Source organism: Sprattus sprattus, assembly GCF_963457725.1.
Source record: "Sprattus sprattus genome assembly, chromosome: 8".
Classification (NCBI taxonomy): domain Eukaryota; kingdom Metazoa; phylum Chordata; class Actinopteri; order Clupeiformes; family Clupeidae; genus Sprattus; species Sprattus sprattus.
In genome coordinates, this window is record NC_137927.1 from 9,791,450 (window position 1) to 9,852,397 (window position 60,948).

At 45.5% G+C, this 60,948-nt stretch overlaps 3 protein-coding genes across 5 annotated transcripts; 1 reads left to right on the top strand and 2 right to left on the bottom strand.

The window, feature by feature from the left end:
• Window positions 1-3,764: 3,764 nt before the first annotated feature.
• Window positions 3,765-47,643, top strand: garre1 (granule associated Rac and RHOG effector 1). The gene is made up of 14 exons (XM_080843763.1): window positions 3,765-3,793; window positions 15,639-17,179; window positions 27,407-27,628; window positions 34,245-34,385; window positions 34,888-34,983; window positions 35,308-35,469; window positions 37,328-37,486; window positions 40,247-40,344; window positions 40,701-40,826; window positions 41,224-42,323; window positions 43,864-44,029; window positions 44,387-44,524; window positions 45,250-45,328; window positions 45,549-47,643. Exons 2-14 carry the CDS (start codon window positions 16,694-16,696, stop codon window positions 45,894-45,896), a joined length of 3,321 nt encoding a protein of 1,106 aa, XP_080699889.1. The 5' UTR covers window positions 3,765-3,793; window positions 15,639-16,693; the 3' UTR covers window positions 45,897-47,643.
• Window positions 47,644-48,090: 447 nt separating this feature from the next.
• On the bottom strand, window positions 48,091-50,602 carry ss18l2 (ss18, like 2). Its single transcript, XM_080843216.1, has 4 exons — window positions 50,191-50,602; window positions 49,805-49,881; window positions 48,311-48,392; window positions 48,091-48,218 (listed from the first exon to the last, which is right to left on the bottom strand). The coding sequence occupies exons 1-4, from the start codon at window positions 50,257-50,259 to the stop codon at window positions 48,195-48,197; spliced, it is 252 nt and encodes an 83-aa protein (XP_080699342.1). The 5' UTR covers window positions 50,260-50,602; the 3' UTR covers window positions 48,091-48,194.
• A 752-nt stretch (window positions 50,603-51,354) lies between these two features.
• On the bottom strand, window positions 51,355-60,730 carry lsm14ab (LSM14A mRNA processing body assembly factor b). 3 transcript variants are annotated; one of them, XM_080843476.1, is made up of 11 exons: window positions 60,427-60,730; window positions 59,149-59,312; window positions 58,801-58,936; window positions 58,120-58,239; window positions 57,197-57,376; window positions 56,861-56,950; window positions 56,200-56,385; window positions 55,631-55,808; window positions 55,436-55,462; window positions 54,807-55,056; window positions 51,355-54,330 (listed from the first exon to the last, which is right to left on the bottom strand). In XM_080843476.1, the coding sequence occupies exons 1-11, from the start codon at window positions 60,545-60,547 to the stop codon at window positions 54,310-54,312; spliced, it is 1,473 nt and encodes a 490-aa protein (XP_080699602.1). In that variant the 5' UTR covers window positions 60,548-60,730; the 3' UTR covers window positions 51,355-54,309. The 3 variants fall into 3 exon arrangements, with proteins under 3 accessions (XP_080699602.1, XP_080699601.1, XP_080699603.1); XM_080843475.1 differs by having other exon boundaries at window positions 51,355-54,333; XM_080843477.1 differs by lacking the exon at window positions 58,120-58,239 and having other exon boundaries at window positions 51,355-54,333.
• Window positions 60,731-60,948: the final 218 nt, after the last annotated feature.

A 60,948-nucleotide genomic window follows, 5' to 3' on the forward strand; every position in this document is an offset into this window, starting at 1 on the left:
AACATCTGTAAGGTTCCCTTTTTTAACAGCTTGTTCCAGCTTTTTGAACACTTAACAAATGGCATTCGAATCAGTATTACCCTACAGCAAGATATTATTGAAAACTACATGGTGACATCATTGCATTGATTATACAGGGCTATGTAGACCTAATGTCCGTATCTGACTATATGACTACATAGGCCTAGTTATTTTCATAAGTACAAATTACATAATTTGACAGATGTAAAATTCATTCACATTCATGTTTTGTCTTAATTCATGGAATAATTATTTTTCCTTCAAGAATTAGAGAATTAGCTCAAGATCCACCCTCAGGCTCCAACAGCATGTAGCCTATTGATAGTTTTCAGCTGACGTCAGAATGACCAGCTGGCGGGCAAAAAAGACGTTCTACAGCTGTTTAACACGGGAGTAGGAACCACCCACCTTTCAAGCTCTTGTAATATAAGTTAGTAAAACGCCAGACAGTTGTTACTCGGTTGGCTGTTTAAATTGGCGAGGAGACAAGCCCGGATTTTGTTTTTATCGCATTTAAAACCCTCCCACGTTGCTGCCTGCTGATAAAAAATATATATATTTCGCCGTTGCTTCCAGCTGATTGTACGTAGACGTCTTCAGGGTCAACGTTTCTCGGACACACAGTAAAGTAACCTTGAGCTGGAAATAAAAGCAGTCACCCTGTTCTGGTCGCCTAATTTATCAGAATAACTACCTAAAATGGGAATAGATCAAGTAATAAAGACAAGAAACAAAGCATCCACACGATTCAAATTGGATTACCCAGCTGCTGCTCTCCCTAAGTTCCTAAGCAAGCAAGTAGGCTAGGCTAGTGTATTTTGTTATTCAACTTGTAATACTACAATGTCAGTAGAAAATGTATGGGAAGATCATTTAAGTTGTCATTCGCCAGACCAGGTTTTCGTACTGTTTTATACTAGGGAATTGTGTCAAATAATAAAGAACATCGTTGGGTAGACTAACAGCTGCTAGCTTACAGCAGGTACCTCGCTAGCTGGTACCTAGCTATTAAATGGCATTTATCTTTGCTCTTGGTTTTAAGCTTTCACCTTCCAGACGACATCGTTGTGAACCCAACCACTTATGAAAATGAAATAACTATCTGTGCTTCTGTAGGCTTTCTGTTTTTGAGATGTGTATGGGGACGGATTTTCTATCAGATAGATGTAAAGATCTCCACACTGGAGCTCAGACAGGGACTGTGGGGAGGTTAACGAAATAAAAATGTCAGGACACCTGCAATAAATGTATCACAAGTTCCTAATTTGTTTTCCCTTCTGAATATTTCTGTCTGACTATAGTGGTATGGTCTGTGGTTGATGGCAGTCGTATTTGAGTAGGCACTGCTCGAAGTTTTCACTGTGTCTCGCTGTTTCGCCGTCCTTTTTGCCCGTCAGCTAATGATTGTAGTGACGTCACTGAAAACTATCAATTGCATCAGGTGTGTATTATTTGGTACACTTTTGTGTGCATTCTGACCTCATGATCATAAAGGCCCACATAAGTGAAATTGTAGGTTATTTAGCATGTATAGCGATTTTAATGTTGACAATGAACTTGGTGATGTTTGACTGAGTTAGGGAAGTTGTTTGCAACCTAGCCAACATGGCTATCACAATAACATGGATGTCTTGCTAGCGGCTACTTGCTAGCAGCTGTTTATGACAAACTAGCAAGTTAACAACATTCCTAATACAGTCAAACATCAAGCAACTGAAAACACAAGACAAGGCACTAAGGCAGACGTCCTCTTTTACACGGGCATTTCCTCTTTTCGAGACCTAAATGCGTCCGGGTAAAAGAGGAGAAAACAAATACATTCCCGTCTCCGTCAATCAACCGTAGCAAATGGCATTACGTTTTAGGCGCAACCGTCGCTAATAACAGTAGGCTAGCCCCTACACTTTGCCTATGTAACAACAGTTCTAAGTTAACTGCAAAACACAAAATAGCAGAAGATAGCACTTACCTTTACAGGAGGTCGTACGTGTTAAGTTGAGGTTGAACTTGCAGTAGAAATCGAAACCTTGCACGCTCTGGATTTTTAGCGTCTGGATTTTTAGGTGTCATTCTAGATAGTGACCTGTCATTCAATCAACATATAAAATCCATCTCTAAATCAGCCTTTTACCATTTAAAAAACATTTCAAAACTAAGAGGTTTCATGTCACAGGCTGATCTTGAAAAACTTGTCCATGCATTAATTTCCAGCAGAATTGACTATTGTAATAGTCTTTTCACTGGACTCCCCAAAAAGCATATTAAAAAGCTCCAGCTAATACAAAATGCGGCTGCTAGAGTTCTTACCAAAACCAGGAGAACAGAACATATAACTCCAATACTGAAATCTCTTCACTGGCTTCCAGTTAGCCACAGAATTGATTTTACAGTGATGCTACTTGTTTTTAAGTCCATGCATGGGTTTGGACCTTTATATTTTAAGGACATGCTCCAGCCGTATGTACCTCCCAGACCCCTCCGATCCCAGGATAGAATCTTGTTGGTGGCCCCTACTGTTAAAACTAAACAAGGTCAAGCAGCCTTCAGTTATTATGCAGTAAAACTTTGGAATCTACTACCAGACCACATCAAAACTGCCCCCACCATAGACAGTTTCAAGACAAGACTAAAAACAAACCTATTCTCTTTAGCCTATATGTGAAATTCTCTATTTATTACGGTATGCTGCTTCTTAGTGCTGCTAATCATAATGTCTCTTACCTGCAATTTATTGATTTTAATGTTTTATTTATTTATTTATTTTCATAATTATTTTTATTTTATTTTTTATTTTTATTTAAGTTTCTTTTACTGTGTTTCAATTTAAATGTTATTACTGTTTGTTTATGTAAAGCACATTGAATTGCATAATGTACGAAATGTGCTCTATAAATAAATTTGCCTTGCCTTGCCTTGCCTAAGAAAAAGTTTAGTTTGACACCCAGTGTTTAGGAATGAGGCCTGCGTCAATCCACATTTCTGGAATCGATAAGCCTTGACTTGATGTGCAGGGTAACCAATCATGACATAACCATGACATAATTAATTAAATAGTGAAATAATGAAATACGTTTTTTTAACATAAAATGAATTGTATTAAATAAATTAATGACACATTTAATACAACATTAATGTATTTAATTCCAATTTAAATTAATTAATGACACATTTAAATAATTATTGATGATGTATTTATTTATTGAATTTTGGCACTTTCGGTCCTCCATATACCGGCACCAGTAGAATTGTAACACTCCCACTTCCCATTCACAATGTAACCTCTGATGGTGTTAAACTAACCCCTTTTGATAAGTTGATCGACTCTAGGTGAAACACACATGCTAATTTGTCTAAGAAAGTTATTCAAATAAATAGAATATTATAAAGTACTGTATGGAATGACAGATGTCTGTCTAGTACCTTAAAGGTAACATTGATTTAAAATTAAAAGGAGATTTGTTGATTTGAGAATTTTTAACTCAAACTTCCTCAACTGAAGAATGTAGGCTACTGTGTAAAGTCTCAAGCCCCTAATGGCTGTATGAGTGATTCTATTGAATATCTTGTTAATAAAGGGAACTGTTAATATTTTGAGGCGATAATGTTAGTTGATGCACACGTGCAGAGCTCCTTATTGTCAGTGGTCTAATGTGGAAGTGTTGTACACCAAGTTTACACGATCGAGACTTTTATTTTGACGTCCTTTAAGAATATTATGACCCGGAGAAACTTTGTTATTGTTGCTTGTGCCAGAGGGGTGGATACATAGCTGGTAAGATATGCGATTATCAACTGTATTTAAAGGTGCCTTATGCATGCATATATCGTTTAACATGCTCATATCTTACAGTTTAAATAAATCGATGTATTTCAGAATGATATTATGATTGCTTAACCCTACAAGTAAACGGTGCATGATTTAAAACCGTGTCGCAAGAAAAGTAGCTATATGCTAGCAAGCTAGTATTGGTTATTTAAGCTAGCTAGCTAGCTTTGCACCTATCGAAGATTAGCTAGTTTTCCAACTGGTGCAGTTCATTCCATTGCAACCGCTTGCTTGCTAACGTTGGTGGACTACGCTCTGAACACATAGCTCGACAGCGTCCGCACACCCATCAGATTTAGTCTTTCTGGCCGTGATGAGACACATCATTGACACTGGTAATGTAGCTATTTTCCCCAAAGTGGTTTGTTTGATATATGCTCTGTTGCGCTTTTATAATGTCACACTTTTACGTGTAGTAGATAGCGAGTTATAGGACGAGCAAGCTAACCGACCAACCTAGCTATCTATAGCTAGGTTGTGATCAAATTGTCTGATTCTGACCTGAAATTCGACGCCGTAAGTACATTTTCTAGGAATTTGTGATATTAGCTAGCTGACTGGCTAACCTCCCCAGAGGTTACATATAGTAGCTCTCTAGCTAGCTGTGACAGCAAGCTTACTGCAACACAGTATGGTTAATAGCTGACAATTTTTGTTTCTCATAAGATAACGTTATGTGGGTGTCATTACGTGAGGGCTCTGTAAACCTGTTGTGTAATTTATTTTAAATTAATGTTACCGGAGTAGAATGATTCGTCTCAAGGGACATATCAAAACAGTTGCGACGCTCGAGTTGAGCGTTAGCTTGAAGCAGATTTGTATTTAGGGCGTTAAAAGGCCGTATTAATAGCTTGCAACAAAGTGTCCCCTAGTGTTGTCTGCGTGAGTTTCGATGAAACTGGCTGACTGCGCTTGCGAGGATTCCAATGCACCTTCTAGCGCAAAAGTGCATATATTTTCAAATTCCTGGGTTAACTATGGATATTTAACGTTATTTTTGCACAAACCGTGGGTTGTTGTATTTTTTCAACTGCACAACCAGCAAGCCTGTTGGAATGGATAAGATAGAAAAAAGCGGTACGTGGCTTATGTTGCGTCGTATCCAGAAGGGTAACAGTAGAACACTTTCGTATGGCTTGCTACAATTGTCAGAGACGTCTGGCTAGTTTTGTGATTTGTCTACACGAATTTGCATGAATACATGTATAAGGAAAGGATGTAGGATTATTCTTTCTAAGAACGATTCCAGTTGATTTTAAGAGTGTTAGCTACCTAGCTAGCTGTCAAAGCCATACTATAATTCCTGCCTAGCCAGTCTCTTTATTTTTCACATGTGGGTACGTATTCGATGCAGTTGTTTAGGTTTTACAAGCAAGACATGTAATATCTTACCAGCAGACATCGTTTTAACATAATCTTTAATGTTTATTTGGATTGCAGCGTTATACCTTCCGGGCATTCTCTCGACAGGCTAGCCGATTTTCATGTTGAACACCTAAGCGTTTGTATAGTCTTTGTTCAGCACTGCATGATGCTGTGTCTCTCATCAGTTATTTCCTTTATTGGTCCGAGTTTATAAACAAAAATGCGTGCCACTCCTCTGGGTTAGTGTGAGGCTGTGTGAGGTGGCTCTGCTCTTCTATTCAGATGAGTGGTAAAGCGTCCCGCTCCCACAGGGACATCAATATGAAATGTGATTCTTCAAATGGTCTCATTCATTAGCTGCAGCCTAACTGTCAGTCTAGTTTGTTGCTTTTAGTTGGCAGTACATGGGCTGTTGCCATAGAGTGGCCTTGTGACTACATCACAAAATCAGATATTTATAGATAGCTATCACACTGTCAAACAAAAGTTACTGGACCACCGGAACAGTCAGTATTGTGGTTTGTGTATTTGTGCGTGTGAAGGCTTTTCTGCAGCTAGGACTGGCCTTAGAGGTCATGCGGAATGTATTTCCTGTTTGGATCTCATCACGTTTGGGGACGAAAGGAAAATTGGACTGGGTTTCATGGAAGCCTCTCACGCACTCATTTGTCTGTGGGAAGTTGGGAAGTTTTGTTTTTCTACTGAAGATGCTGGAGGGTTTTGGTCCTGGGGCAGTGAGGTGGACCCTGTCTTTGTGGGTATGTAGTGTATTATTTTAAATGCTAGGCAGAAACGAAAGGGGAAGGCTATTGCTTCATAGGTGTGGCGCCCAACTTGTTTGCATGAGCTGTGGCAGTCTGAAGTGCATAGTGCAGAGATGCATGTTAATGCATCATCAGGCTTTATTTGATAATCCACTTGCTTATTTTTGTTTCTCATTAGTTGAAAGACAACTTGTGACTAGGTATATGCATCCTATGCATTGAAGTTCTGTATGACCGTTCATATTTTGCCATGGTTTTGCACTAGTGAAGGTAATCAAAGTGTTGCATAGCTGTGAGGTAGTATCTTATTATCCTTTATGGCTGACAGTTGTAATATCTGAATTGCCAGCGCAGCACATCAAATATATATTTTTGCAGCACAAATCAGTGAATTGAGCACAATTGAATGGCGATGGTATTGTTTAAATATGGGTTGGCTGCTTATCTAATGTCTGGTAAGGCCAGAGGGTGCTTTATGGGAGCTGCAGCAGTGCTTAGGACTCAGTCTGCTGATAGTAATAACAGCAGCTCCGCTGCCAGCCCCTCCTGAAGGGTCCTTTCACTCACTGATGAGTCGCTGATTTTGCTGCTCAGCACTGTTGCTATGGAAATAAATGCGTTGCTCTGCAAAAATCTGCAGCGCTGTGCCGTGTGTTCTCCCTCGCCGTGCCTCAGTGAAGGCATGCGAGTCCGCTGGTTGCGCTGCCACAGCAACCGGGTGGGTGTCACTGAGACAACGTGCTAAAATAGGCTACTAGAATACACTGTTGGCCAAATTGAATAGAAATGTGTTTTGCGGAATAGCTAAATAAAAAATTAAATCAATAACACAAAATATACTTTGTTTTCTAATCCACAAACATCTTGTCTCAGCAAAATCTCAATTTGAACATGCTTTTCTGGCGTTAAGTCACACAATTAATCCATTATTACAACAATTATCCTTGTGTGTGCTCGCATCAGCAAAATAACGCCATGTCCCAGAATAGGGTCATGTCCCAGTATTCTTCCTTAAGAACAACATATGTTATAGCCTATTATAGCAGCATTAAAAAAAGAGGTTTCCTTTTTACATTTTTTTGGAATCAATATCAGCTTAAAAAAAATTATTAATAGTCAACTAGAATGAATCAGAAAGCAACCAAGAAAACAAAACAAAAACTTGCTGAATTGTGGACCTCAGTAAATTTGGTTAACACCAAATCCCGAATACCCTATACAGTGTCAATAGCTGTAGTATGTAGTTTCATTACATGTGCTGGGTTTGCAGTTATATATCCATTCACTGATAAACCGGCAAAAGTGAAAGTTTTTTCAACTCTCTCTGTGTGGCATCTCTGAAGCTCAGCTGGTCTCCAATATCTCTCTGCCCTTCCTATTTCCTGTCCCTTTGTCACAAGTCATGTGAGTGATTATTTGTGCCAGTTGTGTTGGTAAGCCCTGCGCTGCTGGATCATATATATGTGTGTGTGTGTCTCTGTGTGTGTGTTGGCTGTGCACTCTAACAAAGCCCTCCAGTGTTGCTGGTGGTGTGTTGTTGTGAATATGCTGCGCTCTCTGCCTCCCAGCGCAGTTTAGAATGTCACAATGGAATCTTTCATGATGTGGACGGTGGGGGCTGGGGGGGTTAGGGTGCTGCAACAAAGGCCAGATTAGAAGCTCTGACTAGTGTTTCACGGGTGTGTGTTCTCCTTCTGCACGCTGTCTGAAGTGGGTTTGGCTCGACCGGGAGGGGTTCTCTCTATCCTGCTTTTGGTCAGTGGGCTACCCGATTGCTGGGTAGATGGTGGACTTGACAGTTATCGTGCTCTTACGTTCCTCGGCACTTGTCACTCACCATGGAATGATGTCATAGGAAAAACAGGTGTGACTAGTGGGCGGAGTCCCCCATGTGCAGAGAGTGCAGGGTATGCTTGTTGTTCTGCAAGCATTTAAGGAAAAACGCTGCACGGACTCAACGGTGAGCGGACTCCACATTCCATTTACGAGGTGTCTTTCTCTGGCACCTGTTGCCTAATTTGGGCTCAGTGCGTTCAGTCTCACCTGGTTCTCACCTGGCTCAGGTAACCCCTTAGGAAATAGCTGACCTTGCACGCCTCTCGAGAGCATTGGAAGGCATGCCCCTTAGATGCTATCACATGCTTGGCTTTGATTTGTTCCTGCTTGGCTGAAAGTGTGTGTGTGTGTGTGTGTGTGTGTGTGTGTGTGTGTGTGTGTTTGTGTGTGTGTGGGGGGGGGGTCATGTGGAATCTGTAATGCTTGAGTGGTAGTCATGTTGTGGTGAAGTGTGATTCATTTTGGGAGACTGTGAGCCACTCACTGCTTAAGGTTTTGCCTATTCTTATTTCTGCAGATGAGACCTGGGTTTTGACATAGGCTACGGCACACTACAGGAAAGAAGGGTTTGCAAGGGGGTTGTTAGATATGGATAACGATCACACATCACAAGTTTAGTAATTTAGCTGTGGAAGTTGGAGGTGAGACCTTGACACAACAGCATGCCATAAGAGGTGCTCCTTTAGCACTCAGAGAAGATCTTTTCACTTACCAGAAGACGGGAGTGTTCCTGAGCCTGTGCTCTCAGGGAAGATGGATGAAGATGCATGAAGGCAACATGAGGATGATTCTGCAAAGGGGATTGTTTTACTTTTTGAGACTATTTGTAGACCATGATGAGTGGAGACTTAAACATTCCACCCACACCGCCACGTCTAAATGATATCCATCCTCAAGCTTTTTAAATAAAGACACAGGCTAGTTAAATGACATATTTATATACAGTGTCATGTTGACCTATTTAGTGCATTAGCCCACCTTGCTCATGATGCTGACATGTTTAGTTTGGTTGACAGAGCATTAATCATGTAGATCATCCGATTAAGCAGAGAGGGCTTAATGGAATGGAAGTGCCTGTTAATAATGGCATCAAATAATGACCAGTGTCTAAGAAGCTGTACATGCTCCATGATCAGCTATTTACTACTGGGGACCAGGTAGAAGGGGATTCTGCTTTGTCATTTGACCAAAATGTCAGGGACAAGATTGGGGAGAAACACTGTGTTCTGCCATGTAGCTGTTTTGTCTTGTTACAAGTGTTTGGACCAGACAGCGGGCATGTCGGCGTTGGTGGTTTGGCCATGTGTGTTGCTGACTGTAACAGGCTTTCATTTGGTCCCATATGTAAAGCTCCTAAATCTGTAGGTTCACATCAGGCCAAACCTCCCAAACTTGCTGACCTTCTCTGTGGCAGGGGGTAGAAGCAGGATCAGGGCTTCTGTTTTTTGTTGTTGTTGTGGTTGATGAAACCGGAGTCCTCAAAGTGAAACAGTGTAGCTTTGTCTGCAGAAAAAAAGGAGCATTAAGGGAAGCCTTGATTCAGCAGTGGGAAGATGCAGGGAGAGCCCTGAGAGCAGAGCATGCTGGGAAGGCGGCGTGCTTCTCAGTTTCCTTGGAAACCTGCCTCGACTTCCAGTTTTGTGCTTGCTGCAGTGTCGTTGTCACTCATTACTTACGGCTGAAATGTTGAGTTCCATGTCACCCAGACCTTCAGCTCTCAGCTCTGACTCATTAAGTTATACCACTGACATTGGACAGAGGGTGGGTCCCAGCCAAAACCTGAAAATCATCACTCAACTTATTAGCCACTGGAGTGCTTAAGCAGCTCAGTCACAGCATGCTTCCATCGTCAGGTCTTCAGCGAAGGGAGTTTTGTAATGAGTGAGTCTGTGACAACCCAAAATGACAGTTGTCATTTTACTTTTATGCTTTGGCCTTCTAAGGACTCCCATTGCAGTTCCATATCCTGTGCAGGCAAAGAGTTGGGGAGGGGGGGAACTTGTACGGGGTGGACATTCTTACTTTTGTCCACACTAAAAATAAGTCGATGGCTGGCCGGGTAGGAAACCTCTGACCCAAGCACATAGAGGGGGAATATTTCCGTCTTCAAAGCTTTTCTTCCAATATGGAGAGGACTTCCAAAGCCCCTCATATTTTCCCTGTGACATCAGCGCACTTTAATGGCCTAAAGAACCATTATGGCTCAGGGATTTTGTCTTTGCCCTCAGGTTAAGGCATGGAGTGTAGTTTTCCCTCTTTTTTTTCTTTATTTCTAGTCGATTATTATTATTTTCTTTGTCTCTTTCGTTTGGCCTTCTTGTCCTTTTCTTGTCTTTATTATTCCTCTTTTCTCTCCATGTTCCTTTCCTGCTCTTTGCTGCTGAAATCAGCAGTTGTTGGAACTTGCTCTCTCTCTCTCTCTTTCTCTCTCTCTCTCTCTCTCTCTCTCTCTCTCTCTCTCTCACGAGAAGCTCTGGTTTGCTCTCCTCACTTACCTAAACAATAAGACCATTCTGGTCCCAGCTGAAGAGATTAAGGGAATATGGAAGGCACAGGTCTTGTTCCATTATGTGGGGGGGAGGGGGCTGGTGAGTGTGTGTTTTTGGAAAGTATGATTCCAGGACAACACCCATCATTTTTGACAAGGTGTCTAAAAGGACAAGAAAGGCCCCCCACCCTCTACCTCCAGTCGCCTCCATCCAGTGCACAATACTCCACGTGAGAATGAAACGTGATCTAGGCTGGCTTTGGGCCGTGCTCTGGAATGGAGCTTGAGCACTGTCTGTGTGTGTGTGTGTGTGTGTGTGTGTGTGTGTGTGTGTGTGACAGAGAGAGATGGGGGGGGGGGGGGGGGGGGAAGTGTGTGGGAGAGACAGAGTGTAGTTGTGAGTGTGAGAGACAGAGAGAGTGAGGCGATCACAGTCAGTCAGGAGGTCAGCCACTGTCCCCAGGGCTGCTCTGTTGAGGACTGTGGGAGCTCAGTCTCTCTCTCTCTCTCTCTCCCCTTTCTGTGCCTCTCTCTGTCTCCCTCCCCCGTTCTCTCTGTCTCTCTCTCTCTTCTCACTACTTCCTCCCTCCCCGAGCGCTCATCCTCTGCAATTCTGTTTTTCTTTTTTCGGCTCCCCCCTGTCTCACAGTATCGTCCCTCCTAAATCCAGGACCCCTGACGCAGAGCAGGAAGGGAAGCTAGCATGAGATGCCCCCCCCCCCCCCCCCCCCCCCACACACTCACAAACACACCCTGTTAACTGAGGCATGGAATAGTTGAGGCCACATTTTCAGTAGCAAACTTGCTTGGTTGTCTTGTTTAGCGCCAGAGGAACATGAGGGCTGAGCGGGGTGTTATTTGATTCGGGGAGTGAAGGCTGTTTTTGGGGAGGCAGCATCTGAGGGCTGTTTTTCACAGCGTTTGGAAAGGCAGCATATTTGCCACGAGAGTCATGGCCATGGGCTCAGAGCTGGCGCCGTGGGGGGGGGGAGACAAAGACCCTCTCACACCAGTTTGGTTACGGAGCCGTTCTGATGCGTCAGCAGCAGCTGCTTATTTTTATACGTTATAAGCTTGCCGAGCCTACGTAACGACTGTTATCACAGGTTAGCCTACACTTCAGTGCTGCCATCATTAAATAGTTCCGTTATCTCCTGGAGAGTGCACTTCGAGGTTCCGTTACCAGGGATTGTAAAATGGCGCATAGCAGTGAATCCTCCACTACCCTGTTTGTATTGGACAACTGGACACGGCTGTGCTTGCCCTCACTTAAGACCCACTGAGAGACTCTCAGTGGGATCAGGAGGGCAGGTTTGGGGCCTGCAGTGGAGGATTATGGGAAAGAGCTGCAGGATGTGGCCACAGTGCCCCTGTTGTTTCCTCAGGGTGGGGGAGAGAAGCAGACGGTGGCACTTGTGCTGCCACTTGGCTTGACCTGTAACCTGTCTGGCCTTGATGGGATTACCCAGAAATACTTACGGACTGACTACCAGTGGTCTGTAAATTTGCAGTGCGTGTAGATGGGCTTAAATGAAGCCGAAAAGTTTTAGACCAATCTTTTGCTTGTGGATTATGTGGTATTTGTTGCCTTAAAAATATTAATTGTTTGTCATTTTTTACTTTATCTTTCAAACTAAAACTCTTTATCCCCTGGGACAAATAATCAGCGAGATGAAACAAACAATGGAATTGAGTTACTTATAACGAATTTCTCCTTCAAAGCCCTTAACGCTGTGTGACCCAGAAACCGGCTCTGGAGAAGGCCAGACTAGTTTTCAAACTTCTATCTTAAATTCGTTTTTGGCCTGCGAGGAGTCATCCCCACACAGCGGCTTTGTGAGGAGGTGCATTCCTCTGCTTCATGGGGAACAGATGTAGAGGCCATTTCTGCTCTGCTAAAAGTGGAACAGGGTGCGCGGGGGCAGCTGTCGGCTCTGGGGCTGAAACGGAGTCCAGCGGACGGGCGTTTCGGCGCCCCGAACCCTCTTGGTGGGGCGGCGTGTGAGTGGGTGTGGGGGGGGAGAAGCCCCCATAATAGGGGCAGGTGGACAATGAGGATAAGGAGCTGTCAGCATGGCGTGCAGCTGTCTTGTCCAGGATCTGTGTTTGGACCGGACTCTCCTTGTTCATTAATCTCTGTCAGATTTACTGGTCCAGTGATACTGATCGGAACTCTTGAGTCCTGGGTCAAATCTGCTAAAGCAAAGGTGCTGAGACCCACATACACTAGAAAACACTCGAGTGTGAGTGACGTGCTAGCGACAGCACTGCTAAGGTAAAACACATGAACCCTCATTGGGTAGAGAGGAGGAGGAGGAAGTGAGTGGGAAGAGTCGCCTATGGCGACAGAGTGCCCCACTCTGAGAAATCCAAACCGTTTTCCTGTTAGGCTTAGCAGCTGAGATGAGGTGCTTGCTAACATTAGCTTGGCCAGGCTAACATTAGCCCTGAATGCTTCGTCCTGACACTCTCTTTTTATCTCTCGCGCTTTCTTTACCACTCTCTCTGTTTCTCCCTCCTCCCTGTTTCTCGCTCTCTTTCTCTCGCTCTCTCTGCATCTGTCATTCTCTCACCCTGTCCTGTCCCAGTGCCATGATCGGCCCACCCCATGTGCTATCATATGTGTTTGTTTGGGTGGCGGTGCTAATAGGCCTTGCTGAGATGAGATGTTGGCACATTGGACTAGCGATGCGGGACGGAGCACATCAATATTGATTCTGTACAGGGTCATGTTTCAAAGTGGTGTTCCACCGGGCTCGGTGTGAGATCGTGTACGTGTGTCTGATTTGCTTTATGAGGTTGAGCCTGGGGTGCACATTGGATGAGGCCTCCGGGTAGGCTGAAAGATGACACAGGTTCTCGGCTTGACACTGAATGAGGCGCCCTCACTTTTTTAACAAGGTGAACTGTAACCACGGCCGCCGCTTCCTGCCATCACGCCTTTCTGCTTACCACTCTTTTTCCTTCTGTTTTGATGCGCCACACAAAGCGGCAGGTTGGAGTCACTTGAAAAAACCTGACCGCAAAACAGAACTGATCAGTTTTGCCAAACGTGGATGCAAGTAAGTGTTGGACACCGATGTTGAGTCATCAAGCGCGAATACTTCCTTGCCTCTGCCCTAGTTGCTTTTGACACACACAAAAAACAAAACAGAAAAAAACCTGAATTTCGCAACGCCTCCTACGTAAGGGCGTTTGAGGAATGGGCTCCTGGAAGAACTAGGGCAGTCTAGATGAGTGTCGGCCAGGTCCAGCCTTCCTGTTTACCCCTCCAATCTCTTTAGAGCCCTGTTTAGCAGGTTAAGCAGCAGCCATTGTGCAGCTATTGGCAGCTATGCAGTCATTTTAATCCCAGGGATTTGAAGGCTGCAGCTCTGCTGGCCTCTTGTCTCTCTCACACACACAAACAGACACACACACACACACAACGGAGTGCAGAGCTGACTAGCAGACACCCTCTCCTCTCTACTAGACTCAAAAGACTGTGATAGCGAGGCAGTAGGCAGGCCTGCTCTATGGGAGAAGAAAAAGCTATTCATTGAGAAGTGTGAATTCACTGGTTTATGCATGGGCTGTGTGGATGAATTTTAGTTGAGGGCAATTAACCTACAAGAGGTGTGTGTGTGTGTCTGTGTGTGTCTGTGTGTGTCTGTGTGTGTGTGTGAGCCCCAAATCCCTGGCAGGGTGTGTGATTTTGCCCCTCAACTTTTTCTTGTTTGTTCAGGGAAGTGAGATGTGGTGGTCAGTGGAACACTAGCGATAAACAGCCCAGGGTTCTGGAATGTTTTGCTGCCTGATAAAAACAGAGGGGACTGCGCAGTGACACGGTTGCTTCCGGACTTATCAGGAGGAAAAAAGGCTCTTTCATGTTTTTTTCCATCTGGCAATGCTCATCCCTACCAAATAGACACACACACACACACACACACACACACACACACACACACACACACACACACACACACACAAAGCATTCCCTTGCCAGGTCGTCATGACATTGCGCCCCACCAACCCAGCGCTGTTCACACAATGAAAAACAAACTCCTCTCCATGCACCCAATGGGTGTGTCGCAGCTCCATCCCTGATAACACCCAGGCTGGGGGATTGTGGTGTGCAGACTGATGGACACTCTGGATAGGCCCATGAGTGAGAGCCACACAGATGCTCGCTCACTCGCTGTCTGGTGAAGTGTGTGTGTAATATCACGTCCAATGCTAACAGTAGCAAGGGCTGTTGGGAACTGAAACTGCCTCCATTGTCTGTAAAGTTCATGCCCCCAGATAAGGTTGTGTGTCTGTTCTCAGCTTTGTGTGCTGTTGTGCACTGCTATGCTTTTTCTGTTGTTGTGTTGTGTGTCGTCTGTGGTGGGGGACTTGCGGTATTCATCTCGGTTTTAACTGCATGCAGATAGAGATGTAGGGCTCCTGCCTTCCGAGGCAAGTGAGGAGCAGAGTGAAAACCAGAACTGGGCAGATGAGGGAAATTATGTTAACCTGTGTTGACACAAACACAAACACAAACACACACACACACACACACACACACACACACACACACACACTCACACTCACTCACTTACGGACATGGGTTGACACTCGCAGTCATGCAAATAGGAGCAGACCCATTTGTGTAAGACAACAAGCAAAACAACAGAGACCGCTGGTTTCCTGTGGGCCCTTCACTGTCTGTGTGTCAATGCTCATATTGTCACCCCTGAATTTGGTGTCCACTGCAAACAGATAGGCACTGTTCAGGAACAATGCAACGTTGTCACCACACTCTCCCTAGCTTCATGGCTTATGAGTCATGGGTCTTATAAGTGTCACTGGCCGTGTCTTGCCCCATTACATGGAAAAGAAATCACTTGTAGTTAAAATCATCTTGAGGAGAATTTACTTTTTAATTTTCAATAGGTTCCTTGACATAATACAAAAGGACGTACATGGTCTGAACGTCACCACGGATTTTTTAGTTAAGGCACGATCCTTAACAGCTGAATTCAACAGGAAAGAAACTGTAGGGTCGTTCACATGTGTGTTTTTTTGTAACCCGCTCTGACGGAATCGCTTTCGCAAGAAGGTGTGACATCAAGCGGCTTACCGACCGGCGTAGTCGCCCTCTCTTGATCGGAGCAGACATACGCCTAAATAGAAGCGGCTTACATTTTTTCATTCGTTACATGAGGCAATTATAGGCGGCTTTCGAGCCATAAGCGGGTTAAACACCTCATGTGTGGCTTATATTGACACATGTAAACGCGGCTTGTGTTTAAAACAAAGCATATCCTTCCGTATGATGGTGTTCTGATTCTCTCTCTGTCTTTCTTTCTATTTTCAGGAAATGACCTAGAGGCCTTACAGAGACTTGGCGCTATCATCGGCTCCAGACTGTGTTAGTGGAGAGGCCTGGCCTGCACACGCATATAAACACACACACACACACACACTCACTCACTCAGTCACCCTCGCTTACGCTGAGGCACGATTCCGCAGTGAGTGATAACTACCTCATCTGGCTGTAGCCCACACATAGGAGGAGGCCACAAACTTCCCAGCAGCCTTCAGCTTCAGCCAACCAGCCCCGGTCTGACCGCCTGAATCTGTCAGCCCCCTTAGACCTCCCTGAGCCCCAACCCAACCCAACCCAACCACCCTCCATCCCAGTGCTTGATTCAAACAGCGGCAGGACCTGCCTGGCTCCCAGAATCCCAGCGTTCCGCGCCTGAGCTTTTTCGTCCGCTGCCTTAGAACAGTGATCCGGCTGCAGCTCTCCCTTCTGATGATCGCTCTGCTTACAGCTTTTTAGACTCTTTTGTATGATTTTTATTGGTAGAGGTTTATACATAGGGGTGTGATAGGAGAGGGGTTTCTCCACTTCCGATCTAAAGGCTAGATGACGCTCGCAGGAACTTTCCCTGAACTGAACCTCCGCTTGGAACGAGCGCAGTCCCTGCCACACCTCTGAGAGATCGGCTGCTGTTCTGCCTCTCCAAGTCGAGCCTAAATATTCAGAGGAGAACCGCCAGGTGCTGTGTTCCCCCCCTTCCCCTCGAAGGCGCAGCGTGAGTTGCAGCAGGACTGCACGCGTCACAGACTCCCTATACCTCCCCCCCCTTCTCTCTCCTATCTCTCTCTCTGCTTGCTCTCTTTAGCCATCCCACCCTGAGATGCACCTTCCCCAGATGGAGTTTCTAAACAGTCTGTCCACCTAACTCCAGGGGGTGGACACTGTGGAGCGCAGGGTAGTTGAGGTTGAGAGCGGGAGGCGTGTGTGTGTGGTTGCGTGCGTGTGTGGAGCGTAGCAGGAAGTAGGCGGGGGCTAGAGTGTGAACGCAAGTGTGTGTGAGCGAGAGAGAGAGAGAGAAGGCCTCCGCCAAGGTCCGCTCACCCCTTATGTATTGTTGCAGCGCGCAGGAGACTAAAATGGACTACAAACGGCGCTTTTTGCTGGGCGGGTCCAAGCAGAAAGTGCAGCAGCACCAGCAGTACCAGATGCCTGACCTGAGCCGGACCCTCAGCGCCCCACTGGGCTCCTCCTGCACGGCGGGCCCTCCCCCCCAGCTGGCACCGTGCCAGCCGCCACCGGTGCCCAGCACGGCGGTGGCCGACATCCAGCAGGGCATCTCCAAGTACCTGGACGCGCTGAACGTCTTCTGCCGCGCCAGCGCCTTCCTCACCGAGCTGTTCAGCAGCGTCTTCCGCAACTCGCACTACTCCAAGGCGGCCACTCAGCTGAAAGACGTGCAGGAGCACGTGATGGAGGCAGCCAGCCGGCTGACTGCGGCCATCAAGCCCGAGATCGCCAAGATGCTCATGGAGCTGAGCGCCGGCGCCGCCAACTTCAAAGACCAGAACGACTTCAGCCTGCAGGACGTGGAGGTGAGAATACGCTACTTCTACACAGCCATGCAGTCGTATGAAACACATTTCTGTTGTACACATAGCTGTCTACACTAAGTATGGGTTAGTATATCATAGAGGTACCGTAGGCTAAAATAGCATTGTCTGCAAAAACAGACATGCCTGTGCTGTGATTAATAACTCCCATATCGTTATTGTGTATTAAGTTGCCTGCATGTGGACTGGAGACAGGTCATTTTGGAAGCTTGTATTAATGCATTGTCCTTCCATGGAAATGAGTGTTAGACACACACACACACACACACACACACACACACACACACACACACAAAGGAAATGTAAGTACTGTGCACACTAAAACTGCACTGTGCCGAGAGAAAAACCATAGGTGAGTGCGTGCTGTGTTTCATTCTGTATGGGGCTCCCAGGGCAGACACCCTGACCTCACCTTTGCCCCCGATGGCAGTGTCTCCGGCTGACACAGTGGGGCAGTGTATCCGCTGTGGACTCGGGTGTCAGGGTGTCGGCGCTGACCCTGAAGTTGGACGCTGACTCTTTGGCGTCTGACTCCAGTAGCACATGGGGGGGGTGGGGTTCTACTAGCGTGTCCCTCCTGTGTAAACAGAGGTGGGCCGGCCATGGTTTCATTGCCTCTGTGGCTAGAAATAAATGTGTCAGGCACCACTGAATTAGATGTTCAAAGGAGAGCTCCTGACGTCAGTGACTGGTTTTAAAATAATTGTGGAAGTCTGTTTCAGACCTATAGGAAACGGTGTGGCCTTGTGAGTATTATGGTCTTTAGTGTTGTTGATGCTGTTGCTGATGTTGCGTTCGCGTGTGTGTGTGACTGCGCGTGTGTGTGTCTTTGCGTGTGTGTGTCTGCGCGAGTGTCTGCGCGTGTGTCTACGCGTGTGTCTACGCGACTACGCGTGTGTCTGCTTGTGTGTGTCTGCGTGCACCTGGTGAGTGTGTCTGGTTCTGAGTCATATACAGGGCTGCTGGCTCTCAGTAACTGGCTGGCACCTGTTTCTATGCCTGAGGCTGGTGGCTGCAGCAGCATCGATATGTTAAAAGGCCAGCAAGCAGGACTACTCCAGGAGATTTGGACACAAACACATACATATTCTTATTCACACACAAACACCCGCATGAGTTGCTCTTTATTTACGCAACGCAGATCACATACTTCAAAGCCTATCCAAAACATTTGGGCTGTCTTAACTAGGCAAATCCATCTTAAGGTATCAAAAAGCACGTCCAACTTAAGGAAAAAAAAAAAAAAAACTGCCTTTAGCGGCGAGTATGGCTTACTCAGAGCTTTGAACACAACTTGCCTCCCTCAAGCTACCTCAAGTCACGCACAGATCATAGTTCACAAACCTGTCACAAACCTGACCATGGATACTTTTCCTCTGGAGGCAAATGTAAACGAACACCTTGAGCACTGAATGTAAATGAACACCTTGACTTTTTGTTTGTTACTTGCCCTCATCAGTTAGTCAGTCATTAGCATGGGTGTACAGTCTTAGTGTCATGCTGTCACACTGGCCCCAAACCAATGGCTGCTTGACTTCTTTCTCTCCTTTCATCTATGAGCTAGTGGGAGGTGGATGGCACCAGACTGAAGGGATCACTGCGGGAGGCCCCTGTGCCGTCCTGTAATTTTGGCCCTGTGTTAAACCAAGAGTGTCACTCACTGGAATGCCGTCTCCAGCCTGTGATTGAAACCTGTTGAGGTGTCTCATCTGCCCTCTTGAGACGTTGAGAACCTCCCAGCCTTTCGGTCTTCTTTTGTGTCGATATGTGCGGTGGTGCCATTGGGACTTGCATGAGCCAGAACACAAGAAAACAAGACACAAGACGCAATGGCACAGTAAGTCGGCAGTTAAAATAAAACGCTTGTATGTCCACGTCATGTCACGGTCTGTCCTCGGAGCGCCACTGCATTGGTCTGTTGTCACCCTGAGATGAATCCACTGGGACGAGCCTGAAGACTGAGGGACTTAAACGACCCAGTATTTTATTTTATATTTTATTTTTTAATACAGTAGGTTATTTCATATACTAGAGTGAGACCCGTAGAGGTCTTTATCCAAAGGCTGTAGGGTTTTTCTCATGAGATGCGCAGAGAAAAGACTTTATATTAAGAATGACTGGTGTAGAGGGAAACCATAGAGCAGTGTCAGCATCACCGCTCCACGCCATTGTATGGGTCTAGTGCAGGGGTTTTCAAAGTGGGTGCCGTGACGCATGCTCAGGGGTGCCGCGGAATGGACCAAGGCTTGATCATTTAATGACAAAAAAAAAACACAATATAAATTTCTAAATGAACTGTATTGTTTTCATATCAATTAAAATTGTATTTGAAGCACAAACAACAATAGGCTACAGTTTACAGTTGATTCAGGGCGTCAACAGCTCTTTCGTTGACTTCTTTCGTTATTCCGTATTGACAGCAGGTGGAGGAGTGCAGGTAGGCGCAATGGATACGTTTTTAAAGATAGTGCATCCGACTCCACAGAAACAGACATCGGATTCGAATTCAGCAAAGAGAAACGATTGTAACGACTCGCACCTCCAGTATGGGTTCACTTGGTGTGGCGAGGTAACTTGCCCCACACCAGTATGCTTGCCTGGTCTGCAGGGAGATGTTGGCTAATGCAGCCATGGTGCCCAGGTTGCCAAGGCACCTGGAGACCAAGCACCTGGCACACCCTTACAGACATTGAATATTGCAAAAAACTTAAAACACAGAATACCACACAGAGCGAACGTATGCTTTCTACCGTGCGTGTGTCTGAGAAGGCACAAAAGGCTAGTTTTTTTAGTTGTCGAGTTGCTTGCTAAATCTAAAAATCCACACACTTAGCAGAATCGTTCATATTACCAGCCTGCAAAAAAATGGTCCAGGTAATGCTAGGGCCTGATAACACGATCAAACGTCGCATTGATTATATGTAGGAGGACAAATCTGTACTGAATGAACTACGGCTAAGGGGGGAATTTGCGCTTCAAAAAGACGAGTCCACTGATGGTGACGACCTCCGTGTTGCACTGTTCACAATCCCTCCTCGCATTAACAAACTCTGCAGTTAGAGACAGTCACATGTGTCCCATTAAGTTGATCTTGGAGACGAGTAGAACTATATTTTTGTGAACTTTATATTGAAGGTTTGTTCCTGATATGTTTTGTTACTGACAGCTAATGTCTCGATTATTACCAATACGTATTTTGGCTGTGATATAGTTGTGAGAGGGACAGACGTTATCTGTTCATATTCTGTTCACTATTTATTCAAAAGTTCTATTAAATTTGTTGAATTAAAGAGAGCGGTTCATTTGAATATAACAAACATTAAATAAACCTCACCTTCTCAATGTAATGCCTATAATAAAAGCAGTTATCGCCTATTCAACATATCACAAGGTTAAATCAAATGGCATAAAGTACAAATATGATACAAGGGAAGTTGAGAGAAAAAAGTTACAAAAAATAATAATAGGGGTGCCGTGGATGGAGAGAGATATGTTTAGGGGTGCCGTGAGCCAGAAAAGTTTGGAAACCACTGGTCTAGTGCCCGTGGTGCCCCACACCATTGTACGGGTCTAGTGCCCGTGGTGCCCCGCACCATTGTACGGGTCTAGTGCACGCGGTGCTCCACACCATTGTGCGGGTCTAGTGCCCGTGGTGCTCCGCACCATTGTACGGGTCTAGTGCCCGTGGTGCCCCGCACCATTGTACGGGTCTAGTGCCCGCGGTGCTCCACACCATTGTGCGGGTCTAGTGCCCGTGGTGCTCCGCACCATTGTACGGGTCTAGAAGAAAAGATTGACTGATGTAGATTATTCTTATGTCAGTTACCCTAACTTTTTGACATGGATGTTGTGTTCTGTAGTATTGAATACATACATCAGAGCAAAGTTTTGGGTATAAAAATAAAAATAAAAATGTCTTGACTTTTTTTTATAAGGTCCATTTCAGGGGAGCGTTAAATTAACACGACAGCGCATAGACAGAGGTTGACACATCATGAATTAATTTGCCCTAGGTTATACAGAAATAGGCTCTAGCATTGTCTGTAGGTCAATCTGGAAGACATCTCTTGTCTGATCAGAATGTACAGTACCTTGCGTAAGTATTCACCCCCTTGGATGTTTTACCCTTTTATGGCTTTTATAAATCAGTCATGGTCAATATAAGTTGGCTTTTTGGACAAAAAAATTCACAAAATAGCTCTCTTTAATGTCAAAGTGAAAATATATTTCTGCACAGTTATGTAAATTAAATACAAATATGTAATGAAAATAAGTGCTTGCATAAGTATTCACCCCCTTTATCACCCCCTTTGTATAGACTGACCTAATTCAACAGAGGTCCAGCCAATTGGTGCTAGAAGTCTCACAATTTGTGTAATGGGGGTCAGTGTGCAGTGAATGTGTCTCAAGTGATTGTAGTATAACGACACCTGTGTCTGGAAGGTCCATTCACTGGTCAGTATTCAGTAATCAGTATTACTGGCTATTGTTAAACCATTAAGACCCAAGATCACTCTAAGCAACTCAGAGAAAAGGTTGTTGAAAAGTATAAGTCAGGGGAAGGATACAAAAAAATGTCCAAGGCACTAAACATCCCCTGGAATTCTGTTAAATCCATCATCAAGAAATGGATGGATTGTGGCACATGTGTAAATCTGCCTAGATCAGGCCGTCCTCACAAACTGAGGGGCCGTTCAAGAAGGAGACTAGTAAGATAGGCCACCAATAGACCTATGACTACTCTGAAGAAGTTTCAAGCTTCAGCAGTTGAGATTGGAGAAACTCTGCATACCACCACTGTTGCCTTGGTTCTTCACCAATCTAAGCTTTATGGAAGAGAGCCACTGTTGAAAAAAAGGATCGACTACAGTTCGCCAAAAGGCATGTGGAAGTCTCCATGGTCAAGTGGAAGAAGGTTCTGTGGTTTGATGAGACCAAAGTGGAGCATTTTTTCAACAGTGGCTCTCTTCAATGAAGCTTTGATTGGTGAAGAACCAAGGCAACAGTGGTGGTATGCAGAGTCTCTCCCATACCAGCTGCTGAAGCTTGAAACTTCTTCAGAGTAGTCAGAGGTGTCTTGGTGGCCTCTCTTACTAGTTTCCTTCTTGCATGGTCACTCAGTTTGGAAGGACGGCCTGATCTAGGCAGATTTACACATGTGCCATATTCCTTCCATTTCTTGATGATGGATTTAACAGAATTCCAGGGGATGTTTAGTGCCTTGGACATTTTTTTGTATCCTTCCCCTGACCTGTACTTTTCAATAACCTTTTCTCTGAGTTTCTTAGGGTGATCTGTGGTCTTCATGTTGTAACAGTAGCCAGGAATACTGATTACTGACCAGTGAATAGACCTTCCAGACACAGGTGTACAATCACTTGAGACACATTTACTGCACACTGATCCCCATATCACTAATTGTGAGACTTCTAGCACCAATTGGCTGGACCTCTGTTGAATTAGGTCAGTCTATATAAAGGGGGTGATAAAGGGGGTGAATACTTATGCAATCACTTATTTTCATTACATATTTGTATTTAATTTACATGACTGTGTAGAAATATATTTTCACTTTGACATTAAAGAGAGCTATTTTGTGAATTTTTTTGTCCAAAAAGCCAACTTATATTGACCATGACTGATTTATAAAAGCCATAAAAGGGTAAAACATCCAAGGGGGTGAATACTTACGCAAGGTACTGTATGTATTATGAAGTTGTCTGCATGAAGTGCAGTCTGGTTATTTTTAGAAGCTTGCATTACTGTATTGTCCTTACTGTGTAAATGTAGTGTTAGACGGCGGCAAAGGCCCAGACATGTAGGAGTGGGAGCAGAAGTGGAAAAGGGCTCTGGATGTGGCCGCCTGTGTGTGGAACAGGAAAGACTCCTCCAACCACAATCCCTAATTCTGCCCCTCTCTGTGGCGCTGTGGTGAGGGGCAAACCCAGCCGTAGTAGTAAAGGGGTCCCAGCGAACTGCAGAGACAAACAGCCGGAGCGCTGGCCACACACCAGAGGCCGATTTAGAGCAGCCCGGAGCGTCACATTCATCTGCCAGGGTTTTCCTCCCTTCCTCCCCGGGCCTAATGATGCCAAGAAGCAGGACTGCTGGAAACCCAGTGCTGGGTACTGCGCTTGCGTGTTTACGGTTCTTCCAGGTGCTGTTGTGTCACATCAGCGTGCAGAGGCTTTGGCAGGCTAGAGATGTCGATGTTTAGGCCAGGATGGACAAGGAGGCCAATGTTGAATGCAAGCCTGTGGGTGGATTGCATTTCTAAAGACCTTTGATCGATTTCCTAACCATCAGCTTCTCCGGTGTTTTTTTGGGTGTCTTTTTTTTTGGGACACAATCGTTTCTTGACACACAAGTCTGTTACTCTGACTGTGAAAGTAGGTCCGTGTGGTCATGAAAACACTCCCAGAAGCCAACGAGAACACTACCGCGACGTCCCACCGTCGTTGTTGAGCAAGAGACCTGCTGGGATTTTTTGCTCAATTGACATTTATAAGCGCTGGATTCCCTGGACAGATTTCTTTTCGACACCCTTCTCTTTACTCTCTCCTCACTGGTATTTCCTCCTACTGATTAAGTACAGTGGGGGTCCTGGATTGGTGGGTGTGTGTGTAGGGGGGCAGTTGTGTTGTTCAGCCAGAGTGGTTATGTGACGCTCAGAGGGTGTGAGGCAGTGAGGGAGATCAGACCCCCCGCTTCATCAGATAAATTTAGCCGACGCGCCGTGTTGTGGGAACTGTGGTATGTGGAGAGAGAGATGTTGTGAAGAAATGGATGTTTTTTTTTCTGCTGCTGCTTCCTTTTTTATTTTTTTTTATTTTCCCCCATTTCTTTTCACCCCATTGCCAAGAAATCCAAAAGACCAGACAGAGAGGAAAACAAAAATGTGTGTTTTTTTTTTTTTTTTATCACAGTCCGCCTAGCTTGCTGCTCTGAGGGTACTGGCTGCCAAATATGCCTGAGAAGGTCAGGCTTTATTAGAGGGCTGTGTGTGAGCCTTTGGACTCATGGAGACACTGAGAGAGATGGTGAGAGCAAGTTGGAATGAGAGAGAGAGAGAGAGAGAGAGGGAGAGAGAGAGAGATGGTGAGAGCAAGTTGGAAGGAGGGAAGGAGACTGTAACCAAATGAGTGAGTGAGTAAGAGGGAGAGACAGGGAGATGAGTACGTGAGAGACAGAGAGAGAAAGATGGTGTTGAGTTAAAAGGACTGTGAGAGGTTAACTAAGTGATTGGATGAGTGAGAGTGTTACTTAGTGACTGAGTGAGAGGAGGAAAGATGGAGTGAGAGTGAGTGAGTGAGTGAGTGAGTGAGTGAGTGAGTGAGTGAGTGAGTGAGTGAGTGAGTGAGTGAGTGAGTGAGTGAGTGAGTGAGTGAGTGAGTGAGTGAGTGAGTGAGTGAGTGAGTGAGTGAGTGAGTGAGTGAGTGAGTGAGTGAGTGAGTGAGTGAGTGAGTGAGAAAGAGAGAGAGAAAGAGAGAGAGAGAGAGAGAGATAAAGAAAGAGTAATAAGGGAGTAGGAGAGAAACAGTGTGAGGCTGAGAAATGAACACATGAGTGTGAGGGTCAAAGTGAGATGGAGTTAGACGGGTTGAGTGTGAGCGGGACTGTGACAGAGAAACGATGAATCGTTAGTCACAGTGGGAGACCGCGTGAGCAAGGGGTTGAAAGGAAGCCAGCCAGCCAGCCAGCCAGCCAGTGGAGTAGAGTCCCATGTCTCATGTCTCCGGTCTCATGTCTCCCGTCTCATCTCCCAGAGGATTTCAACTTGAGGGCAGGTCTGTGTTTGGTGACCTCTGCCTTTGATGAGATGTGGAGGTTGATGGCCAGCTAACTGTCTCAATACATTTTCACAAACTACCTCTGATATGCCACAGCTTTGTGTGTGTGTGTGTGTGTGTGTGTGTGTGTGTGTGTGTGTGTGTGTGTGTGAGCCACTGAGGAATGAGGATGGCCTGGCCTCTGGTTTTTCCCGTCTGCCTTGAGAACAGGGCAGCATATTTCTGTCTCTCTGTTTAGCCCTAAGGTATTTCCAGCACATACCTGAAACTCAAGGCCCAACCCTGAATGCAGAGGGTGTGTGTGTGTGTGTGTGTGTGTGTGTGTGTGTGTGTGTGTGTGTGTGTGTGGTAATTTCACCTGTGAGTGTAGTGCTGTTTGTGTGTGTGCTCACAGTCACAGGCTACATTCTTGTTTCTGTGGCACCTCACAACAGCATATGACCATGGTTGTGTCACCTCCGTTTTTAAAATCTTAACCACACAACTGTGTGTGTGTGTGTGTGTGTGTCAGTCAGCATCTCTGTGTAAAGCTTCCGCACTCCCCACTGCAGAAAAGCAGGAATGATATTTGTTGCTGTTGGAGCTGACTGAGTGTGCTGGCCAGCAGTAGCAGCAGGTGAAGTGTGTGTTGGCTTTGTGTCCTGAGGTGATGGCATTCTGGCCTTGACTCTGTGGATCTGATGATTCATGGCCCAGTCTCTGCTTTCCTATTAAGGACAAAAGAGTGGAGTGCTGAACAGAGAGAGAGAGAGAGAGAGAGTGTGTGTGTGTGTGTGTGTGTGTGTGTGTGTGTGTGTGTGTGTGTGTGTGTGTGTGTGTGTGTGTGTGTGTGTGTGTGTGTGTGTGTGTGTGTGTGTGTGTGTGTGTGTGTGTTGTTGTTATCAGTATTATCACTAATGTTGCTGTTATCTGCTATTAATATTGTTGTATTGAGTGCTTTGGCAACAATGTATCGCGCATTCATGCCAATAAAGCCATTTGAAATTGAGAGAGAGAGAGAGAGCGTTGTGTTAGAGGGAGAAAGAAAGACAAAGGTAGAGTGTGTCTGTGTCTGTAAGGGAGAGAGAGAGTGCTTGTGTGTGTGTCTGCCTGGGAGAGAGAAGACGCCGTGACTTCTGACTTGTTCCTGTGCAGACAGTCCACTCAGCAGTGTTCTGGACTGGAGGCGACTGAGAGACCCAGCAGTTAACTACGGATGTGCCACTGATGGCCACCTTTTGAATGTGCACCGTCAGTCTTAAGAAAACATGATGAATAAGGTTTGCAAGGCAAACACATGCACCCAAGTGTATGCTTTACTGCATAGGTGTGCAGATTAAATGGAGTAGAAAGATGTTGAATTGATGTGCATAGTCATCTGATGGTCACTATCAGTACTCAATGACTTTTTTTTTAAATGGGGGAAATCTGTCTGTCCAACCATTTTGGCATTGACATTTATAGCCACTTCAACCGTTAATGGACAACTGAAGGTAATATATTCCGAACACACTAAGCATGTAGTCCCAATGTAGTGTGTCATCACACAAAATGTAACATTTAGCTGAATCAATCCCTCAACCATGCAAATCCCCTTTCCGTTTCTGGAGCTTCCTGCAGCTAAGTAATATCACCCGGCCGCTGCAGCACAGCGCTCTGACTAACCCTCAGCAGAGCCTGCTATTCACTTGGCATATTAGTCTACCTGGTCTCCATGTGTTCTGCCCAAGGCCTGAGGCCTGAGTCTGGGGTGGGTCTGGGGCAGGTCGGTGCAGGGGTGGGGTGTGGGGGGGGGGGTGTGTGGTGATTAAGCAGACAGATGCACTGGTGTCGCCCCTTTGTGATCCAGCCACACTGCACCGCAGCTGCCTCTGTCCCCACCTGGAACTGGTTCTGCCGCGTGTCTGACCCGGGCCCTGATCTACTCTGGGTTGGTGTCGGGGCTGGTGTGACTGTGACGGTTACTGTCCCTGGCCAGAAATAGCACAGGGGGAATGAAGCAGCGCATTGATGCTGCTGCAGTTTCATGTGACTCCACTCAGGAACTCTGATTTGCCCAAGATGATGTGCAACAGGCTTAGGGTCGGCACACAACTTGTTTATGGGTAAACAAACTCCGAGAAGAGTTGGGACACACACACACACACACACACACACACACACTTTAACAGAGGCAGGGATAAATGGAGGCAGAGCTTGTTGTCGCAGAGGCTTTGTATATGCAAACGAGCAGTAGAGTGGATCTTGTTCTACTTGTTATACTGATAAAGTGACTGATAATTAGGTGAGCTATGAACAGACACACGCACACGCACACGCACACGCACACGCACACGCACACGCACGCACACAGGGTTCTCGGTATTCTGAGTTCTCCAATATGCCTCTGCCTTGCTGTGTCAATATTTATTCAAATTGTGTTTTTCTGTTGTGTGTGCAGGTGCTGGGCAGATGTTTCCTGACGGTTATGCAGGTCCACTTCCAGTTCCTGTCGCAGGCGTTGCAGAAGGTGCAGCCGGCTGCGCAGTCGTGCCTGGCGGAGGCGCTGTCCCAGGCGCAGGAGCGCCACGCCAACAGCACCTGTCCCCAGAACTCCACCCCCGGACACACCCCCCTCAGCGAGCTGGACGAAGCCTGCCGCTCATGGAGAGCAGCCTGTGAGGTAAGGCTAGTGCCAGATGGCGTGTCAACGTTTTAAATGTTTCATAAAAAGGCCTAATTGTCGGGAGTTCCAGCGATGACACTTAAGCGAACGGTCGCATAAACAAAACCTCCCGGTCGGTCGGAGTTTATTCCCCAATTTAAATACTTTTGACTTTAAATTTGTGCTCAATAATGAATGAAGGGGAAAAAAACAAGAAGACCAAGGGCAAGCCGCAAGGGAAAGTCGACAAAAATGATAAAACAGCGACTGAAGGGGCCAGCATGGACGAACATCGAGAAGGCCCTGCCGGACGCAGCCAAAATACCGTTACGGTGGACATGGATGGCAACATCTCCGCTATACGGGAAGACATACGAAATATGGCCAGGGAGATGAAGTCCGAATTGGGCAACTTCCAAACCAGAATAAGAGAAGATTTGAAAAAGGAGCTAACAGTGGTACGAGAGGAACTTAAACAGAAGCTGGGCGAAGTGGTAACCGACCTCAAAGCTACAACTGACAGGGTGAGTGAAGCAGAGACGCGCATAGCCGACCTGGAAGAGTGGAATGCTGACTTCAAGGAGGCGTTGAGTAGCTCCCTACAAACTCAGGAACGTTTACAGATGAAGCTTACGGACATGGAAGCACGCTCGAGGCGGAACAATCTTCGCATTTATGGCATCCCAGAGGGGGCTGAGGGAAGCAATATTCAACAGTTTATTGATCATTTTATTAAAAAAGAGTTGGAGCCCCTCGCCGAAACTGAACTTGATATACAGCGATGCCATAGAGCGCTCGGCCCCCGGCCACCTAATGATGCGCAGCCCAGGTCAGTGATCGCATACTTCCAGGAGTTTAAAACTAAAGAACTGGTGCTACACTCTGCATGGAAGAAGAAGGAGGTCTACCTCAACGATAGGAGGATCTACTTCGACCACGACTATCCCGCTGAAACTTTGGCAAAGAGGAAGGAGTATGCTCAAATAAGGAGAATTCTCCGTGAAAAAGGAATACGATTCCAAACACCACCGCCAGCCAAGCTACGAGTTTTCTTCGACGGTGGGCCGATAACCTATGGGAGCGCAGCAGAAGCGGCACGGGATTTAAGGACCAGGGGAATCTCTGTGGAGTTTGAGAAGTCGGCTGGTGGGGTTGCGCTGCCTGAAAGGATGGGGAGGACATGGCAGCGAGCTGGAGCTGCACCCAGCCGACAGAGCCGTCAAGAGCGAATTAAGGAGAAGCTGCAAGGTTTTCGCCGGTCATGATAGAGAGTCAGGGGGTTCAGGAGGTAACTGACTGGCACACGAATACTTATATTAAACGGCAAGGATTCGGGTAAGCGAGATTACTGCCCAGTCAAGGACACTTATTAACGTAATGCTTTAAGGATTGAAACTGTATGTCCTTGTTATGTTAGCGTAAAAATCTGTTGCTTCGATTTCAAGTTCGTCCACCCTACTAAGAGGAATTATTATTATTATCATATATATATATATATATATTTTTTTTTTTCTCACATACTGAACGTAATATCATTTTATTTTTTTCCTTTGAATTACATTGACTTGCCCTTATAGCCTATTTAGTGAATATAGTAGACCGATTCTGGGTAAGGGTTCTGGTTCAAGACACAAAGTGCACAAAATACACCCATTAGTTAGGGGTACTATAGGCACTGTAGGGGGGCCCTGGGGACTAACTAGACTACTCCCCCCAAAAAAAGAAGTGGTTCTCTACTTCAAAGTGGAGGTCAACCTGAGTTTATGTTTGTTTGTTTTGTCTTGTATTCACTTGTTGAGTTCATGTTATGGCTCACGAAAAGTTCATGGTTGGTCACCAAAGGTTCATAACTACTTTCTTAACTGTGGGTTTAAATGCAATGTCAGGAATATAGGGTGATTACCCTAAATGTAAACGGTTTACACAATCCAATTAAGAGGGATAAGGTAATTGCAAAGATGAAAAAGGAAAGGCTGCATGTAATGTTTTGGCAGGAGACCCATCTTAACGACATGGAACATGAAAAGTTAAAAAAACTGGGTTTTAAAAATACTTTTCACTCGTCTTATAAGAAAGGGAAAAGGAGAGGAGTAGCGATACTAATTTCTAACAGAGTGAATTTCCAACTGGTCTCTAAATTCTGTGACAAGGAGGGTCGATATGTCTTTGTTAAAGGATATCTTGACCAGAAAGAGGTAACATTAGTCAATGTGTATAATCCACCAGGGCAGGACCATTCTTTTATCAGGGAAATTTTTGATTTGATAGCTTCTGAGGCCTCTGGTGTTTTAATATGCGGGGGAGATTGGAACATTCAGCTACAACCTAAACATGACTCCTCTAATACATTTAAGAGACTAACTCCTAGTGCCAGGATGACAAAAAAAATGCTGATTGAGCTAGGGCTGATCGATGTATGGAGGGATTTCCACCCAAAAGAAAAACAATTCACATTCTATTCAGCAAGTAAAGGTGTATACTCAAGAATTGACTACTTTTTTACTTACAACTCAGACAGACACAGACTTAAAGATTGTAGGATAGGAGTCAGAGACATATCTGACCACTCAGCTGTTTATTTAACTGTGCACCTGGACAATAAAAAGAAAAACATGCTTTGGCGACTTAATACAAGCATCTTGAATGACATGACTTGCAAGGAACAAATACAGAAGGAATTTAAAGATTATATGGACAATAACAATAATGGGGAAGTATCGCCAAGTGTTCTGTGGGACGCTGCAAAAGCAGTGATCAGAGGAAAATGTATAGCATTGACCTCACACAGGAAGAAGGAAAGATATAAAAAGCTGTCTGATTTAGAAGAGAATCTTAAAGTTTTAGAGAGGGAACACATCGAAAGTAATGAACCTTGTATTCTAAACCAAATAAGAAATGTCAGAAAAGAAATAAACGAACTATGTGAGGAAGAATTAGAGAAAAAAGCCAAATTTGCAAAGCAGAGATATTATGAAAATGGACCAAGGGCCCTGAAGCTTCTGGGATGGAGGTTAAGGAAACAACAAGCAGACAGCTCTATATATGAAATTAGGGACCCTGTATCAAAAAAATTATGCCATAAATTAGAGGATATTGAACATATTTTTGAAAATTACTATAGAGACTTATATAAGGAACCAAATACAACCAGCCCTCAGCAAATTCATTCATTTCTGGAGTCATTAGATCTACCCTCTATAGGTGAAGAACAGAATAAAGCCCTGATGGCAGAGATTACAATGGAAGAAATAGGGAAAGCAATTTCTAGATTAAAAGCTCAGAAAGTGCCGGGAACTGATGGGCTCCCCGCCTCGTGGTACAAGGCCTTCAAGAAGGAAATAGTGCCTTTGCTTTTTGATTGCTTCAACTATACACTTAAAAAATGTGATCCACCAAGTTCATGGAGAGAGGCAATCATTTCGGTTATTCCTAAAGAGGGGAAGGACAGAAAAGAATGTAGCGCATATAGGCCAATTTCTGTACTCAATATAGACTACAAATTGTATACGTCAATTTTAGTGAAAAGGTTAGAGCATATAATAGCAGAACTAGTGGACCCAGACCAAACTGGCTTTGTGCGTGAAAGACAGACACAAGATAACATTAGGCGGGTGCTACACGTTATCGATCATGTGAATAAGGGGAATATTGGAACCACAGTGATTAGTTTAGATGCGGAAAAGGCGTTCGATTCGGTTCGCTGGAAATATCTGTACTTGGCGTTGAGAAGATTTGGCTTCAAGGATGATTTTATTAACTGCATAAGAACTCTATACACCTCACCAAACGCCAGAATAAAGATTAATGGACACCTCTCTCAGGTTGTCAACTTGGAGAGAGGCTGTCGCCAAGGCTGCCCCCTAAGTCCCGCCCTCTTTGCTTTATTTATAGAGCCCCTGGCACAGTTAATTAGGGATGACGAAGTGATAAAAGGAGTCATGGTTAGAGGCGTAGAGCAGAAGATTTGTCTATATGCAGATGATGTTTTGCTCTTTATTACAACACCAGAGGTCAGCATTCCTAGACTCATGTCCCTGCTAAAAGATTTTGGAACTTACTCTGGATATAAATTAAACGTGCAAAAAACACAAACTCTAAGTTATAACTACTCCCCTCAAAAAGACATACTAAATAGATTTAATTTCAAATGGACCTCATCAGACATTAAGTATCTGGGAATTAAAATACCAAAAGACATTTCCAAAATATATGATAGCAATTATGGCCCCATAAGTAAAAACATCAAGGCAGATATGGACAGGTGGTCCCAACTGCCTTTAGATATGCATAATAGAATAGAAACAATAAAAATGAATGTACTCCCCCGACTTTTGTATTTTTTTCAATCCCTACCAGTTATAGTACCACTGCAACAATTTAATGAATGGGATAAGTGGATATCAAGATTCATATGGGGGGGTAGAAGACCAAGAATTCAATTTAAAACATTGCAACTTCCTAAAGAAAAAGGGGGTAGATCATTACCATGTTTGACAGACTACTACAAGGCGGCACAATTAAGACCACTAGCATGTTGCTGTAACCCAATGTATATAGCAAAATGGAAAGACTTGGAAACTTCACAGCTAGATATACCGCTGCAATCCATATTAGGAAGCAAAATTTTGTTTGGGCAGCATGTTAAAAGTTTAAATCAATGGACTACAGTTCCTCTTAGAATCTGGTTTAAGGAATGTAAATCACCACTACTTGAAAGACGGTCTAGACTGTTGAGATGGATCGCTTTTGACCCGGACTTTATGCCGGCGAGGATCGATGGGAGGTTTAAATATTGGCATAGGATTGGCATCACTTCTTACTGTTCAATCTTATCAAAGGGAGAACTGGAGAGTTTTCAGAAAATTTCAGAGAAGTATGGTTTAGAAAAACTCGATTTCTTTAGGTATTTACAAACCAGGACCTACTTTAATAAGGAGATTAAATCCAAGGAGACAGGTGATGCCAGTTTAGTTGACATATTTATTAACATGTATAAATTTACGGACAACAGGAAACTTGTTTCAAGATTATACTCAAGTATTCAATCCAGTAGAAAACACTCAACAGATAAGGTTAGATTAAAATGGGAGAAAGAATCTGGCCTTGTCATTTCAGAGGAGGACTGGTTAAATATGTGCTCTGTGCAGTCCACTTCCACCAGCTCAGGCCTCTGGAGGGAATTCTGTTGGCGGAATCTGCTTAGATACTTCATAACCCCCAAATTAAAATGTGCACAAACAGGGGAGGCAGGAATGGGTCTGTGTTGGAGGAAATGTGGAGAACAGCTGGCAGATCATTTTCATATATTTTGGAGCTGCCCAGCCATTCAGCCATACTGGCAGGGGGTAATACAAATAATACAGACTGTCTTTGGAGATGGGTTTGACTGTTCCTTTTCTACAATCTATTTGGGCAATATCGCAGTCGACCTAGTGGTGCAAGACAAATACTTGTTAAAGATATTACTAGCAGCCAGCAAGAAGGCTGTAACACGTAAATGGCTACAGGCCGAACCTCCAACAGAGACTGACTGGATTGATATTGTTAATGATGTTCAAAATATGGAGAGAATGACTTTTTCCCTGAATCTAAGGCTTGATAAATTTCTGCAATATTGGGTAAAATGGATTGTGTTTGTGACCTCACAGAATCACCACTGATCTGTTACTGTGTAAACTGACATTTATTTTCTTCATTATACCAGCAGTATACATGTATAGGTGACCAACCTTTTGTTTCCATGTTTGTATGTATATATGTATGTCTCATTGTATCTTTGTTTCTTTAAAAATAAAGTATAAAAAAAAAAAAGGCCTAATTGTCACAAAGAAAGGGTTGGATTATCACAAAACGCTTTGAATAAAACAGTGAAATGTTCTGTCAAAAAGCAGAGGGTATTTACAGTTAATTGATGCAGTCAGTTACACTCGTCCTTGTTTCTTCTCCATCCCCACTCCTGTACTTGACTGGCTTTTAAAAAGGTGGATTGTGTATTAGTTTGATAAAAGGATGTTTTTCTGATGTGTTTTTATGGACATGAGTGAGTGAAAGTCGTGACTGCAAAGACAATAGTGCAATTGATTTGACCATCTGTCTCTGGGTTCATGTGTAAGTTGACTGTGCCTAGTACTGTGCACACAGTGAAATGTTGACGCTAAAGGCTGTCGGCGTTTGTCTCTCCACTTTCCATTTCATAAAACTAAAAACACGACATTTGCCGAAGACCTAACATCTGTCCATATTTGGCAGTGTGTGTGAATATTAACTGCTTAGTGAAGGTCATTGTGAACAGAGAGGGCATGGCCTGTGTTCCTATTATTTGCTGTTATTTCCCTCAACCAGTTGATGGTTGAACATCAGGCCTCTCACTCTCTATGCGTCTTCTCTGTTCCTCTCTTCTGTCTCTCTCTCTCGCTCTCTTCCTCCCTCCCTCTCGTTCTCTCTCTCTCTCTCTCTCTCCCTCCCTCTCTCTCTCCCTCCCCCCCCCCCCTCTCTCTCTCTCTTTTACTGTGTCTGCCATTTGAATGTGTTGGGGCATCCTTCTGATTGGCTCCATGTGTCTGATTTGCCTGTCTATAGGGGTGTATAGTCTGACTGTGTGTGTGTGTGTGTGTGTGTGTGTGTGTGTGTCCAGGCCACCGCTCGTCTGCGTGAGCGTGGCAGGGACGGCTGCCTGTCGGGGCTACAGGTACAGCAGCTCTTCTGCTCCCACGGCTCCAGCCTCCCCGAGCACCAGCTTAAGGAACTCAACCTCAAGATTGACAGCGCACTGCAGGTCAGTACAACACACACACACACACACACACAGGCGCGCACACACATGCACATGCACATGCACACACGCACCCGCACCCGCACCCACACACACACACACACACACACACATACACACACACACACACACACACACACACACACACATACACACCCAAACACCATCGTACCTGACCACACCACATACACACACAGTCTTCAGCTAGCTTTCAGCTGACACCACTACTACTGGTATCTCACTTGCAGCCCCCTTCCACTCAACCCAAAGACACATACACACACACACACACACACAAACACACATACTACCCACCAACACCAAAATCATAGAGAGGTTTATTATTATTTTTTAATGGTGTGTTTGTGCGTTGCAAAATGGTGGTGTATTTGTGCTGGCCTGTTTGTCTTTTTTAACAACCATGTACACAAGTAAATGTGTTTATCACTGACTGACTGACTGACTGTGTGTGTGTTTGTGTGTGTGTGTGTGTGTGTGTGTGTAGGCATATAAAGTCTCGCTGGACAGCCTTGGCCACAGTGAGTATGCCCTGAAGGCCGGCTTCCACCTGAACCCCAAATCAGCTGAAGCAGCTCTGCAGGTACGTGGGTGTCCCTCTCCCCTTCTCTTTCCCTCCCCTCAACTGTCCTCTCCGCTCCCCCCCTCTTAACGCTCCTCTCTTCTCACCGGTCATCTCTCGTCACGTGTCTCTGGTTTTGCCCCTCCTCTCCTCTCCTCTCCCCTCCCCTCCCCCACTCTCCTCTTTGCAGACCTAATCAGACTGGACAGTTCATCAGATTGCATTTGTTTATAAGACTGAGTTGGTTGGTAATTGCATTTGTTCATGCTGTATTGCTATGTGTAGTGCTCTTTAATTAAACTGCTGTGTGTGTGTGTGTGTGTGTGTGTGTGTGTGTGTGTGCAGGGTTGCTGCAGTGAGGCGGAGGCCCAGCAGGCGGGCCGGATGCAGACCACCTCCCAGCCCATCCAGTGTGAGCTGCCCACCATCCCTGTGCATATCGGCTCGCACTTCCTCAAGGGCGTCTCCTTCAACGAGTCCGCCACTGACAACCTCAAGATCAAAATGGTAGACAACCTCCCCTCCCCTCTTCTCTAATCCTCCCTCGGCCTGTCTGTGCCGAGCATCCTCCATCCCTCCATCATCCATCCCTCCTTTTATTTCCGCACCGCCATCCCTCTCTCCATCCCCTCAACCATGGAGCGAGCAGGGCTGCACAGGACTCTCAGACAGTCCAGATATACTGAGTCACGTAGCAGCCATATACTGAGCCAGTGATATCCTGTGTAGTTTTACTAATGTCTCATCACCATCTCCTCCCTTCTGTCCTCTGCGTTCTGTGTTAAGCTCTTTGCTCCGACCTCCTCTTGCCTGTATGGTGAGGGAGATCTAGCTTGTTGTTCACATGACTTCTTTCAAGTTAGGTTAGTTGAGCTGGCTCCACCGCAAAGCAAGCTGTGTCAACCACTCGAACAAGATGGCAGAGACCAAGAGACGGCGTTTCAGATTTCCGCCAGTCAGCAGTTGTAGTTAAGTGTGATGATGAGAAGAACGAGAGCAGTCTGTTTACAGTTGCGGTCATGCCAGACCACATTTGATCAATACGTGGGACTCATTCAGCTGCCGGCGCAAAACCATCCCATAGACCCATGCTGAGATGAAAGGCCAGTGATTCACTCTGCTGGGTTGATCTGTGACCCCCCCCCTCCTTCGAGGCCTGGTCCTGGCTGGGCTCCACCCATGAGGGCTTGTTTAGAGCAGAGCGTGCGAGCGATGAGCAGGCTGGCCCCCACAGGCTGTGTTTACAGAACTGCTCTCTCCCCTCTTTCTCGCCTTCTCTCTCTCTCTCTCTCTCTCTTTCTTTCTCTATCTCTCTCTGTCTATCTGTCTCTATATCTCTCTGTTTCTCCCTCTCTTTCGCTCTGTCTGTCTGTCTGTCTGTCTGTCTGTCTGTCTGTCTGTCTCTCTGTCTGTCTGTCTGTCTGTCTGTCTGTCTGTCTGTCTGTCTCTTTGGGGCGTAAGTAAACGGGTACTGTGCACAAACGGCTCCAGACTCCAGGAGTCGAGCGGAGCAGACCAAGTCCTCCAGCAAGAGCAGCAGCCGTGCACGTGAGCACCAGGGGAGCTGGAGTTGGGCTTCACTGTGCATTCCTCGCCCATGTAGTCACTTTCTGGGAAAAGCCAGAGCGCCCGCTTACTGCTCAGAACAGTAACGAGCGTGGCGAAATGTTGAAAGTTTGGTCTGACGGTTAGTCATCGCTAATGTGAAAAAGGGATTTTGTGGCTGAATAACAAGGTCTTCATGGCTTTTAAGTATTAAAAACAAGGAGTTTATGGAGCGGCGTTTTCCTCGTACTCACTATTGGAGGTTAGAACAGTAACACAGTGAAGACGTTTACTTTATGGTGCTCAGGTTTAAAGTTACCCTTGATTAGGACTTTATTAGAAGAAATAAAAATCCCATTACGAACACAAAGATTCATATGAGCACACGAGGGACTTTTTCTTGAAATGTGTTTTCTTTCAGTTTACTCCAGTGTGACTTAACAAGTAGTATGAGTTCTCTCAGAGGGCATTAACTCCTGTGATTTCAGAAAAACAGTCTTATGTTAAACCCCAGACAGACAAATGACTAAAAGGATTGAAGCGTGTTTTCCAAGTTAAATTTTAGTGACCTAGTACAGTAATATAATACCTAACTCCAGTCCGGAGAACTTGTTCTAATGATGTTGTTGTCATGTCTGAATGTTCTTATAATATTATGGTCATGTCTAAATGTGAGCGTTTGAGCCTTTACCAGAATAGTAGGTGTAACGCCTCGATGAGTTCCACACTGCTGGTTCTGCATGAAACAGGACTATTGATCTGTCCACAGGTAAGTTATCAGATGGTTAAGCTCTGGTGTGTGTGTGTGTGTCGTCTTCAGCATACAGTGCTGCAGCTGATTAAGGAGGCGGTGGGGCAGAATGGCGTGAGCGTGCGGGATGAGTCGCCCGTGACGGACGTGCTGAACCAGGTGTGCCCCTCCAGCTGGAGAGGAGCCTGCAAGACTGCCGTGCAGCTGCTGTTTGGCCAGGCCGGCCTGGTGAGTAAACACGCCACCACCGACCAGCACCACAACCAGACCCATACCACCACATACCACCAAAGACCAGCACCAGAGATGGTGAAAAAAAGATGTTTAGGTAGAGGAAGGGAGATGTCTTCATCACTGAGACCCTAACACAAAGTAGATACAGAGATAGACATTACGGTAAAATAGCAAACAGAAAAATACAGTGAGTCATGCACATACAAAAACCGACAGGCAGGCAAAGATGTTGAAAAGCTTTAAAACGGTGCAGTTTTCTCATCAACAGCCTGGGATTAACAAGGTACAGGAACCTAGTCCCCCTAACAGCTATTTTTGCTTTTATGGCAGACTGTGTGTGAGCTGAAAGCCAGATCTCCCTGACTTCTGCCACCATCATTTTCTCTAGTGGGTTCAATCTGCAGAAGGGTGTGTGTGTGTGTGTGTGTGTGTGTGTGTGTGTGTGTGCGCGTGTTTTATGAATGGGGCATCTCGGCTGTGTGCCTCACCAAGGCTGAAGCACTCCTAAAGCACATTTAGCTCTGTTTGGGGCTCTGCCGCCCTTGAGCTTTACGGCCTCCGAGAGGAAGCGGCAGTGATGGGGCAGGGAGGGGGGCGTGTAATGGAGACGAGAGGCTTTGTGCCGCTCTTTGCACAGCTGGGGAGGGAGCAGAGAGGCCGCGGCATCAGCAACCTCCTGCAAGGAACATTCCGGCAACATCTGGACAGGGCACAGGGTTACGTGCGGGGGGGATCGGGGGTTACTAACGTGAACTCACCTTTAGTTGGAATGAGATTCCTGTGTGTGAGGGAGAGGATGGAGGGGGTGGCCGGCTGTGTGTTTGTGCATACTTGAGTGCGTTTGTACCTGATGTGGTTGTGCCCTGTGTGTGTGTTTGTTTGCACAGCCTTTTCTTCTATTTATGTGTGCAGATATCTTGAATGTTGGATTGTTTACGTGAGCAGTCAGACTCCCTCTGTCAGCGGGAGTGGGAGTCATGGGTAAGGCTTAGGGGGAGACGAACAGTGCCTGTGATGTTTGGGAGTGTCATTCTCTCACACCGCACTCAGGCTAGCTTTACACGACAACGATCTAGACGCAAACCGCAAAAGTGGCGTTGCATTCCCACTTTTTATTTCGCGTTTAGACGAGAGTCTTTGGGTGGAAATCTGCATGCAGACGGTGACGCAAAAGTGTGTGAAATTGAACTTAACGGTGCAGACGTGGAGGTACTGCAGGATGTATATGTGTCCATTCTATTCCACTATGGCTATTTTAACGCAATTGGGTGCTTATTTATTTATTCATTCACTTACATTTGCAGTGTTTGTGTACATTTACATTTAGTCATTTAGCAGACGCCTTTGGCCAAAGCGACGTAGACTACAAGGGATAGAACAGACAAGCTATGAGACCTAGTGTAATTAATGCGCCTTCTCTGTTCTGTTTTATCTGTGATTACTCGGCTTATTTGCTGAAATGACTCCTGGATAGATATCAAAGCAGCTTGAATCTCCTACTGATGGAAATAATCCAACATGTTTGTTGTTGTTTGGCTGTACTGCACATGGATATGATGTCAACGCGTATGCGAGGATAGCCAGCATGAGCAGCTCAGAGCACACTTTTGCGTTTTCAACCCTTTAGACGGGAACGCGACGGTGGAGCGTTTTTAAGATTTCCACTCTGGAGGGTGGGTTCATTTTTTTGCGTTTTTAAGTCCCAAAAACGCTGTCGCCGTCTAAACAAAAGGCACATCTGATAAAATATTTTGTCGGTTTCACCCGGGAGCGTTGTCGTGTAAAGCCACCCTCAGTCCTCCAGTGCGAAGACAGACATGCTGCATATCAACTCTGCTGGCTCACTTGGAAAGTCATGGAAACTGTTAAAGCAGAAACAGCAAAAAGAAAAGAAAAAACCTGAACAATAAAGGTTTATTTTGTGTTAACAAGAACTACAGTGATATGTTTGTTAAAGGAACATTTACAAAAAAAATAGAGTGAGTTTGGATGTTTTTTCCTCTGGCCTGTATTAAAGAGGAAATGGAAACTGATGGAACATTTATCTCCGAGTCTCTGTTCCCAGCCCTAATCCTGTGACCTTGTGTAGCTTCTGAGTCAGAGTGGCCCTGATGTCCTGTGTGTTCGCTTACGTCTGTGAGGTTGTGTGTGTTTTTGTGCGTGTGTTTGGTGCGCCGCCCTGTGTAGTGTCAGGGTTGCGAGGATACACCTGCTCTAAAAATAACAATGGGCCTGCATCCTGTTAGACAGGAAGTTGCTTCCCCACCGGCAGTAGTTCTGTGAGTGCGGGAGGTGTGCCATGCCTGGCCTCTGTCACAGAACTGCACAACTTCCTCTGTTAGGCCAGACCTGGAGACTGTTGCCAGGGAGGGGGGGGGGTTCTCCTAGCAACAGCTAACCCATTAACGTAAATGATTTTTATAATTGGAACAAAGTAGGCAGATGGTACCCAGTCAGGTCAGACGCATGTGCGTTATGTTCAGCTCACTGTCGTGTGTAGGAGGTTGTTTGGGATTTGTTTTGTTCATGTTGGAGGATGGGCTGACAGTGACTGGTTGGTCACACAGGAGTGAATGTGTTTCCTGAGATGCGTCCTTGTCGTCACTCTTAGATGATGTCTGCTGATGCAGCTTGCTCGATCTGTTTTCCTCCACCACCCTCTTCCTCATTGTGTTTATTTCTGTGTGTGTGTGTGTGTGTGTGTGTGTGTGTGTGTGTGTGTGTGTGTGTGTGTGTGTGTGTATAAATGCATAGGTGGTGGTGGACACTGCTCAGATTGAGAACAGAGAGGCCTACGCACCCCAAATTACCCTGGAGGGCTCCAAAGTGGTTGTCCAGGTGCCTTCAACATGGTAAGGAGCACGTAGACTTCACACACGTAGACCTCAGTGTCGATGAACACCCGTACAGGTGCAGCATTGCACGTGATTTGTGTTTGGGAGCTATAAATCGAGTGTGTGGACGATCATTCTGCTTTAAGAATGAACCCATACTATTCATTCTGTAACGCCATGGTAGTCATGTTCCTCATTTCACAGCCTTCCAGTTTGTTCTGTCTACTCCTACATTCAGGACTAGCAGTATTAGAAGTGTGTTATTATGAATAGTGTTGAATGGAGGAGTACTGGCCTGTTTTGGCCTGCTTGCAGCGGCGTGCTGTTGTGTGTCGATGGGCCACTGATGAACTGTGTGGTGCTGCGCCCCTCAGGTGTCTGAAAGAGGACCCGGCCACCATGTCTCTGCTGCAGCGCAGCCTGGACCCAGAGAAGACGCTGGGCCTGGTGGACGTGCTCTACACCGCCGTCTACGACCTCAACCGCTGGAAGGAGCGCAAGTCAGTGGTGCACTACATGTACATGTAGTAGGAGTAGACACAGAGACACACACAGAGACACACACAGAGACACACACAGAGACACACACAGAGACACACACAGAGACACACACAGAGACACACACAGAGACACACACAGAGACACACACAGAGACACACACAGAGACACACACAGAGACACACACAGAGACACACACAGAGACACACACAGAGACACACACAGAGACACACACAGAGACACACACAGAGACACACACAGAGACACACACAGAGACACACACAGAGACACACACAGAGACACACACAGAGACACACACAGAGACACACACAGAGACACCCTGTAAATGTCCTGTATGTTAAGAGTGTGTGCTCTTGCTGTGTGTCTGTCTCTTTATAGGGAGCAGGCTCTTCCCATCATCCAGATTCAGCTGCAGCGCGAGAGCCCTGACTATTGTTCCCACGTTGACCTGCCGTCTGGCAACGGCTCCAAGGCGTCCAGTGGCGGTGGCCTCCCCAGGACCATCTCCAAGTTGACCTCCAAGTTCACCCGCAAGGCCGCCTCCATCCCCAACACCCCGTCCCGCAGCCCTGATGACAAGCCCCCCAAAGCCCCCGGCCCCGACGGCCGGCTGCACAGTCTGCTCCAGCTGGGGGGCCTCTCCTGCCCCCAAGACCCCACCCTGGGTCCCCTGGCCAATGGGGCGGGCCCTGACGACCAGGGCATGAACCTACCTACCGACCAGGAGATGCAGGACGTCATCGACTTCCTCTCAGGGTTCAACATGGGCAAGTCCCAGCAGGCCTCGCCTCTGGTCAAGCGCAGGAACTCCGTGCCCTCCTCTGGCGCCGCTGCCGCCGACATCAAGCCCCTGCCGGCCGGCTCCCAGCATGCACTGCAGCAAGCCCTCCAGCCCCTGCCGCCCCAGCAGCAGCAGCCGCAGCACCAGCTCTCTGTTCCCAAACCACCTCAGCCGCAACAACCACAACAGCCGCCGCAGCAGCAACCACCTCAGCCACCACCACCACAGCAGCCCCAGCCTCCACAGCCTTCCCAGCAGGCCTTGCAGTATTATCAGCACCTCCTGCAGCCCATCAGCCAGCTGCAGCAGCAGCAGCAGGCCCAGCAGCAGCAGCAGCAACAACAACAGCAGCAACAGCAGCAGGCCTCTCCTCAGCTCCCAGGGCAGCCTCTGCCTCAGCAGAGAGTCCCCAGCAAGTGGCTTGGGGGCTCCAGCCCCCAGCCCCCACCACAGGGCCCCCCAGGAGGCCTGTCCCCGATGGGGCCTCTGGGGCAGTGGGGGGCCCCGGGGCTGCCCGACCTGAGCTCGGACCTCTACAGCCTGGGGCTGGTGGGGAGCCCCTACATGGACAGCATGATGTCTGAGATGCTGGGCAACAAGCCGCAGGGCCCGCGCAACAACACCTGGCCCAACCGTGAGCAGAGCGAGTCGGCCGTCTTCAACGTGCTGGGAGACACGCTGCCCTTCGACCCCGCAGGTCAGTTACCACGCCGCAGTCAGGGGTCACACATACAGGAAGTCAGCGTAAAGACAATAGCTGTGAGGGGCCTAAAGAATAATTGCCAGTGTATTAAGAATGTAGATGGCTTAAAGTGCTAAATTAGTAGAGTTCTCACCGTTTAATTCAGATGGCCCTGCCAATTTACCCAATGTTGTTGCTGTCAACTGAAAGCGTAAGAACTCTATCGGCAGAACACCTCGCCCCCGTTCTTCATGGGTCTCCCATCATTTTGTGTACAGTCTTATGATGGTGCACAGCCTTGATGAGTGTTCTGTGCATGCTTTGTAGTTTCTTGTGTGCCTGAATGTGTTTATTTATATTTTTCTGGATAGATGTCTGTGTTTGTGCGTGTGATATACATGTTGTCGTGTGTGTGTGTGTGTGTGTGTGTTTGTTCATATATATATATATATATATATATGTGTGTGTGTGTGTGTGTGTGTGTGTGTGTGTGTTTGTACGGGCACATATGTCCATGCGTGCCTAGATGTGTGTGTGTGTGTGCGCACATATGTCCATGCGTGCCTAGATGTGTGTGTGTGTGTGTGTGTGTGTGTGTGCGTGTGTGCGCGCACATATGTCCATGTGTGCCTGGATGTCTGTGTGTTGGTTTCTCGTGGGGCCGTGGGCGCATGTGAAGACCTGAATCAGCAGCAGGCCGGTGAGCTCTGCTGACTGCATCTTTTCACCCTGACGACTGAGGCGAGCGAGAGCAGCTCCAGGTCCCCTACGTGGCCCTGCACTCTGTGCCCCCGCGCTCCCCCTGGGTCCCTGCAGTCATTAGCGAGGCCCTTATGGGGGCCCCAAGGGACCGGCAGACTGGGGCCAGACCATTGTTTTCTCTGATGGTGCTGTCGCCTGCTTTGATTCAAGTCTGCCAGAAAGAGCCTCTGCACTTGGGCTCATCTGATCAGGAGAGCGTAGAGACCTTGGCTCGGTTTCCTCCTGATTTATCTAGGTTGTCCTCAAACATGGCACATCATTTGTGGATCCTCTGGATGTTTTGAGCGGCAAAGTTGGCTATCTGATCAACACTTACCCTTCCATAGATTTAACAGACATTGAAACAACGGTTGCCATGATACCACAGACCAGTAAGAACCTTTAACGACCCTGGATTGAGAGGGGAGACCATGTTTTGGTGTTTAGCTCTCTGTGTGTGTGTGTGTGTGTGTGTGTGTGTGTGTGTGTGTGTGTGTGTGTGTGTGTGTGTGTGTGTGTGTGTGTGTGTGTGTGTGTGTGTGTGTGTATTGGTTTGGCCCTTTCTGCTGAACACAGAATGTGTCAGGGTCTGTTTCTCCAGTGGAGCTCTTTATTCCAGCAGAGGCCATTGTGCCTGGCCGCCTGGTGGCCCATTGTGTGTTTCTGCTGTGGTAGACAGTCTCTGTGTGTCTTTGTGTGTGTGTGTGTGTATGCGTGTGTGTGTGTGGCCTGAGTGCTGTGTGGGAGAACAGCTGAGTGTGTCAGAATGCAAACGCCAGTCTCATTCTCTCATCCTCCTCTTCTCCATGGCCAGTGGGCTCGGACCCAGAATTTGCCCGCTACGTCGCTGGGGTCAACCAAGCCATGCAGCAGAAACGCCAGGCGCAGCACATCCGCCGCCCAGGCAACGCCCGTGGCAACTGGCCCCTAGCGGACGAGACTCATCGCACCTGGCCGCACCCCGAGTACTACAGTGAGGGGTGAGTCCACCAGAGGGCGCCCTCTCCACCAAAACAGACGACAGGGTCTTGCACACAGATACCCTTCCCTCCCTCTCTCTCTCTCTCAAACACAAACACACGTTACACTGAGTGTCTTGCACACAGATACTCCTCCCTCCCTCCCTTTCTCTCTCTGTCTCACACACACACACACACACACACACACACAAACACACACACACGTTACACTTAGTGACTTGCACACTGATTCTCCTCACACCCACAAACAATTACTACTAAACAGCGAACATGTAGCCCCGCAGGAACACGGGCATGATTTAAGACCGTGTTGCTGAGGGAGTGTGAGATGCTGATAATCTTGTGTGTCTCTACCAGGGATGCGGTGAACAGCAGCTGGCAGGCCAATCAGGGCGACTCGGCCAGCTCCAGTGACGAGGCCTCCTCGGCCAATGGGGACAGCCTGTTCTCCATGTTCTCTGGCCCTGACCTGGTGGCTGCTGTTAAGCAGAGGAGGTACGGCCATCTGACGCATCACAGACACAAACCTGCTGCTGTTGCCACACACGTTGACCACATTAGTCAGAATAATACATTTTTGGCTAGTTTTCAAACTAAATGGAACACACAAGCATGCTTTTATGAGGTAAACTACTTGATGAGGAATATAATGATAATTCATGTATGAAACAAACCAGCCCTATTAATATGACTGATAACACATGCTGATACAAATACAGCATTAATGAAAGACGAAAGATGATTAAGTTACCAGACAGGATCTGCACAGCAGAGACTATTTGCGGGCTCGTATTTTATGATTTCTTGTAAGATGAGCCGAAGGCAGTAACTAAGTAACTACATGGTATGTGCACTACTCGCCTCCATTAAGACATCTGGAGTGGATGGGTCATTAGTTCATTAGCACCCGTGGGCTTGTCCAACCAGTTTGTCATTTGGCCTATGGCTTTGTGCAAAACGTGAGTAATAGGAAACAGTACCCAGCCGTGCCTCTGTGTTCATTGAGAGGGAAGCCATTTACAACTGGTGCAGTCGTTACTGTTTTGCACTCATACATGGCATCCGCGTGGGAAAGTGTCTGCACACCTACGCGCACCTTGATCACCGTGTCTGCTGTAGCAACTGCACTGAGTCCAACTGCTGTCTGTTGGGTAGCAGCTGAGAGGACAAGTTGAGGGGTTTATTAACTCTGCCTTTACCTTTTGCCCGTCTGTGCCCAGGAAACACAGCTGTGGGGAGCAGGAGGTGTGCACGCTGCCCTCTCCTCCTCTGCACCACACTACAGACGACAGCTGCCAGGTAAGGGAGCAAGACCTCTGCGACGGCACCCACACACATGCGCGTCTGTTTCTCACATGTTCATTTCTGCATTTCTGTCTCAGTGTCAATGGTCAACATGTCTGTAGTGTTCCATTTCTTCATTTCTGTTTTGGGTAAAGGCTGCATCTCCATGAAAGACCGAAGCAATACTTGTGCGTCAATGTTTTTTTAACATGGTGCTTTTTTTTTTCCCCTCCAGGACAGCAAAACCAAAACATGGCCCCCCAAGGCTCCCTGGCAGCACTCCTCGTCCCATACCAACACCATGCCCAACCTGGGGTCCTCCCTCTACCAGATGAACATCCCCTCCAGCCAGTGGAGCGACTCCATGCAGATGCTGCAGTCGGCTGTGTGGTCCACGGCCAGCGACTGCTCTCCCTCCGGCGGGATCTCGTCTGGCTTCCCCTTCTCCCAGCAGCAGCAGCAGCAGCCCCCGCCACAGCCACAACAGCAGCCCCCGCAGCAGCACAAGCAGCCCATCAGCAAGGGCTTCAAGACCTTCCCCCACAAGCCTGAGCACCGGCCCTCTTATCTGCACCAGTACTGAGCAGCCAGCAGGGGGCCTCTGCCCTTCTGTCCTGCGTTCGAGTGCTTCTGTCCTGGCACCTGTAGCACGGCATATACAAGGCGAGAAGGTCTCTGGATAGGGGGTTTCTTTTCTTTTTTTCTTTGTTGGTTAAGTATACGCAGGTTTCGTATTTACCCCTACCTTGGCTGAGGTACCCATCTGAGCTGTCCCGTCGAGAAAAGCGCATGAACGTCCTCGCCCCCATCCCCTTGGACTGTGGTTCCAGCTCATACCATGGTGTCTTTGGCCACCTAGTTTACACCTCACACCCCCCCCCCCCCCGGACTTGCTCCTGAGCCCCCTGACCAGGTGACATGCATGGCTGCCGCATTACTCTTCTCCTCTCCTCTCCTCTCCTCTTTCGTTTAGGTCCCTGATCTCCTAGCTGACAGTGTCCAGGGCAGGGGGTGGGAGATGACCCAGTTCAAACCATAATTATACTGTGTCTAAAAGCTGTAACTGCCAAATCTCCCGTCAGATGACCCAGACTACAGCTCACATATTGTTCCATAGCGTGTAAATGACTCCAAATGATATATAAATACTAAACTTCTTTTTATTAAGAGGCTTTGAGCAGGCTCGGCAGAAATATAATAATCATCGCAGAGGTGTAATTTGAAAGAGATACACTACTTTTTTCAAACAACTGACAAGAGTTCTAAGAAAAAAAAAAGATAATATAGCAGTAACTGTGTGCCATGGTGATATGAATAGCACTTGCAGAATATTCTTTTCCAACCAAAGCGTTGTTCAGATGATGAATGGTGCTTCGTGACTAGCGAGAGGGGTCTGGGGTTGTTATGGAAATCATAGCAAATGAAACAGTTCCACGCCCTTTTGTCTGAGAAACTCGGGAAACATCTGTGTGTGTGTGCGTGTGTGTGAATAAAAACAAGAAAACGCTCCTTTCATGTCTCCTCACGCGTTTCTGATTGGCAGTTTTCTTCAGAAAAACAATAACTCTTAAACAAAAAAAACTTAACATTTGTTCCTTTAAAAAAATAAAAAATTACAATATTTTTCTTGTACAAATATTGACAGTATTAATCTTATTTTTGTATTTTCTTACATGTTATACCATTACTGTATATGTTAGTATAATATAGGCATACTACATCAGATCGGACCCCCTCCCCCCATCCCTGCCCACAGATGTGAAAAAGCACATGTTTTCCTTCCTCCAGAGTTGAACTAAAGTCATCCATCTTGAAAGGTTACCAAATATGCCATTATATAACATGCCATTGTAAACGCCAGCTGATCAGGGCTGGGTTTGGAGCCCATGTTTCTTCAGTTTCTATGGCGATGGGCTGTGTGGAAGGCCCAGAATGTTAACTCTTGTGATGTTTGCGGATGCCAATGTTGCCTGTATTTATGATATGACACCATGTTTTTTCTGAAAACTAACATACTTACCATGTTTACAGAGAATCGTTTGCTGTATATAAATATAAATATATATCTTTTTATAGTTCTGTGCTTTGCACAATCAAAATATAGGGTTTGTTGCTTTTTGTCTGTGTTATCTCCCAAACTGTTGCAGCCTTTTCTAAAGACATCTAAAAAGACCTTGGACTGTAACTGTTAGCATTTCTCAGTTGTGTCAGTTGGTTTACTAGTGACTTCACCAGAAATCTGACCTGTAACCCTGAGAGTTGAAGTGAAGAGGCTGCTTGGCTTATGTTGCTTATTGTTCTCTTGAGCTGGCAACTGAATCTTTCCAAGTGTACCAGCAATGCAAAAAAAATAAAGAAATATAATTGACAACCTGTTTTTCTTTTTTGGGGGTAAATACCATTTTGGCCACACTTCTCACACATTTTTTTTTTGTTCAATCTTAACAGACTTGCAGTAATATAAATTATAAAGCATGTTTTGAAATAAACATGGGTTTCTAAGAAATTCTATTGACCTTTTCTTGTTTATGGTAAATTATTAATAACAAGGCCAATGCAAACAGATGCACTGAAAACATCAAGTTGAAAACACAAAATGCACAAGATATTTGGGGAAACCTTAGCTGGCTGGTCTTAAACAAATTTTGCAATCTGTATACACTGAAGTGTTGTATGTCAGGGCTCGGACTCGTGTCCAGGTCAACACTTAATGCTTGCTCCTGAACCCAATAACAACGCTGGCCTCACCCTCAGAAAAAAGAGGAAAATAACTTATATTTTTATTGATATCAAAGCATTTATTGAAAAAAATGGCACAAATATTCACACAGTGTATGGTCGCAACAAGACAACAACGCCCATCACTTGACTTGCGTCCTGGTCATTCCCCATTTTTCTGTAGAGTCTGGAAAGACGGAAAGATAAAACACTCAGAGATTCTTCCAAGCCATCTTAGTTCAGGTACTGGGTGGATGAATGGAAGACGAGGGACCTCACCTGTGTTGTTGGAGTGATGTCAGGACTAGCGTCAGCTATGGTCCCGAGATACACAATGTTACGATGCAAAATCTGTTGATACCTGTAAAAGATCCACACAGCTACTGCTTCAGCTTCCTAGCAACTTCTGGACAGTGTACATGTACATAAGGATACATAACATAGATCATAAATCACAGAAAAAAAAGTCAGATTTTCTTTATTTCTAGAGTAAATACTGGTATGCACATACAGTCATGGCCAAAAGTTTTGAGAATGAGTCAAACAGGCATTTTCACAAATTTTGCTGCTTCAGTGTCTGTAGATATTTTTGTCAGATGTTACTATGGAAGACTGAAGTATAATTACAAACATTTAATAAGAGTCACTGGCTTTTATAGGCAATTAGTTGAAGTTTGAGTTTATGCAAAAAGTCAATATTTGCAGTTGCTCGCTGATTTGCTCTCGGAGGATGTTTTGGTGCCATTCTTTATTCATGGCTGTGTTCTAGGCAAAAGTGTGAGCGAGCCCACTCCCATGGCTGAGGAGCAACCCCACACATGAATGGTCTAAGGATGCTTTACTGTTGGCTTGACACAGGACTGATGGTAGCACTCACCTTGTCTTCTCTGGACAAGCTTATTTGCAGATGCCCCAAACAATCGGAAAGGGGATTCATCCGAGAAAATTACCTTACCCCAGTCCTCAGCAGTCCAATCCTTGTAACTTTTGCAGAATATTAGTCTGTCCCTGATGTTTTTCCTGGAGAGAATGGCTTCTTTGCTGCCCTTCTTGACACCAGGCCATCCTCCAAAAGACTTCACCTCACTGGGCGCGCAGATACACTCACACCTGCCTGCTGCCATTCCTGAGCAAGCTCTGTGCTGGAGGTGACCCGATCCCGCAGCTGAATCATGTTTAGGAGACGGTCCTGGCGCTTGCTGGACCAACACATCCTCTGAGAGCCACTTCTCCCAACCATCCAGGAACAGTTTGGTGATGAACAATGCCTTTTCCAGCACGATGGAGCACTTTGCCATAAGGCAAAAGTGATAACTAAGTGGCTCGGGGAACAAAACATTGATATTTTGGGTCCATTGGCCAGGAAACTCCCCAGACCTTAATCCCATTGAGAACTTGTAGTCAATCCTCAAGAGGCGGGTGGACAAACAAAAAAGAAAAATTCTGACAAACTCCAAGCATTGATTTTGCAAGAATGGGCTGCCATCAGTCAGGATGTGGCCCAGAAGTTAATTGACAGCATGCAAGGGCGGATTGCAGAGGTCTTGAAAAAGAAGGGTCATCACTGCAAATATTGACTCTTTGCATTAATGTCAACTAATTGTCAATAAAAGCCTTTGACAGTTATTAAATGCTTGTAATTATACTTCAGTCTTCCATAGTAACATCTGACAAAAATATCTAAAGACACTGAAGCAGCAAACTTTGTGAAAATGTAAATTTGTGTCATTCTCAAAACTTTGGGCCACGACGACTGTACACTGCTTTACTTACTGAACACATTCGGTCGCACGCCCCCTCTGCATGTATTCCGCAATGCATCTCACCAACTGATCGTTCTCGTCAAGCAACTTATGCACAGATAACAAAAGACAGTACCACTTTTAACTAAAATCTGTAACATTATTAAACAGATAATTGTTATATCTTTAACACATTTAATCTTAATACGTTAGGTTCAATTATCGAGACCACGAAGATGTAGCGCTATCTCATGGTCAATCTTAGTGGATGTAGTAGTTCCACTAGTTTTAGCATGTGAAACACAAACATATGGAACAGGCATTAGGGTTTTGCTAAACCGGTCGTTTTTACCGGAAAACAGCACGAGTCCGTTAACGATACATTGTAAGTCATCGTTATTAATGTTAACAACTTACCCTTTGGATAACTTCCTGGTTAATTTCTGCTCTCCCACGTTGTCTCTTCGGAACGAAAACTACGGACATTTTGTCACGGCAAGCAGGCCAACCGTTGGTAGGTTGTGCTTGGGTGTATTAGGTAATTTACAAGATTAGCGTTACAAGCCACGAGCTACAAAGGAATATTCCCTGCTGGCCAGCGAACCAACAAGCTAGCAACGTTAGCTGGCTAGCTGCATATAACGTTCATGTTATCACAAACGCTTTAGTCATGCAGGTTTGCAAGGTAAAACTACCATCAATAAGGTTTTTCGTATAATTCGCGCTTCAAATACATGTCAAGGCTTACATATTAAAATGTCCAAGTACTCTGCATTTAAGGCTTGTGATGCTCTCGCTATGCAAACTAAGCAACACAACAATGGGACAACGTTACCTCATTTTAGCGAGATCAGAACCACTACATTTGCGCATGTCCAAATGACGCCATACGTACACACGAAAGGTACGCAAACAAATTAATTGTGAATGTCATACCAAGTGAATGGTCCGCATTTAAGTTTTACATCAGTTTCATACAAATGCCTCGTCGGCAATTGATTGATATCCGCTGTAGATGATGGAAACAATGAGAAAGAACTGAACGTACATTTCTTTTATTAAACGAATTTGTAAATTATTTAAAATGTTGACATTAAATTGCCTGCCTATCAGATATTCACATTTAGTTATATGCAGAAGGAAGATTGTATTATACTTCTTTACTGGAGTCAAGTCCTTTCTGACAAACAAAGTCAAGTGAAATGCAATCACCACATGCTGTTTCCAACTAGTTATCTGCAGACATGTTGAAGGATATTCCCCACATGACCTACAATCAATAACAGAAAATTGACCATAAATCATTAAAAAAAAAAAAAACAAGAACATTACTTTCTCGGTTTATACATCACCAGAAAGCAGGTGTCCTGAAGCAATGTGTGCAGTGTCTAGATTCAATGGCCTAGTTTTGAAGTTAGACACTCACGTGTAGTTGGACTGCAGTAGGAATACAGTGTGTTTAAAAAAAAAAAAAAAAAAAATCAGTTTGTAAGCATATGACATGGCATACTACATAACTTTAAATCAGCTCAAATTAATTTTCATACATGTAAAAAACACAACAAAAGCCAAGGATATTGAACAACTGTTTATTCCCATCTTCGAATTAAACTGCCAGACAGCTGAGGCAAGTAGTACACCATGCTGTACAATCGTTTTCCTGAAGAAACAAAATGTTGGCCAATTTCTTTCAGAGGTCTGAGGGGCTCCATACAGTTAAACCCTCACAGCAAAACACTTTGGAAATATGTACACTTGAAACTTTTAAAAATATGCACTGGGGATCGTACAACAATGTGTCTATTATTGCAAAAAACCATCCAGGGGGACCCTTTCCCCAAATCTCCTTTTGTTGGCCCTGGTGTGTCCAAGTTGTTCAGTGTCATGATTTAGTTTTTTTTTCCTTTGTGGCTTTATCACAAGGCATTGCGCTCATGCAGCTTCTTCCAAGTGATCACTACAGCGACCGGTTCAAAACAGCACGTGGGACTGTGCAAGGTTACTAGCTGCCCTAGCATTCTGCTACTATGCTGTACGCGTTTTGTAGTGCTCTTTTTAAATTAAGTTCCAAAAAAAAGAGAGTATACTGTAAATAGTTATAGGTACGTCTTATATACTGAAACAGCCACAACAGTAACCAAAACACCCTCCATAAGCGTACTGAGAACAAGAACAACTGGAACACATTTAATGAATCTAGACCCACAACCCTCCCCCTACCCATCTGTCTCCCTCCCTCCCTCCACCTGTCCAGTCTTTGGATCCCGTACATTTCATTTGTTTATATGATGACACTGACTTGACCAATTTATACTAGGAGCAGCTATTTCTAGACGTACACTTCTCCCGCCCTGTGCTGGATGACTGACAGTGCTATTACTGGTGAGAGGATATGGTTATACAAACTAAACTCTTGGAACGCAAAAAAAAAAAGTAATGAAATAAATCACTACGAAAAATTATTCACTTTGCCATGAAATAATGTGACAGAAGGCCTGAATTCATCATGCCACGAGGTCTCCAGCCTTCACCAACATCTTAGAACCAATGTGTCCAAATTTTCAGTAGGTAAGTACATTTTCATTTCAAAGGACCAGTTACAAAAAGGACTCACACAATGAGCATCAATTGACTGTTGGTTGGTAGGAGATGAGTCAAGACTGAATTCACACCCCAGTCAACTCATTCAGCGACTAAGCTAACGTCCCACTAAATGAATGTTTCCTCCCATATGGGATAGCCAACATTTCACTGCCTCTCCCTCTTCCGTCCGGTGTCAAAGCCCCAGAGGGGGTCAAATGCACAGAAGCAAGCAGACCAACTGGCTAAGCCTTTGTCTGCCAAATAAAATGAAATATGCCAACCTTAACATTTACACCAACATGTTATACAGCTATATATGTATCCAAAAGAACATCTAAATGCTACCATCAGTGTAGCACTTCTGACTCTCACCTGCATGCTCCAACAAATTATGGGCCAACGCACAGGGTCAATCTGGTATCAAAATAATCTACAGCAAGAACTGGTATGTACATAAACATTAAGGTTTTTAGTTAAACTGGTTAAAATATGACTCGGTAATCCTACACATATTCATCCTTAAAGTGCAACTGGATACATTTTCTCAGAGTCCAATCTTGTTCTTAAAGGGTTGGCTAATTCTATGGGTTTGTCCCTGAAAAAAAGTGGAGAAAGTCGAAGATCACTAGGAGCACTGATCTTATTGATACCTATGTGAAGTTCTAGTGGCTCGTGACGCAAACAAGAGTGATAGCTGCAGCTGGATGAGCTGAAGGACTATTCCGCTTTAGACTGGTTCATCAAAAAGCCCTCTTGAGACTGGAACAGACATGGCGCCTACATTATCCATAGCAAAGGCAACAGTCACTGGCACTCAAATTGAAGGAGAAAAAAAAAGCAAAGAAGTTGAAGGAATTCAGACTGTCATCGCTTTCTTAGGGGGAAAACGAGGCAAGTCTGTTCCAGCAGGAAGCTATGGACCCTGTGTGATCTACTGAGCGAGGAAAAAAGCAACGCAGGCTGTTCTAATTCAATTTTGAGGAGAAAAAAAAAAAAAAAAAAATTTCCAAAGCATTACTTTGCAGAAAGACAAAGACAAAAAAAGTAAAGAAAAGTCCAACGGCGCCTATACATTCAGTTTATCACTAGACATACTTTAAAGAGGGATGTTTGTCAAGGTTGATCGCAAATCTGACTGAAGCCCAATGTGTACTAGATGTTTGGGACTGGTAGTATTGATGGGGAGGTGGTAGAAATGCATTTCTTAAGTAAGACAGAAGGGTTGGCTTCAAAACTAGAGGTGGTTCCATCAACCAAACCCTGGATCCTGCTGCCACTCAAGAAAAACCTTCTGGGCAAATGACACACCCACAACTCTCACATACACACCACGATTCAAGCCCCTGTTCGACATCACTAAAAGGGTGTAGACTGTTGAAACAAAAATAAAAAAAAAGAATTGCCTATGGAGATATGTGAGCAAAGATAGACAACGGAGAGAAGCTGTGAAGTGTAACCCAATGGGCTATGTACAGAGTTTTGGTGCTTCTAAAAGGTACATTAAAGGATATATCCCCAAAAATAAAGCTATTTCAGTGATAATCAGCACTCATCACAGTATCTGCGGGCTTCTGCATACATCTTTACAACTAACAGAAACATTATCAAATACCTTTTAGTAAGAAAGGAATATTGATGCAAAAATACTGAATAATTCCACGTTTAAGTAGGGTATTTACAGACAAGCTCTCATCCCCCAGTGAGTATACTGTATCAAAGAAAGATCATCAGATTCGTTTTGTACTGTTTTGTTGGTTTCTTAAAAAAGGGAACTGAAAGAGGCTGCGTGAACACCTGCTGATGGCACGCTGTGCTGGTGCCAAATACACACTAAAGTACATCTTCATTCGGTTTTGGGTCGGGGGTCTGGGTCAGGGCTGGGAACAAAGCACATTTCTGGACCAGTAAGAGCTACGTGTCTCCTGCAGACTCCCTCAGCTTCGACCGACTGCACTACGCGGCCACTTTGTTATCCTTCTGGAGGAAAGCACAATACACAGAGGGAGAGGGAGAGCAGGCGCAAGGGGAGGGGAAACACACAGATACACAACATAGCATTAGTGAAAGAGCCACAGAGCAGGCAACACAAATAAAACACATAAAATACTGTGTGTGTGTGTGTGTATATATATATAAATAGCAATAATTTGTAATTAAGACATCATTTGTTCCAAGAACTGGCTAAATAGTCCAACAAAACAAGCATTCTCATGGTAAAAGACTGTTTTGCCAGGGGTCGATGACTACTGATTTGGCTAATTACACTGATACAGGTGAACAACAAAACAGTGTTCATCTAAACAGGTCTGTTACACCATGACTGTACATTACATCTATATGTTCAAATGATCATCTTGGTGTTGATCTGTACTAGGACTTAGTGCTAATCTTCACAATGACTGACTGGAGAGATACTATGACTGGCTGGCAAAAAGAGATGGATCCATTACCCTGTACTCGTAGTCAGAGAACTCCCTTCCACCACGTCCACCACGGAATCCTCCCCTGTATCCACCTCCGCCGCCTGCCCCACGGGGGGGTCCAAATGAGCCCCGGCTGGCCGAACGTCCTCTGCCCCCACGGAACCCGCCCATGCCCCCTCGGCCTCTGTACCCGCCGCGCCCACGACCGTGGCGCAGGGGGATACCGAAGGTCTCTGCGTTCATCCTCCTCTCCTCCGCCCAGGTCTGCCTGCGCTCACTGATGCAGGGGAACACAGAAGATTCACTTTAATGTCTTTTTTTACACTCTCACATTTAAATTTTTTTTTTTAGCTTGCATTCCCACTTCGATCGTTGCAGAAGATTGTCGTTGATGTTACTAGGTCTACGGGGGATAGATTAACAGTCCAACTTTGTCATTTAAATGACATTGGCTCCCATCCCCACATGACGCCAATTCAGTTCATTAGAATCAAACCAACTGCTTTGAATGCAAGTGGAAATGGGGCCTAAGGAGATCAGAGGTACCTGATAGCTACGGCGTGCACACAAACACAAACGCACACAAGGAACACAAGGGCATTCGGTTTCTAAACAAAGAGTGCAGAGTACAGAGGGGAAGAGAGACACGGGCTTACCGTGGGAACGCCTTTTCCTGAGCTTTCCTGAAAACAAGAGCAAGACGCAACAAAGGCTTTAGATGAAACCAGGTGGACACATTGCCATGAAACTAAGTGCAGCTTTCTGTAGTATCATGGCTGGGAAAATAACTTGAAGAATCACTGCGTGAGATAAAACTGAATAACTACTGTCTGGATGCACTGTTGGTTTACCTGGTGTCATCGCAGGAGATGTTGTCGAAGAAGGACTTGGACTTGTCGTAGTAGCAGTTGGGTGCCGCCAGGCTTTCCGCTTCTTCCTCAGCATTGCCCTCGCTGTTCTGGGTCTCCACACCAGAGTCACCCTTATCCTCCCCGTTAAGAGCCTTCTCCGGCTTCTCCGGCTTCTCATCTGCACGTGCAACACACACACACACAAAATGGGCCATCAGTGCACACACACACACAACCGTGCACACACACACACACACACACACACAACAGTGCACACACACACAATCGTAATAGACAGATTCTTTTGAATTATTAACTTGATAAAAATTAATGTTCTTTATTGACAAACATTGTAATGAGATTCTGTGATAATTCCCTTCATGATCTCTAAAAATGTCTTATTAATGGCTAAGTTGTTTTTACTTTATCCTGTCTGGTTTTAAACAAGTGGGATTGATGAATTGGTATTTACAGCTTTCCATGTTCGAAAGTCATATTATCGTAAAATGGTTCGTAATGAGTAGAAACACTGAGTCAGGGAATGACACAACGGTATTATGGGAAAGTACCTTTCAGCTTGAGTTTGCTCTGAAACTCTCGGTCGATCTCCTCCTTGTTGAACTGAGCGTTGGCGCTCTCAAAGTCAAAGTCCTTCTCAAACTTCATAGGGCCATCCCGGCGCACAGAGAAACGCCCGCGGCCACGGTGACCCCCTCCACGACCCCTGCGATTGGCTGGGGGTCCAGCTAAAGGTGCTAATCATAAATCAAAGAAATGTGTTACTGCAACATGTGGACTTATAAGAAATGACCTTCATGCAGCTCTCAGGGAATTTCCAAGATGTCGTCACTAATTCTGTGGGTGCACTGCGTAACGAAAGAAAGGGGGGAGCAGACTAGTCCTGAGAAAGTGAGCAGATCACCATTCATAGTTAAAGCTTGCTAACATTTGCTACAGTACTGTGATGCTTTTCAATATTAATTATATGCGTACAAGTATAATGTAAATTATGTTACTGCAATATTTTCCCTGGTTGATATTTTGGCCTCTGTCAGACTTTCTCAGTCTTGTCGAATATGGCCGTAAGTCACCCACTATGTGACCAGGTACATAAGGCTGTTGTGTGAAACAGATGTATTTACAGAATATATTGCCTTAAACTACAATGTGTGGCTTCACCATGACGTGTAACTCATCAAGTGGTAAGTAAATAAATAAATGATTATTTACCAGACTGATGTTTGTTAGGATCTTGGTTGTCGATCCTGTCGATCCTGCCTTGACCGGGGCCAGGTCGCTGAATCTTCTGTGCATCCGCAGCTGTAAGGACATAATTATTTCCCGCTGTTAAATACTGTAAGTATAAAAAATATATATATATATACCCAACCACCACACACAATGACAATTAAAATGTACAGCAATCATGGCAAGTCTACAAATAAACACAGCAACATACCACATTCTAATCATTAAGCACAACAACCATGTCCAAATCAAATGTAAGACACTTTTCATATATAGCTTTGCTACAGTGGCAGGTTGGCTTCTCTGTGCCTTACTTACCTCTACGCTGGTCCAAAGCCTCGCCAGGCTTCTGGCTGCCAGTGACTGTGGCACTGGGCCGAGCCGGGCTCCTCTGACCCACAGGCACCGGGGGTGCAGGGGCTGCCAAGGGGGCCGTCTGCACACCCTGGTCCAGAGAGGGGCTCTTTCTCAGAGGGTCCAGAGAAGGGCTGCTACGGCCTGAGGAGAGCACACACACGTCTGGAGTCAAGAGCCAACCCCTGCAGAGCCTGTCAGGGGTTTGTGTCCCTGTCTGTGGGGCTATCTACACAACAAAAGTTTTCACCGTTGTTGTGTGGACGGCCCCTGTGTGTGTGTGTGTGTGTGTGTGTGCAACCCCAGCAGGTGAGGGAGATACAAGCTCTGGCTATGCCAGCAGTGTGTGAAGCCATGTCGAGAAGCCGCAGATTAACAGGGTTAACAGATTGGTCTGTGTGTACACGCATGGTTAATGAAGAAAGGCAAACGTCTGAGCCAGGACAGACAGGATTTGAGAAAAGCTGGATTCCACAGGTGACGGCAGTAGGATCGATATAGTCATAGTAACTGGATCAAGGATAGTCTCAAAACAAAAGGCCTCCTTTTTTCCAAGATTACACACCAGTGCAAATACTACACAACATAAAGACCTGCAACACAACTCCATCATTTGTCATTTGTTGGTGTGTTTTCTATGGATTGCTATTGACACCATGGCGCACATTTGACACTAGTGTATAAGCTTTTTAAAAGGGGGCAATGATCAGCAAACTGAACAAACTTCTGATTCTGAGAATACAAGACCTTCATCGAATCAAACAATGTGTTGTAATTAGACAAATACATACAAAACGTTTAGCATCACCCTTAAACAGATAGCATGCATGGGCCCGCTAATGGCATAAGTGATTCTGATTTTTTCCTTCTCCCACGACTTGGGTTACCTTCGTTCACACGCACACTTGCACTCACTGACAGAGTGTCAGGGGGGAAAGCACTGCTACTGCTGTGCGACAGAGGGTTGACTGTTCTCGTGTTGCTACCAAAGGAGGGCCCTGTGGTCTCTGTGTGAATGGAGAGGAACAGCACGGGTTTAAGGTGTGGGCACGCACTGGCATAGCACACAGACGCAGGGCTCTCCTGGCCTGCTCTTAACCCCAAACGTAATGCCTGCAACTGAAGGTTGCTGGCCACTGAAGATGGACTGACAAAAATGTTAACTGGGATAAATGGAAAGTACAAAATACATTGGCCTTACATCCTTGTGGCACTAGTGTTTGGAAAATGTAAGTATCATATGTGTGTGTGTCCTGACCGGTGACTTACCAGTAACCGTTTGTGGAGGTAGTCATACACTTACATGTCATGACACAATAAAAAGGCACATAAAGCACAAAACAGTCAGACGACACAGTTTGCACTTCCAAAACATTTTGTCGGTACATTTGTGTGATTCATAAATTCACACACTGCCATTAACCAGACATTTGCTTCTCATCAAGAGCCTAGCACTAGTACCAAATCATAGCCCTACTGTGAGCTTAATATCTGAATTGTACAACATCAGGTTAAATTAACCTCAATGCACTGGTTCTGTGATCTGAAATCTTGCAGTGTGCACCCACCTGCAGTGATGTTTCCAAAAGGCTGGGAAGTCAGAGGGCTGGCGCTAAACTGGCTGTAGGCGGGCACCTGGGGCCGGCTGAAGGGGGCATAGGACTGGAATGATGGTGCCGCAGCAGAGGCAGTTCCCAGGGAGGACTGTGCACACACACACACACACACACACACACACACACACACACAGAGGACAGAAAAGCATTCAGAGAGAGAAATTATTTTTTTCTGACCGCACCCATGACAATCTACACGACAATGATTTGGCATTGCAGGATAAAGCATTTACATTTTGGAGAGTTGTAATATTACAGAAAGACTGGAGTGGTGCTTTTGCCCTAGCAGACAGTCCTTACCTGAACAATGGCAGGATCCTGAGGCAGTGACCCGGGTGGTTTGGGGGGCTCACAAACCGTAAGGTCTTTGATGTCACTGCCCCTGAAGATGATGTACTCAAAGACTTCATCTCTGGGTGGGATGGGCCTCTCTGTGGGGCGATCCTCAGTGCCAAATGAACGAACTGGTGGCAAAGAAATTACTTTTAAAGACACAGTATTCGGTGATACTAGGAATGAGGTTTCACACACTAGAATATGAAGATCACATAACCATTACAGAAGTTCATTTTCTATGGGCACCACCGATTTTGGCAATTTTTTCGCCCTAATGTTACCGACAGAGCACTTAAATTATGTTATTCATGTCTACCACGAATGCTGAACACAGTAACTACCGATAGCTAGAGTTTTGTGGTTGCTACGTTTAAATTAACGTTAGGTCTCTTCCTAAAGGCCTAACATAAATGTGATGTTAAACAATAGTGTTCTTGTAAAAGATTTTGTAGATACCCTCGGTAAACTATCCGTTCCCTACACAGACGGCAAATAGGGATGAATTACCATAAAGCTTCTCGCTAATCTAACGGAGGCCTAACATAGAGGCTCCCAAAAGTAAACAAAGAGATCGAGAAACTCCATCACGTATTAGCGAATTTTTGCACCACCAACCCTGTTGCTATTGAAATTTATACCACACGCTGCTAGGAGCTTTTAACTTAACTGACCAGCACGACGCCATCTGATCCTTTAAAGGCACTGGACCTCCCTTCAACCACGGAGCTTTTGTTGTACGCGCCATCACTTCTTACCCTGCTAGCTAGCACGCAGACATTAGCTGCAGTTAGCTGAGATGACCTGCTATTAGAATGCTAACGGCACGCAAGCTCATGGCTAACGTTAGTAAATATCACGCCAGCATTAAATCATAAGAAATTGCAAAAATTTTAGTTTAGTGAACGAGACTGCTGATAAATAAGGTTTTGTTCCATCGATTTGTTAATGCTCGCAAATGATATGCACTTCAATAGATAAATAAACACTTATATTTGTGAATAGCTAGTAAAAAATATCATATCAACTAGGCTAGCTAAATACCACCTCACTTGGTACGCAGCTGGCTAGCTAAAGTTAGCCCGTGAGCTAGCCAAGTCTATAACCATATGACGAGTAAATACGCTAGATAGCTTGCTTGCTAACCAACTAGCTACCAACACAACAATACATTCACAATCGGCCCATTAAGTCAAAAATATAGACATTTTATGATAAACTACTAAATTGCATTTCCCAAATTACCCTTTGCAAGTGCAACAGTCGAATTCTCGGTGTCAATGGTGTACAAAATCCCTTCATATCGGATCTCGGCCTTCGAGATCAGGCTAATTTTGCTGCCGATGTAAGGCGTCCCTCCGCTCATGGTGTTTTTAATGCTGTGGGACTCCTAAACTGGCAAACAAAAAGTTCTTCTGCAGAAAAACGTATCCCGCGTTTAAAGTTGAAGATAATATTCCACTTTTCTTTTTTCTAGAGCTGTCTTGGTGTTAACAACCTTACTCGTTCGTTCTCCCCTCGAGTTACTACCACGACATGGCCGACTTCATTTTCCTCCTCCGCATAACCTACTATGAATTCTGGGATGGTGAGCCGATGAATTTTAAGGTATCGCGCTACATTTCGAGATCTCGATTTGGAAGAAGGCCAGGGCAGACGTAGATAGACTACGATAGACAAAAGTAAATTACGGGACCTGAGACAGCCAGAAAAAACGCTTCAGGTCGTCCGTTGCCACACCTTTGATTTGCGTTTTAATGTATTTAT

What these genes read in the sequence shown, in the direction of transcription:
- lsm14ab (XM_080843475.1), bottom strand. Translation starts at nt 60,547, where the DNA reads ATGAGCGGAGGGACGCCTTACATCGGCAGCAAAATTAGCCTGATCTCG. An exon ending in TCCTAACAAACATCAGTCTG is followed by an intron (nt 56,386 to 56,860) that starts GTAAATAATCAT and finishes ATTTATGATTAG; the next exon opens with CACCTTTAGCTGGACCCCCA. An exon ending in ATCTCCTGCGATGACACCAG is followed by an intron (nt 55,463 to 55,630) that starts GTAAACCAACAG and finishes TCTTGTTTTCAG; the next exon opens with GAAAGCTCAGGAAAAGGCGT.
- ss18l2 (XM_080843216.1), bottom strand. Translation starts at nt 50,259, where the DNA reads ATGTCCGTAGTTTTCGTTCCGAAGAGACAACGTGGGAGAGCAGAAATT. An exon ending in CGTGCGACCGAATGTGTTCA is followed by an intron (nt 48,393 to 49,804) that starts GTAAGTAAAGCA and finishes GATCTTTTACAG; the next exon opens with GTATCAACAGATTTTGCATC. An exon ending in ACATCACTCCAACAACACAG is followed by an intron (nt 48,219 to 48,310) that starts GTGAGGTCCCTC and finishes CCGTCTTTCCAG; the next exon opens with ACTCTACAGAAAAATGGGGA.
- garre1 (XM_080843763.1), top strand. Translation starts at nt 16,694, where the DNA reads ATGTATTGTTGCAGCGCGCAGGAGACTAAAATGGACTACAAACGGCGC. An exon ending in ACAACCTCAAGATCAAAATG is followed by an intron (nt 35,470 to 37,327) that starts GTAGACAACCTC and finishes TGTCGTCTTCAG; the next exon opens with CATACAGTGCTGCAGCTGAT. An exon ending in CTACAGACGACAGCTGCCAG is followed by an intron (nt 45,329 to 45,548) that starts GTAAGGGAGCAA and finishes TTTCCCCTCCAG; the next exon opens with GACAGCAAAACCAAAACATG.